Source organism: Taudactylus pleione, unplaced genomic scaffold (genome assembly GCF_031769625.1).
Source record: "Taudactylus pleione unplaced genomic scaffold, aTauple2 ptg000012l, whole genome shotgun sequence".
NCBI lineage: Eukaryota > Metazoa > Chordata > Amphibia > Anura > Myobatrachidae > Taudactylus > Taudactylus pleione.
In genome coordinates this window covers 10,711,643-10,783,731 of record NW_028284415.1, presented here as the reverse complement: position 1 = coordinate 10,783,731, position 72,089 = coordinate 10,711,643, and positions in this window count along the sequence as shown.

Sequence of the window (72,089 nt, the reverse complement as noted above, 5' to 3'; positions counted from 1 at the left end):
ATGTGCTTTGTCCCTTGATAGTTTTAGAACTAAGCAGGTATTCTTTATGTAGAAACAAACACAGCAAATGGATGCCATAACTAATTTACTGAAAAAAATAGCTAGTGCACTGCTACCAGAGTGGCGGGGGGAACGCGAATTAGAATGGCCAACAATATAGATTTAAGGCTGCTTGACCTCACGCAGGCTATTTAGTTCCAAGACGAAGGCACTTCTTACCCTTCACAGAGTTAGTAAGACAGAGGGCCATAATACAGGGTCCATCTGTGTCCACTGTTAGTAGTGTGGGTACAACTTCACTAAGTCCATAACCTACCACTCCACCCCGACGCAGTCTACGTACACGTGGTGGTGCGGTGAAAGGCATATTTAGAGGGCAAGTTTGTTCAGTAGCTATGATGTTAATTTAATACATGTTACACTATGTTTATATTATTATTCAGTTAAGTTAGAGCACTAGACATAATCAAAACATACACAGGAAAAGCATATCACATTATGCCAAGTCACATGGTCGCCCACGGGAAGTGCGTGTCATGCACAAAACCGGAAATAGCTCCTCTATGTCAAGTCACACGGTCACCCACCGAAAGTGGCTCCTCTATGTATGAGCATATATAAACAATAGACTGGGGATGTCACAGAGACCGGTCAAAGTGCAGAACTAGTAATCAATTCATAATCCCAGTACAATAATCTATTAATATTCCCACATACATATGACATACACACACATATGATATATCAAATGGCAATAAAAATAATAGTTAAAACTTAAAAACTTCAAAAAGGGGGGTATTCAATTAGGTGTGAAAAGTCAGTTTCTGAGGAAAAGTATCTCCAGTGACGTCATTTCGCCTGGCGAAAACTTATCTACGTATTCAATTCCAAAAAGTCTTTTCGCCGGTGCTCAAAGTCAATGCATTGGAATAGGCGAAAAAAATATTCGCCTCTGAAACCTGTCGAAAAAAAGTGCAGAATTGGGGGTTTGGGGTGCAAACTTGCGGGAACCACCCAGCACCCTTGGGACAGTCCCCCAAAGGTAAACTGTGTCAAAAAAAGTAAAAAAAAACCCTTAACAACACCCCAACAATTACTTTGAAAAAGGGGTAAAAAAGTATAAAGTTGGGGGACGAACTTAAAAACTAGCGAAATAGACACCAGGGGGTCCCCCAATTATGCCCCAGGTGTTTTTAAGATTGCAGGTGTTTGCGGCAGGTGCTTTTTTAAAGATTTTTAAAACTTCACTTTAACAACTTCAAAATATGCTAACACTCATTTTCATGTACCCCAAATTTGTTGGGACTACTTATTTGAAGGAAAAAAAACTGCTAAATGCTATTCTTCACCACTTCTGCAAAGACGCTAATTAGCAGCTAATGAGAGCATTTAAGTACCCCAAATACCTTCATCAGGCCTATTCGGTGGTATCTAGAGTGATCCCCAATGTCACTGTAACTTTTGGGGGGTGTCAGGCTGATTTCCCCAAATCTGACAGGAATTTTTCGCAGGTTTCGAATTCGCCGGGTTCCTTTTTCGCTGATTTGGAATTGAATACGGGGATAAGCTGGGAGGAGCACAATACTTTACCGCATGGAAAACCAGCGATGATGGAGGAAACTCTGGCATGCGAAAAGTCCGGGACTTTTCGCACCTAATTACATATGCCCCTTTGTCATAAAAACATCATAGAAAAAGACATAAACTTAGACACCCTAAAATGCATATAACATGCAATGATAATATACATAAAGAAAAGGGGAGCAGCTATAAAAAACATTTAACCTCGGTCTATTAAAGCCAAGAAACAGGAATATCAATACTAATCCCAATCAAGAATGGTTATTCATCACATCGTTTTGATCCAATTATAAAAAATGTAAATTCATTATAAAGAAACATTGGCACTTCTTGAGGAGTGATCCAATCCTGAAGGAAGTCATCCCACCAGTCCCTAAATGTATATAAAGGAAGGCTGATAATTTGAAATCACATTAACATAAGTGATGTTTTGAGAGAGTGTGTGATAAGAGGAGGAGATTCCACTTCATTGAGACTGTCCATTGGCTAACTTCTTTATTTACGAACATTCCATACATAAACCTCATCCATAAAAGGAGAATCTATACAAGATTGAATTTATGTCTACAAAAGGTTCCCACTTATTTGACTAATGAACTTTATATATATTGGGGCATTGTATGATTTTTTTTGTCCATATAGGTAGTAACATAGTAGCACCCTGAGGATTTTCTCTTTTTTTGGTAATGTTGTTGCATTAGGGGTACAATTTGGAATTTCTCGGGGAGCATATCTAGGAGCGCCAGTGTGGTTTTCATTTTTATTTTATTTTCAAGTTTCCTTGTATTATCTATGTTTCCTTACTTTTGTATGGCAAGTTCAAACATTGGTAATCCAAATTTTGAGTATTTCATTTTTTTTTCATTTAGTACATGTTACAGTGCACTAACTGTGACAAAGGTTATATTTTGTCTGGTTATAGTTATTTACCAAAGCATCTTTGTACACTAGTTTGTTTTAGTGGGTTGAGAGTAATTTGAACAAACTTACCAGAGATTCATTGCCCACAATATATAGATCGATTGCAGCAATTTTGACGGATACAGCTCAGTCCTCTGTGTAATGTACAGACATTTTAAATATTCATATTGTAGGCATGAAAGTTTACCATATTCACATTCTTAAATATTGAGTAAAATATACTTACGTGAAAAATACTGCTGGATGATCGAATCTTATTCCCGTCCTCTGTACTGACAACGCCCTCTAATGGTAAAGGGTCCGGCTCCTCCATAACTGCAGCAATGTCCCCAAGGTCATCATGGCCTTGCCCCAGGGCCATGTTATGGAGCATGCAGCACGACTGGATGATGTCACTCACTTTATGCACATTGTAAAGGAATATGCCAGCCGACCGGTCCAAACAACGAAACCTGCTTTTCAACACCCCAAATGTACGCTCAAATACTGACCATGTAGCAATGCGTGCGTTGTTCTACCGGTGCTGTGAAGGGCCTTGTGGTCTCAATAGAGGGGTCATGTGCCAAATCTGACACTCATATCCTGAGTCACCTGATTGATGAAAGAGGGTGTTAAAATACAAATACACAAAGAACAATTACAAAAAAATGTGTAAGGGACAAATGTTTAAAAACTTTACCATTTACATTTGACTACCATTACTATTTGTAATACTGCCAATTTTGGAGGACATTAAACATGTTACCAAAAGCAGATACAATCAGAAGTTACAATTACATTTGAACTAAATAGTGTATGATAGCCAAACACTTGAGATAAATGCCTGGAGAAAGTAGCTTGTGTAATACCCAGCACTCTACAACTTACTGACTGAAAGGAGCCAGTGGCAAAAAAAATGCATGGCACACATTAATTTATGCAGCCCAGGCACTGCACAGTTGCTACCAGCCAAAGGCTCCAAATAATCTCTCACCTGCTCATATAGGGTCATGAGGTTCGTGCGGTTCAATCTAAGAGGGGTATTCAATATGGGAGCGAAAAGTCTGTGCTGGACTTTTCACTCTACATCGGAGATTTTCCAGGGATAAAGTATCGGGCGAGCGCCAGCTTTATCCCCGTATTCAATATAAAAGCTACGAAAACGGGAACCTGCGAAGTGGGATCTGCGAAAAAATACGAAATTTTCCTGGAATAAATTGTAGGACCCCCCTAAAACTGTAAAAACATGGGGGATCACTTTGGGTACCCTCTTTTTAGCCTGCAAATGAAAGTCGGGGATTTAAATCGCGGCTGCAGGTGTTTTTTTCCCGACATTGAAGAAGTGTTGCAATAGAGCACTTAGGTTATTTTTTTCGTTTTTTTTTAGTGGTCCCATCAAATTTGGGGTACATGAAAATGGGTACTAGCATATTTTTAAGTCCCTAAAGTCTTTATTTAAAAATTCTGCAAATATGCACCTGCCGCTAATAACCTATTCTAGAATACACCATACTTGCAGAATAGCCCTGAACCTATTTCCCTATTTTTAAACACTGTTTTCCCATTTTTTTTTTTCACCCCAAATTTAAAATAATTTTTTTGGAGTGTCCCTATTCTTTTTTTTAAACTGTTTTTGACACAGTTTATTTTAAATTACATTCCCAGGGATGCAGGCTATTTTTTTTAAGCCTGCACCCCTAAACCACAATTTTGCACTTTTTTTTGCCACCTATTCAGTGGTGAAAAGTTATCCCCGTTTTTTTTCAAAGACTTTTTGAACCTGCGAAAAGTCTTTGAAATTGAATACGGTGTAAAACCAAAACCAGCGAAAATGACGTCATCGGTGTGAAATTATCGCAAAAAATTACTTTTCGCTCCATATTGAATACCCCTGTTTATAACTGAACCACCTCATGATCTGAGAGGGAGTCCATCCTCACTCTATATCCAAGGCTGGTATGGAGCCTAACAGGGACCTGGATCTGGTGATGCTCCTGTGCCCTCCTCCTGTGTAGCTCCTTCATAGTAAGCAGGCCACAAGCATACAGCTCCAATGAAGACTGTAAAAATATGAGATATGGTAAGAACTTACCCTTGTTATCTCTATTTCTACGAAGTCCATAGGGTTCCACAGGATACCTTGGGGGTATAGGTGTGACGTCAGTCGCAGGGCACCAAAGAGTTAAGCTTTCAGCCTCCCAGGATGCACTAGGTCCCCCTCCTATACCCCGCCCCCGGGCCAAGGCACCTCAGTTAGTTACCAAGCCATAGGCCGGAGGAGGAGAAGGAAGAGAGAGAACAAAGATCTGGACACATACAAGAATCACATTCTCACCAGAGGGAGACGGAAAACCGGTGACCAGAGCAAAGCCCATCTGCAGCACAGGTGCGACAGGGCGGGAGTCCTGTGGAACCCTATGGACTTCGTAGAAATAGAGATAACAAGGGTAAGTTCTTACCATATCTCATATTTTCTACTTCAGGGTCCATAGGGTATCCACAGGATACCTTGGGGATGTCCCAAAGCAGTATCCTTTAAGGGTGGGGACGCTCCTGTGCAGAAAGGAGAATCCGCCGCCCGAAGGAAGCATCCTGAGAGGCGAAGGTGTCAAACCTGTAATACCTCACGAAGGTATGGACAGAAGACCACGTAGCAGCCTTGCAGATCTGAACTGCCGAGGCACCACGTCGAGCTGCCCACGAAGGACCCACAGACCTAGTGGAATGAGCCTTCAGAGAAGGAGGGACCGGTAGGCCTTCATGAAGATAAGCTTCAGAAATAGCCATACGGATCCAGGCTGCCAAAGTTTGCTTTGAAGCAGGCCAACCCTTTTTACGGAAGCCAAAGAGGACAAACAAAGCGTCCGACTTCCTAAACGAAGAAGTGCGGTCAACATAAGTCCTTAAGGCCCGCACAACATCCAAAGAGGCCTCACCCACGGAAAGACCCGGTGAGTTAAAGGCCGGAACAACTATTTCCTCGTTAATATGAAACTGGGAAACAACTTTGGGAAGAAACTCGGGCCGAGTGCGGAGCACTGCCCTGTTCCCATAAAAAACCAAGAAAGGGGGTCTACAAGAAAGAGCCCCTAACTCAGAAACACGTCTGGCCGAAGCAATGGCCAGAAGGAAAACAGTCTTAGCTGTTAGCCATTTAAGATCCACTGAGCCCAGTGGTTCAAACGGCGGTCCTTGGAGAGCCCTCAGGACCACAGCCAAATCCCAAGGCGCCACAGGTGGAACAAAGGGCGGCTGAATGCGGAGAACACCCTGCATAAAGGTGCGCACATCCGGGATTGTAGCAATCCTACGGTGAAACCAGACAGATAGGGCCGAAACTTGTACCTTCAAAGAAGCAAGGCGAAGCCCATGATCTAGTCCCGCTTGCAGGAAGGCGAGAATCCGAGACAGACGAAACTCCCGCGGTGCATAACCTCTCGGTCGACACCACTGGAAGACGTATGCCACACGCGATGGTATATCCTCGCGGAAGACGGTCTCCGAGCTCGTAACATGGTACGCACCACAGAGCTGGAAAACCCCCGGGACCTCAGCATGGCCGTCTCAACAGCAACGCCGTCAAAGACAGCCGAGTCAGGTCCGGGTGAAGGCAAGGACCCTGAGACAGAAGGTCCGGTCGTAGCGGCAACCGCAGAGGAATGTCCACGGACAGACCCTGAAGGTCTGAGAACCAGTGCCGTCTGGGCCACGCGGGAGCTATCAACAGGAGCGTCCCTCCTTCCTGTTTGAATTTCCGGATTACCCGTGGAAGAAGGGAGACCGGAGGGAACAGGTATGCGAACCGGAACGTCCACCGGACGGACAGAGCATCCACCAGAGACGCCCCTTCGTCTCTTGTGCGAGACCCGTACACCGGCAACTTGTTGTTGTGCCGGGACGCCATGAGGTCGATTTCTGGAAGACCCCACCTGTCCACCAGTAGTTGAAAAACGTCCGGGTGCAGGGACCATTCCCCCGGATGAATGTCCTGGCGACTTAGAAAGTCCGCCTCCCAATTGAGCACTCCCGGGATGAAGACCGCTGATATGGCTGGAAGATTGCGCTCCGCCCAAACCAGGATCCGAGAGACCTCTACGAGAGCCGCCCGACTGCGAGTTCCTCCTTGCCTGTTTATGTAGGCCACGGTGGTAGCGTTGTCCGACTGGACCTGCACCGGGCGACCCTGGAGAAACCGCTGTGCCTGCTGGAGAGCATTGAAGACCGCACGGAGTTCCAAGATATTTATTGGAAGCTCCGCTTCTGTCGGCGTCCACCTGCCCTGGAACAAGTGTGGACCCGAAACTGCTCCCCAGCCCCGAAGACTGGCGTCCGTTGTCAACAGGACCCAATTTGGAACCCAGAACGGACATCCCTTGTTGAGGTGGGTCGTCTGTAACCACCACGTAAGGGACAGGCGAACCTCCTGGGTGAGCACAATCGTCTGGGACTTCAGAGACTGAGTCAGCCCGTTCCACTTGGACAGGATCAGGTGCTGCAGAGGTCTGGAGTGAAACTGGGCGTATTCCACCATGTCGAACACCGACACCATGGAGCCCAGTAACCTCATCGCCGAGTGTAAAGACACCCGGCGGCTGTGCAGACAACTGCGCACCCTTGACTGTAAAGCAGAGATCTTGTCCTCCGTCACGAAGATCCTTTGCTGTCCCGAGTCCAATAAGGCTCCAAGATGCAGAATCCTCCGAGACGGGATTAGAGTGGACTTCTGCCAGTTGATTAGCCAGCCGTGCCGTTGCAACAGTGCAATGGTCAGGTCCAAGTGGCGTAACAGGAGCTCTGGAGATCCTGCCACCAATAACAGGTCGTCCAAATACGGCAACATGCGGACTCCCTGCAGCCGCAGAGAAGCCGCCATGACCGCCATCACCTTGGTGAAAACACGTGGTGCTGTTGCCAGGCCAAAAGGTAACGCCCGAAACTGGAAGTGGTCGCTGCTGATTGCAAACCTGAGGAACTGTTGATGGCGCCAAAGAATAGGGACATGCAGGTAAGCGTCCTGTATGTCCAATGACACCAAGTAGTCCCCAGGTTCCAGCGCCAGAATGATGGACCGTAGGGTCTCCATCCGAAACTTCGGGACCCGCAAAGACTTGTTGAGTGCTTTGAGGTTGAGAATCGGACGATATGACCCATTGGGTTTCTGTACCAAAAATAGATTTGAATAGAAACCCTGGCCCCTCTGGGAGAATGGAACCGCCACTATAACTCCAGCCTGGAGCATAGTGTGCAATACCTTCCGCAGCTCCGTAGCCTTGTTCCGGTCTGATGGGAGACCCGTGGTGAAGAAGCGAGCCGGGGGTCTGTGCCGGAAGGAGAGGGCGTATCCGTGGGAAACCACCTCCAGAACCCAAGTGTCTGTCGTAGTGGTCGACCAACACTGGGCGAACTGTAGCAGGCGGCCTCCCACCCTGGGATCCCCCAAAGGGAGGCCCGGACCGTCAGGCCGCAGGCTTGTCATCTGGCTTGGGGGCCGGACGTCGGTACTCCATGCCTGCTTCCGGGGCTTGACCGATTTCTTAGGGCCAGCCTGTCGAGGAAACGACTGTGGTTTGGGCCTGCCCTGGGCCCTAGATGACCGAAAGGACGATGGTCCCGAACCAGAAGGAGCAGCGGCCGACGGGAGACAGGCAGATTTGGCTGCCGCCAGCGTGGCCACAATCTTATCCAGATCCGGACCGAAGAGAACTTCTCCGGTAAACGGCAACGCTTCCAGACCTTTCTTGGAATCTGCGTCCGCCTTCCAGGATCGCAGCCACAAGGTGCGACGAGCAGCTACCGCTGCTGAAGAAATTCTAGACACCAGAGTACTAATGTCTAGAGCCGCCTCGTTGATGTAGGTGGCCGAATCACGGAGATTGCCAATCAACTCCGCCTGATCGGCCGGACAGTCGGATTCAAAAGAAGCCTCTAATGAATCCGCCCAGCGCTCCATCGCTCTGGCAACCCAGCAAATGGCCATAGCCGGCCGTGCTGCCCCCCCTGCAAGGGAATAAGCGGACTTCAGGCAGATTTCTACCTTGCGGTCCGTAGCATCCTTAAGGGAGGACATGGATGGCATCGGCAATGTGGCACTACGGACAAGACGGGTCACGTGAGAATCCACCTGTGGAGGGGATTCCCACTTCGCAAAATAATTATCCGCGAACGGATAAGCCACCGCCAGGCGTCTCTGCGGCTGGTATCTTTTGCCAGGTTGTTTCCACGCCTCCTCTAAATGGTCCACCAACTGACCCGAAAGAGGAAAGACTGTGGCATCGCCCTTCACATCTTTGAAAAAGGCATACTTAGATTTAGCCGCTGGGGGAACTTCGTCCTCAATCACCAAGGCTGTGCGGACCGCCCGAATAAGTCCCGGAATATATACTTTGGACTTAGCATCAGCGTCCTTAGTATGGAGAGGTTCCTGATCGTAAGGATCTAGAATCTCCCCATCATCAGACGTCCCTTCGTCATCCTCATAAGGAGCGGACAGAGACGCCACCGGCCTTTTATGAGACCGCATCACAGACTCCCCTTGCAACACATCCGACAAGTGCTGTACAGAACTCGTCAGGGAGTTAACCCACGCTGGCTCCTGAGAACCCGGGAGCGGGGAAATAGGTAGACTGTGGGGTACCACCAATTGTCGTGGGAACCCCTGCATGGGTGACGACACCACAGACTGCTGGGACAAACCCATCGGAGTAAACGCGGGCTGCGGAGCTAACTGGCCCACTAAAGCTGTTAACGCCTGAGCGAAACAAGCCCAGGGCGGCTCCTGTACCGGTGCTGTAACCGTAATAGGCCACGCCATGGACAAACACTGCCGGCAAAGGCCCTCCGCGCTACCCTCCCCCTCCGCTAACGGTACTTTGCACGTGGTACACTGTAGCCGGAGGGGAAAATCACTTTCAGACATGATGGCACCACGTATGTGACCTCTCTCACCAATTAAGTATTAAATAGGCGAGAGACCACCCTGCAGCACCGCACCGCAAGGGCTTTAGCAGAAAGAACAGGGACAGTAATAAAGCTGACAGTTTAGAGAAGAAAAGATTACAGGCAGCAGCGCTAGCACAGTCACATACAACACAGACACAGGGCCTGGTAGGACACAGCGCTGCATACACAGACCTGACCACAGCGGAGGAGAGGTATGCGGGGGGACCCAGACCACGATGCTTCCGTCCAGCGCTTCCAGCAGCGTTCACCATGCGTTCTGGAGAAGATGGCCGCCGAGGAGCAGAGAGGAGGCTGGCCTGGGGGAGGAGCGCTGCCACAGGACCAGTCGGCAGCATGCAGAGAGGGCTGTGTGCAGCGGGGGAGGCGCCGGCTGTGAGACAGGGAAGGCGCGCTCCCCTGGCATGCATTTAACCCCTGGGACGCCGCAGCGCTACCGCTCTGCTGCGGTCCGCTGTCCCAGGGGGTAGTGGAAGCGCAGGTTGGTCGCCTGGCTCCACGCTGCAGCCAGTCCCCAGGGAGCCCCCTGCCTGGGGACTTAGGACCATGTGATCAGCGGGGACCCACCGCGGGACCCCGCTGCTTACCTCTGTCCCCCTTGAATCCGGCCATGGTCCGGAGCATCTGGGGTCACCGCTAGCTGTGACCCCAGACGCCCACCAGCATCCCCGGATCAGTACCGGCGTTCTGGTACCGCCGGGGTGTAGGGAAGACAGCATGGACGTCATGACTGACTGTCCATGCTGTTCATCCAGTTGTGCAGCCACAGCTGCATGAAGAATAAGCTTCAGGGGCTCTTCTAGCCCCCACTCCAACAGGTGCACCCGACTCCGGCCGGGCACCAAACTAAACTGAGGTGCCTTGGCCCGGGGGCGGGGTATAGGAGGGGGACCTAGTGCATCCTGGGAGGCTGAAAGCTTAACTCTTTGGTGCCCTGCGACTGACGTCACACCTATACCCCCAAGGTATCCTGTGGATACCCTATGGACCCTGAAGTAGAAACTTCATTTCTAAATCCCTCACAAGTGCAATGGCTGTAGGTGTGATTTATATAGGGATGTTTTTGTGAATTATGGAGTTCACCCGGGTAAATTGCCCTCAGATTTTTTTTTATGCAAGTGTCAGTAAACTCGCCTATCTCAACCTGGTCTAATGTTTTTGTGAATTTTAGTAATGTTTCGGATGAGATTTTATAACTCACACCCTATTACATTTGGCGAGTTCTGTCTTTAACATTGGAAAACATCTGGATGTGTTACATTTGAGAGTTCAAATAAATAGCAAATTAAATGCCAAGGCCAAGGCACAGTGTTTGTGAGAGACAAAGAGTGTGCGTCAGTGTGTGTTTGAGAAGCACAAAGTGTGTGTCGGTGACTGTGAGAGGCACGGTAGGTACATATTATCATTAGGCTAAAGTGAGCACAGGTTATTACTATTAGACTAAAGGCTGCACAGATTATTACTATTAGACTAAACAAGCACCGATTATATCAATTAAACTAAAGGTGGCACAAGCAGTATTATTATTATTATTATTATTATTATACTAATATTATCACTGATTATTATTATTAGACTAAAGGAGACACAGATAAAATGTATTAGACTAATTTGGGCACAGTGCTGTGTCTGGGAATCTGAGAATGCATAATATTATGCCGTGTCCTTTGTGGGATGGTCTCAGCCCTTCCGTTGATTGTTGAAGCTGGGGAGCACTTTTTGCCATGCTCCATGTTAGTTCCTCCAGGGAGACTTAAATCCCTTACCAAGATGGACACCATCTATAGTTCTTGTCACTGTGTTAGAGCGCCACAGTGGGAGACAGACATCTTCCGCTTAGCTCCTCAGGGATCCTGCAATACTGCCTTATCCGACCCTTTCAGAGACGCTCATACCTCAGGCATCCTGCACTGCTAGCCACATACAGTCGCCAGCTGGTGACCTGTATGCACCACTCTGCTCCATGCAACAAGTCTGTGCATGCACAACTGTGAGTATGGCTGTACATTCGCATTGCCATTAAATAAACCTAAGTGACAGGTATTCAGGTGCTGTTCTATGATCGATTGTGCAGTGCCAGGTTCCCAGTCACTGAAGGTGAGTTGGCAGTTCGGGGGACAGCTTAGGGAGTGTTGGGCAAGCTCCCAGAGTGATGAAAACAGGGGCGTGCCACAAGGCCCATGCCCATTCCCATGAGACCTGATCCCAGAGACACCACTGATTATCAGTCACTTTCATGTCAGCATATTTCCATAATAAAATATCTGTTACTGTTTTGGTCCATTCTAGATTTCATTTTTCATACAAATATGGGATTGGAGCTGTATATGATTCACTACAAATATGAGATAATTAATCTATTGAAAGTCTGCATAATCACAGATGGGAACAAATTATTATTGATACAATGTTTCAATAAAAATATTTAATAAAAAATGGAATGGGAAATAATAATTTGATTCTGGTTCTGCTAAATGGGGCTAAACACAAGACAATGTTGATTAAGGTTAAAAATACTAAAATGAGTTCTCCCAAATGACACATATGTGGCCAGCATAATCAATCCAGGCCTTTATATTTTCAGCAATATGTAATGGAAACCCCTCCTAGGTTTAATTAAATAGAGACAGACTAAGAAGAAAGTCAATCCAGTGACTGTGTTTGTTTAATGTTTCATTTTAATTTCTTATAACTTATATTGAACTTCAAGAAACTTTCCTGGCACTCACTTGAAGCTACCAACTTCAAAGATCTTGAACACATATTACTGCAATATCCGGAATCAGCAAGCGTACAAATTTTGCCCGGTAGCAGCATAGTTAGACCCCAGGGGACACTAAACTAAGCTATCCTGGGCAAAGGAAATTGCAACCCTTGAGAACGAACTGTCACATACAATATTCTATATTTTATTAATTCTTTACTTAAAGCTCAACTAACCCATTTTCTAGCCCAAAATAGAACACATCACATGCACTAACAAGTAAATATTAATAAAAAGCAACAGGAACCTATTTGTAATTCACTCGTAGTAGTACTAATTGTACTGTCTGAATAACAATTTTTTTCTCACACCTACCACTCTCTATATTCAGAGCTTTCAGTTAAAGTGAAGCTCATTACATTGCTGCTTGACAGCTGAGATGCTATGGCTCTGATTGTTCGAGAGAAAACACTAAAATTATCAATGAAACAGTTGCATTGCAGTCAACTACCTCGTAGTAAGGGGCAGATTAAATTAGCTGCGGGATTTACCGTGTGGCTGTATCTCTGCCCTGACAGTTACTGCCTGCTACCCCACGCGGTAAGCCCCAAGGGTACACTCACCACAAATTTTTACTTTCAGGAGCTGCGAAGAAAAATTCACGTTAAGTACACCCTCTGAGGCCTACCGCGCTGGTTAATTCCATAGCTCCAGGCACATAACCCCGGAGCTATGAGTTAATGCGTGTGGAAATAGCCAAATAATTGAATAGCTCTGGGCATTAACCTGTGGAGCTGCAGCCAGGTGGAAAGTCCTGTGGCTAATTGAATTTACCCCTAAATGTCTTTTGACTAGTGGTCTTTGGAATCCTGGGTCCAGTTCTCAGTCAGTGCAGGGCTACAGGGCAATATTACACTGCTAGGTGTCAATAGAGAAACAAAAGGAATAATAAACTGGTTTTTGGCAGAGATCTGAATAACAGGAACATTTTATGCATTTTCATTTATTCTATATTAGTGACCCGCGCCGGCTTTGCACAGTAGTAATTTTGAATTTACGGCAATAGTCTTGTTTAACCAAGGTCTTATACGTTTGCCTTGTAGATGACATTAGTGATTTTTTCTCCTGCTGTCAACACGAAAAGGTTTAGTTATAATATGGCATGCAAAAGGGCCACATAAAGTTGTCCATGAACAAAACAGACTCCACTTAAGTCAACGTCAGCCATGTTAAGTGTCTGTCCCTGTGCTTTACTTATTGTCAAGGCAAAGCAGACTCTTACCGGGAATTGGGCTCATTTGAAATTGAAGAATAGTTTTTCACATAAATTAAATAGGAACGGTTAAAATAGGGAAAAACTGACATTTTGTATCTGTAAACAGGGCTTACATCAATTTTTCTGGAGAAACCGCAAAATATGCATAATCTCTAAATGGTATAAAAAAAAAGACCATGTTTGTGATACTGAATATCTCTAACGGTTTAGACACTGTAAGCCAAGAAAGAGCTTGGATGTCCATTTTATTAATTGAGATGCTTCACTAAAATCATCACTGCTTGGCTTTTTTGTCATACATTAATGATTCATACACCTAAACCTCCCTTTGCAAATGCTCTATAGAATAGTGAAAACGGTATCAAAATCTGTCAAGTGATTTTTAATATTAGCCCGAACAAACAGACATACGCCAACCAGGGACCGGTTTTTATTTGACTTGCTTCACTAAAAATATAACTGCTCAACTCCCTTTTGTCATACATTAATGTTTCATACACCTAACCCTTCCTAGACAAATGCTCTATACACTAGTGAAGACTGCATCAAAATCCAGTGGTTCTCAAGATTAGCCCAAACAGACAGACACCTACTAGGCACATTATTTTATACTATGTATAGATTAATATTTGGTCATTCACATCAGTCGCTGTTCCAGTACTGTAGAGTTTAGAATCTATATTCCCTACTCCATGTACACACTCTCTTTGGTTCATTTTTTTGTCAGAAACCAATCAACCTACCAGTATGTTTTTGGAGTGTGGGAGAAAAGTGGAGCACTTGGAAGAAACCTACGCATACCGAGGGAGAGCATACCAACTGCACTCAGATAAGGCCTTGGTGGGAACTGAACTGAAGACCTCAGTGTTGTGAGGCAGTAATGTTAAACTCTATGGCAGGGGTTCCCAACCACGGTCCTCAAGGCACAATAACAGTCCAGATTTTAGGGATAGCCATACTTGAGCAGAAGCGACTTAATTAGTACCTTAGATATTTTGATTTAACCATTTGTGCACAATCAGGGATATAATTAAACCCATGACTGTTAGTGTGCCTTGAGGACCGAGGTTGGGAATCACTGCTCTATGGCATCCGTGCTGCTCTTAAATATACTTGTATTCATGGGGTACATAATTAATTTTCCTTCCCACAGCAGGCTTCCTGTTAGTGAAGGGATGATCTCATGTTCTGTCAATGTTTACATTTATACTGTATTTGTGAATGTTATGTACAGTATGAGTAGCTCTATTGTACAGATGTGTGCTTCCGTCCAGTCATTTGCGTGGCTTTGCATGATACAAAAACATCTCGTAAGGACCTGTTGCAATCTAGTATTCTAAAGAGTTTTATAGAATTCTAGCTTGTGACACCTTGGGCTGGATGTACTAAGCATCGCTTCCGCGGTGTGGTACATCCCGCCTCTCTTTGGGTACATATCAAAGTTGATTACCACAGTATGTGCCTAGAATATTGCAAAGGACAGCTCTCCCGATGAGAGCTGTCCTTTGCAATGCCCACGGACAGAGGAATTTCCAGGTTTAACACCCACAAGTCCCTCTGGTGTCCTTCTCCGCATGCCGGGGGGGGTGACTGGAGGGATCCTATCGGATCTCTCTCAGGAGGAGCATCCCGGAGAGAAGCCCATAGGCTTCTATTGGGTAACACCACCTGAAGGTGGCGTTACCTACTGGGACAAAGCACCGGAATGCGCTTTGTACATATGGGGAATGCGGTTCCCCTTTAGTACATCCCGTCCCTTATAACAAGATTTTTGATTTTCATAAGTATATAACTCAAAGCTCTATCTAAGTAATACCCAGCAACAAGTATAGTTAAAATAAGGACTCAACTCAGTGGCGTCTTAATAGAGGAGGGGGCCTGTGTGCACTCCCCGCGCAGGGCCCCATCTTTTCTTCCCGGTGGCTGGCAGCCGATTGACGATTGGCCAGCCACCGGAGCGTTAGTAGACTCCGGGCACTAGAGTGTGCCCGGAGTCTACTGCACATGCGCAGAACGCTGGGAAAATGATCGTGGCGGCCATTTTCCAGCGTTCTATGCATGCACAGTAAACTCTGAGCAGTAGGGTGTGCCCGAAGTCTACTGCGCATGTGCAGAACACTGGAAAAATGGCCGCTACGGCCATTTTCCGTTGTCCTGAGCAGCGCTGACACCCACCGTGGGACCACAGACAGGTAAGGTTAAAATAATATGGGTGAAGGGTGTGCGGTGCGAGGGCCCATTTGCCCGCACACACTGCACCCATTATAGATACGCCACTGACTCAACTCTATTATGCAATTTGCTTTTAGGTTTTGATATCCTTTAAATCATATTTGCCTACTCTCTCGGAAGTTGCGGGAAACTCCCCATTTTTCAGGTAGCTCCCCCCACCCTACCCACTTCCTAGTGAGGTGGGCAGGATTTGGAGATTATACAGCGGGTCCGTACAGGTGGGCAGGCTAAAATGACGCAAATCACATTTTTAGTCCCACCCCCTCTTTGTTGAACCACGAATTGCGACATTATGCCTCAACGGGACGGGGCCTAGTGACTTGGAGAGCCCGGCCCTGCCCTCGAAGCTGTCAGCTCCATCCCCTCTCTGAGGTTCTCCCGGAAAGGAATTATTGCCAAGTATGTTTTAAATATATACTCATGTTCTACCTTGTAAACTATAAAAGCACATATTATAATTCATGTCCGGCATCCACTATTGTCACATAATATGGCTCATCTGAAGAAGAGCATTCTGCGTAGTGTTTTACAAATAATATAATATATGATTTCCTCAGAAAAATGTCAACTGCAATTAGCAAATTTGACCATAACTATATGTGCCCTATCACTGTTTTCAATTATTTGAACTATGTGCAAGTATTATATAGGTATACATTAATGCATCTGTGCCTTAAAATAACATTCAGGATTAAAAGTAGAACATCTGAGACTGCAAATTCACAGAGAGGCTGGTCCCTTGTTAATACCCAACGATGAATCACTGTGTCTCATGCAAGTTTTATACCTCCGGAGCATGTTACACAGAAAATCCGCTACTGAAATAAATATTCCAATGAGCAATACTAAATAAAACAATGCAATAATAAATAAAACACAGAATCAGCCATGTGCTACCAAATCTGATTTGTATCTCTAAGGGAATTTGATTGGGGTTGGGGAAGAAAGGGTGAATATTACTGACCTCTACTCGACCTTTTTTGGCTAAGGATTGATTCCATTCATTTGCACGTTTGGAAGGTTTTAATTTGATTCTGTCTCGAGCGCCTAATAATAAAAAGTCTGGAATCTAAATCACTACTAAGACTTGTGGATTCCATTCAATAAAACATGAATTAGGAAGCTGACAGACTTCCTTTATCAGGTAGTAGCTAGAACCAGCAATATGGGGAAAGAAACTGTTGTCACAAGTCATTGTATAATGGTCTAAAGTTCATTTTGTTTTCTTTTTTAGGTGTGTTGGATACAAGGTAAGCAGTACTCTTGCTCACCTATGCTCAGCTTATTATAAGTGGCGGGAGGTGGGTCAGCTTCTTCTGCTCCTCAGACTTTGAGTTTGGTGCTGCACTGTAACATCATAACCACCTTGTTACAATCCACTGACACACTCCTAATTTAATGACATTAATGGCTGCTTCACTTCCATGTCAGCAGCTGGTGCACCTGGTAGTGGCACTGTGAGGAAAGTACGTTGTATGATTTACATTTTTTAGTGTTTTAGGACCTTCTAACCATTGGCGCCCTAGGCGTCCACCTAGTTTAGCCTACTGGCAGTGCCAGCTCTGGTTGGCTTAGGTTCAACGAGGTCAGGTCTGCATGTGACCGGGGCAGTGTCATGATATGAGAAGAGAAATAAAGTCAAACAGGAAGCTACAGACTGAGAGCTAGATAATGTAGGGAGTTGGGTCATCCAACAACACAGAGCAATAATGTAAAACTACCTGTCAAAATGGTGCAGGTAAATTGCAGGCTAGAATGCACCTTTATATTAAACAGGTCATACATACAACTTATTTCTTACTATTTATATATTTTTAGCTACTTGGACTTTCCCAGCCATGTATTTTCCTCGTATACATAATGTAGATGGTGGTGTCGTTATCTCATGGGGTTTGCAATACCTTCCTACAGCTACCCAAGCACAGGTCATTCACACTACTGGATTTAAGGGTGACAGGATTATTATTCAATTTACCAGTGAACATGGGATACCAAATAGGACACAATCTGGTTTTATGGCCCTTATAAGCTTCATTGCAGCCTTAAATGCCAACACACCAGAGGTGTGAGCTGACCCCCGTCTTTTGGGTTTGGATCTGGATTCATCTTTGTCATTTTGGTTTATGTTTTGCAAAGCCACCAAGTTTTTAATAAAGAGCTAAAACCATGTACTTTTTGCAATCCACAACACGAAATTTGGATTTAAAATCAGGATGGAACCACTGGAAGATCAGAACTGTAACTCGGATTTACGCGGTCTCCCCAGGAAATTAGAAACGTGACTCAGATCTGTCCAGATTCACTAAATTTGGGTGGATTCGGATTTATGGAGAACCGAACCGCACATCTCTACAACACACCCATGCCCATTATTGTCATTTTCTGACTGCAGTGTTCACAATATGCCCTGATCGTTTTAGCCTCTATATGATACGATATCAGGCTAAATGCCTGATGGCAGCTGCAGTATTCAGGGCTGCCATCAGAAATTGTGGGGCCCAGGACTAGCAAATAGACAGGGCCACCCTAGTCCCCCCACTTGGTGTCACGCAGTGTCGGCTGACAAGAAAAACTTTATTGCAGCGTATGTAGGAGATGGAGCGGGAGTGCGGCCCAGTCACTTGACTCACTCTATTATGCTGTGGGAGGGGGGGGTTAATAGTCACAGGGGCTAGCTGGCAAATTTTAGACTGTGGCAAGCAAGTGGCCCTGGCACTTTTAAATTTTTCTTTATTATTTATTACTCATATATTAAAAAAATTAATTATATATATATATATGTGCAGCATATACATATATTGATTTAGAAAAATATGCACATTTATATATTAATATATGAAGAATAAATAATAAAGTTATTAAGCATTAAACCCCTCCCCCCAAAAAGAAATACAAATGGGAAAGAACAATAAATCAACTGCACCTAAAGATCTACAACTCATCTCCCTAACTGAAAATCAGGTCCAGGAAGTAAGAGCTCTTCTGCTCTTTAAAAGACCTAATTGTGCTCATGGGCCTAGTGTCCATATTGCCCATTGGCTTAGTGTCTACCTAACCATAGGCCTAACACTCACTTACTATGTCCGTGAGTCTACCGCCTGACTCTGTTCCCAGGGAATAAGGCACGATCAACGGTGGTTATAAAGAACGGTTGTCCCACTGGGACCTTACCTGCTCTGACGATCTTGGCAGGCACAGAGGGGTACCCTCTGCACCAGCCCTTCTCCTCAGGGGACAGCGACAATCCTCAGCTTGCCAAACGCTGGATCCTCACTTGTGTCTGGATGGTAGTTTGATATCGCTGGCTACTTGACTACTGACAAACTTAATTTGAATTGCAAAGAAGCCATTATAAGCTCTTTATATGTTATGTATTATGCCTCCCTTCTCTCTATCCCACTGTGCTCCACTGTGCATTGTGCTTCCCGTTCCCTATTCTGCACTGTGCTTCCTGTCTCACACTGTGTTTCCCTTTCCCTCAGCCCATCCACACTACGCTCCCCCTCCCCTCATGTCATCCACACTGCGCTCCCCCTCCCCTCATACCATCCACACTGCGCTCCCACTCCGCTCATGTCACCCACACTGTGCTCCCACTTCCCTCATGTCATCCACACTGCGCTCCCCCTTCCCTCATCTCATCCACACTGCGCTCCCCCATCCCTCATCTCACCCACATAGAGCTCCCCTTTCCCTCATCTCACCCACAATGTGCTCCCCCATCCCTCATCTCACCCACACTGTGCTCCCCCTTCCCTCATCTCACCCACACTGCGCTCCCCCTTACCTCATCTCACCCACAGTGTGCTCACCCTTCCCTCATCTCACCCACACTGTGCTCCCCCTTCCCTCATCTCACCCACACTGCACTCCCCCTTCCCTCATCTCACCCATACTGCGCTCCCCCTTCCCTCATCTCACCCACACTGTGCTCCCCCTTCCCTCATCTCACCCACACTGTGCTTCCACTTCCTTCATGTCATCCACACTGCGCTCCCCCTTCCCTCATCTCACCCACAATGTGCTCCCCCTTCCCTCATCTCACCCACACTGTGCTCCCCCTTCCCTCATCTCACCCACACTGCGCTCCCCCTTACCTCATCTCACCCACAGTGTGCTCCCCCTTCCCTCATCTCACCCACACTGTGCTCCCACTTCCCTCATGTCATCCACACTGAGCTCCCCCTTCCCTCATCTCACCCATACTGCGCTCCCCCTTCGTTCATCTCACCCACACTGTGCTCCCCCTTCCCTCATCTCACCCACACTGTGCTTCCACTTCCTTCATGTCATCCACACTGTGCTCCCCCTTCCCTAATCTCACCCACACTGTGCTCCCCCCTTCCCACATGTCACCCACACTGTGCTCCCCCTTCCCTAATCTCAAGCACACTGTGCTCCCACTTTCCTCTTGTCACCCACACTGTGCTCCCACTTCCCTCATCTCACCAACACTGTGCTCGCCCTTCCCTCATCCCACCCACGCTGTGCACTCTTCCCTCATCTCACCCGCACTGTGCTCCCCCTTCCCACAAGTCACCCACACTGTGCTCACCCTTCCCACATGTCACCAACACTGTGCTCCCCCCTTCCCACATGTCACCCACACTGTGCTCCCCCATCCCAAAAGTCACCTACACTGTGCACCCCCCTTCCCACATGTCACCCACAGTGTGCTCCCCCTTCCCTCATCTCACCCACACTGCGATCCCCCTTCCCTCATACCACACACACTGCGCTCCCCCTTCCCTCACCTCACCCACACTGTGCTCCCCCTTCCCTCATGTCACCCACAATGCGCTCTCCCTTCCCTCATCTCACCCACACTGCGCTCCCCCTTCCCTCATCTCACCTGCACTGAGTTCCCCCTTCCCTCATCTCACCCACACTGTGCTCCCCCTTCCCTCTTCTCACCCACACTGTGCTCCCCCTTACCTCATCTCACCCACAGTGTGCTTCCACTTCCTTCATGTCATCCACACTGCGCTCCCCCTTCCCTAATTTCACCCACACTGTGCTCCCCCCTTCCCACATGTCACCCACACTGTGCTCCCCCTTCCCTAATCTCAAGCACACTGTGCTTCCCCTTTCCTCTTGTCACCCACACTGTGCTCCCCCTTCCCTCATCTCACCAACACTGTGCTTGCGCTTCCCTCATCTCACCCACACTGTGCTACCCCCTTCCCACATGTCACCCACACTGTGCTCCCCCCTTCCCACATGTCACCCACACTGTGCTCCCCCCTTCCCACATGTCACCCACACTGTGCTCTCCCCTTCCCACATGTCACCCACACTGCGTTCCGCCCTCCCACATGTCACCCACACTGCGCTTCCCCTTCCCTCATCTCACCCACACTGCGCTCCCCCTCCCCTCATCTCACCCACACTGCGCTCCCCCTTCCCTCATACCACACACACTGCGCTCACCCTTCCCTCACCTCACCCACACTGTGCTCCCCCTTCCCTCATGTCACCCACAATGCGCTCCCCCTTCCCTCATCTCACCCACACTGCGCTCCCCCTTCCCTCATCTCACCTGCACTGCATTCCCCCTTCCCTCATCTCACCCGCACTGTGCTCCCCCTTCCCTCATTTCACCCACACTGTGATCCCCCCTTCCCACATGTCACCCACACTGCACCCCCCCTTCCCTCCCCTCACCCACACTGTGCTCCCCCTTCCCTCATCTCACCCACACTGCGCTCCCCCTTCCCTCATCTCACCTGCACTGCGCTCCCCCTTCCCTCATCTCACCCACACTGTGCTCCCTCTTCCCTCATCTCACCAACACTGTGCTCCCCTTTACCTCATCTCACCCACAGTGTGCTCCCCCTTCCCTCATCTCACCCACACTGCGCTCCCCCCATCCCACATGTCACCCACACTATGCTCGCCCTTCCCTCATCTCACCCACACTGCACTCCCCCTTCCCACATTTCACCCAGACTGCGCTCCCCCTCCCCTCATCTCACCCACACTGTGCTCCCCCTTCCCTCATCCCACCCAAACTGCGCTCCCCCTTCCCTCATCTCACCCACACTGTGCTCCGCCTTTCCCACATGTCACCCACACTGTGCTCCCTCATTTCACCCACAGTGCGCTCCCCCTTCCCTCATCTCACCCACACTGTGCTACCCCTTCCCTCATCTCACCCACACTGTGATCCCCCTTCCCTCATCTCACCCACACTGTGCTCCCCCTTTCCCACATGTTACCCACACTGTGCTCCCTCATCTCACCCACAGTGCGCTCCCCCTTCCCTCATCTCACCCACAATGTGCTCCCCCGTCCCACATGTCACCCACACTGCGCTCGCCCTTCCCTCATCTCCCCACACTGTGCTCCCCCTTCTCTCATCTCAACCACACTGCACTCCCCCCTTCCCATATGTCACCCACACTGCGCTCGCCCTTCCCTCATCTCACCCACACTGCACTTCCCCTTCCCACATGTCACCCACACTGTGCTCCCTCATCTCACCCAGAGTGCGCTCCCCCTCCCCTCATCTCACCCACACTGTGCTCCCTCTTTCCTCATCCCACCCACACTGCGCTCTCCCTTTCCTCGTCTCACCCACACTGTGCTCCCCCTTTCCCACATGTCACCCACACTGTGCTCCCTCATCTCACCCACAGTGCGCTCCCCCTTCCCTCATCTCACCCACACTGTGCTCCCCCTTCCCTCATCTCACCCACACTGTGCTCCCCCTTCCCTCATCTCACCCACACTGTGCTCCCCCTTTCCCACATGTCACCCACACTGTGCTCCCTCATCTCACCCACAGTGCGCTCCCCCTTCCCTCATCTCACCCACACTGTGCTCCACCTTCCCACATGTCACCCACAATGCGCTCCCCCTTCCCTCATACCACACACACTGCGCTCCCCCTTCCCTCACCTCACCCACACTGTGCTCCCCCTTCCCTCATGTCACCCAAAATGCGCTCCCCCTTCCCTCATCTCACCCACACTGCGCTCCCCCTTTCCTCATCTCACCTGCACTGCGCTCCCCCTTCCCTTATCTCACCAACACTGTGCTCCCACTTCCCTCATTTCACCCACACTGCGCTCCCCCCTTCCCACATGTCACCCCCACTGCGCTCCCCCTTCCCTCATCTCACCCAAACTGTGCTCCCCCTTCCCTCATCTCACCCACACTGCGCTCCCCCTTCCCTCATCTCACCTGCACTGCGCTCCCCCTTCCCTTATCTCACCCACACTGTGCTCCCCCTTCCCTCATTTCACCCACACTGCACTCCCCCCTTCCCACATGTCACCCACAATGCGCTCCCCCTTCCCTCATCTCGCCCACACTGTGCTCCCCCTTCCCTAATCTCACCTGCACTGCTCTCTCCCTTCCCTCATTTCAACCACACTGTGCTCCCCCTTACCTTATCTCACCCACAGTGTGCTCCCCCTTCCCTCATCTCACCCACACTGTGCTTGCACTTCCTTCATGTCATCCACACTGCACTCCCCCTTCCCTAATTTCACCCACACTGTGCTCCCCCCTTCCCACATGTCACCCAGACTGCGCTCGCCCTTCCCTCATCTCACCCACACTGTGCTCCCCCTTCCCTCATCTCACCCACACTGCGCTCCCCCCTTCCCACGTCACCCACACTGCACTCGCCCTTCCCTCATCTCACCCACACTGCACTTCCCCTTCCCACATGTCACCCAGACTGCGCTCCCCCTCCCCTTATCTCACCCACAGTGTGCTCCCTCTTCCCTCATCTCACCCACACTGTGTTCCCTCATTCCTCATCTCACCCACACTGTGCTCCCCCTTTCCCACATGTCACCCACACTGTGCCCCCTCATCTCACCCACATTGCGCTCCCCCTTCGCTCATCTCACCCACACTGTGCTCCACCTTCCCACATGTCACCCACACTGCGCTCCCCCTTCCCTCATACCACACACACTGCGCTCCCCCTTCCATCATCTAACCCACACTGTGCTCCACCTTTCCTCATCTCACCCACACTGTGCTCCCCCTTCCCTCATCTCACCCACACTGTGCTCCCCCTTTCCCACATGTCACCCACACTGTGCTCCCCCTTTCTCACATGTCACCCACACTGTGCTCCCTCATCTCACCCACAGTGCGCTCCCCCTTCCCTCATCTCACCCACACTGTGCTCCACCTTCCCACATGTCACCCACACTGTGCTCCCCCTTCCCTCATACCACATACACTGCGCTCCCCCTTCCCTCACCTCACCCACACTGTGCTCCCCCTTCCCTCATGTCACCCACAATGCGCTCCCCCTTCCCTCATCTAACCCACACTGCGCTCCCCCTTCCCTCATCTCACCTTCACTGCGCTCCCCCTTCCCTTATCTCACCCACACTGCGCTCCCCCTTCCCTCATCTCACCCGCACTGCGCTCGCCTTCCCTTATCTCACCCACACTGCGCTCCCCCCTTCCCACATGTCACCCACACTGCGCTCCCCCTTCCCTCATCTCACCCAAACTGTGCTCCCCATTCCCTCATCTCACCCACACTGCGCTCCCCCTTCCCTTATCTCACCTGCACTGCGCTCCGCCTTCCCTTATCTCACCCACACTGTGCTCCCCCTTCCCTCATTTCACCCACACTGCACTCCCCCCTTCCCACATGACAACCACAATGCACTCCACCTTCCCTCATCTCGCCCACACTGTGCTACCCCTTCCCTCATCTCACCTGCACTGCTCTCCCCCTTCCCTCATTTCACCCACACTGTGCTCACCCTTCCCTCATCTCACCCACACTGTGCTCCCCCTTACCTCATCTCACCCACAGTGTGCTCCCCCTTCCCTCATCTCACCCACACTGTGCTTCCACTTCCTTTATGTCATCCACACTGCGCTCCCCCTTCCCTAATTTCACCCACACTGTGCTCCCCCCTTCCCACATGTCACCCACACTGCGCTCGCCCTTCCCTCATCTCACCCACACTGTGCACCCCCTTCCCTCATCTCACCCACACTGCGCTCCCCCCTTCCCACATGTCACCCACACTGCGCTCGCCCTTCCCTCATCTCACCCACACTGCGCTCCCCCCTTCCCTCATCTCACCCACACTGCGCTCCCCCCTTCCCTCATCTCACCCACACTGTGCTCCCCCTTTCCCACATGTCACCCACACTGTGCTCCCCCTTTCTCACATGTCACCCACACTGTGCTCCCTCATCTCACCCACAGTGCGCTCCCCCTTCCCTCATCTCACCCACACTGTGCTCCACCTTCCCACATGTCACCCACACTGTGCTCCCCCTTCCCTCATACCACATACACTGCGCTCCCCCTTCCCTCACCTCACCCACACTGTGCTCCCCCTTCCCTCATGTCACCCACAATGCGCTCCCCCTTCCCTCATCTAACCCACACTGCGCTCCCCCTTCCCTCATCTCACCTTCACTGCGCTCCCCCTTCCCTTATCTCACCCACACTGCGCTCCCCCTTCCCTCATCTCACCTGCACTGCGCTCGCCTTCCCTTATCTCACCCACTCTGCGCTCCCCCCTTCCCACATGTCACCCACACTGCGCTCCCCCTTCCCTCATCTCACCCAAACTGTGCTCCCCATTCCCTCATCTCACCCACACTGCGCTCCCCCTTCCCTTATCTCACCTGCACTGCGCTCCGCCTTCCCTTATCTCACCCACACTGTGCTCCCCCTTCCCTCATTTCACCCACACTGCACTCCCCCCTTCCCACTTGACACCCACAATGCACTCCACCTTCCCTCATCTCGCCCACACTGTGCTACCCCTTCCCTCATCTCACCTGCACTGCTCTCCCCCTTCCCTCATTTCACCCACACTGTGCTCACCCTTCCCTCATCTCACCCACACTGTGCTCCCCCTTACCTCATCTCACCCACAGTGTGCTCCCCCTTCCCTCATCTCACCCACACTGTGCTTCCACTTCCTTTATGTCATCCACACTGCGCTCCCTCTTCCCTAATTTCACCCACACTGTGCTCCCCCCTTCCCACATGTCACCCACACTGCGCTCGCCCTTCCCTCATCTCACCCACACTGTGCACCCCCTTCCCTCATCTCACCCACACTACGCTCCCCCCTTCCCACATGTCACCCACACTGCGCTCGCCCTTCCCTCATCTCACCCACACTGCGCTCCCCCCTTCCCACATGTCACCCACACTGCGCTCCCCCTCCCCTTATCTCACCCACAGTGTGCTCCCCCTTCCCTCATCCCACCCACACTGCGCTCTCCCTTCCCTCATCTCACCCACACTGTGCTCCCCCTTTCCCACATGTCACCCACACTGTGCTCCCTCATCTCACCCACATTGCGCTACCCCTTCCCTCATCTCACCCACACTGCGCTCCCCCTCCCCTCATGTCATCCACACTGCGCTCCCCCTCCCCTCATGTCACGCACACTGCGCTCCCCCTCCCCTCATCCCATCCACACAGTGCCCCCTTCCCTTTTCCCATCCCATCCACACAGTGCCCCCTTCCCTTTTCTCATCCCATCCACACAGTGCCCCTTCCCTTTTCTCACCCGCCTTCCCTCATCCCATCCACACAGTGCCCCCTTCCCTATTCTCACCCACACTGTGCCCCCCATTCCCTCATCTCACCCACACTGTGCCCCCCCTTTCTTCCACTCCCCCCCCTCCCCCAACACTTAACTATAACAACTCTGAAAGAGAAAGTCGTCCAGGACCATCTTCATTCTTCTGTTTCTTCTCCCTGGCAGTTGGCTCCTCTCTGCTGCTGTCATGTCTGCTGCTGGCTGCCGGGATCCCTCTCACTCCCTTGAGAAGCAGAACATCGCACTGACTGGGGAGGGGGCGGAGCTTCCTGATGACTGATCGGTTCTCAGCCAGTGATCAGTGGTGTATGAAGCAGACAGCTCAGCTTCCAGCTGCTCAGATTATTGGCATAAATATCCAAGGAGTCATCAGGCAGCCAGGCCCCGCCCCCACCCCAGTGCTGGGCTGCTCAGCTGTTACAGGCCACAGAGTGATGGTGATGGAAGCAGAAGATGCTGATGCCGGCCAGTTCTGGATGTGTGTGCAGTGTGTGGGTGCAGAGTGCTTGCGGCTCCCCCCCCCAGAACTAAGTCGAACCACCTGACTGGCAGATGGAGATGGGCAGCCTTTACTCCCACCTAACCACTTGGGGTAGTTGTGGGCGGCTGCAGCGCTCTGATAGGAGCGGGCCTGTGATTCACTTTTTTGTAAGGGGATAGTAGCTGGCAGGCCCCCCGAGTGTCCAGCCGCAGCTTTCTGTATGTAGGCGGAGCGGGAGGGCGGCCCTTTGTTGGGCTGTCACTGTAAGTCAGTAACTCATTTTTACTATGCGGTGGCATTGGGGTAGGAGCGGGCTGCCCCCCGAGTGTCCAGGCCTGGGACTCAAGTCCCGGCAGTACCCCCTTAAGACTGCCCTGACAGTATTGCAAACAGTAAGAGCACCTTTTATTAAAGTGAATTGAACCATAATGACTAAGGGCCTGATTCAGACCCGGACCCCAAGAAGCGTTTGCTGGTAGCTGCCGATAGTTCGCATTGTGCGTATGTATATGCATTGCAGTGTGCGAGCCAGTCACTGCGTTCAGGAGTCATGTGCTCGTAGCACAAAGACTGAGCGCTACCTTGAGTGACAGATTGCACCGTTTGTGGGTGGTAACAGTGGAAGGTGCTTGTGAACGGGGGAGTCGTGGTGCGAACTCAGGCGTGTCTGGGCGTCAAAACGGCGTTTAAAGGGCATGAATAATTAGCATGGAGGCGTCATTGTACACGTCTCCTGGTTGTATTTCAGTCAGCATTGATCGCAGTGCTTACGGCGGGGTAGGGGCTACCTTAAGCGCTGCGTGCAGCACCAATGGATCTCGATGTTACCGATTAATCATACACTTCCTGGAGATGACGTGTGCTAAGAAAGGAAAGTGGGCGTCTTTATACACCTGCATTCGCTCACTGCCGTCGCTCTCTAACATATAGAGGGCGTCCTTACGCCACACAGTGCGATAGCGGAATTTGCATAACCGGCCCCTTTTGGCAGCGAACGATCGCAGCTTAGCGTCCGGGTCTGAATCAGGCCCTAAGTCAGTGTATGCACAGTAATTATGCCCTGGTGGTAGCTGGAGTTTTGAATGATTATTTATCATTATCTGGGTTAAGTGAAACCTGTAGAGACTAGAGTTTAAAAAAAACTTTTAGGCAGACTGAAATCTTAGAATGTTGGGATATTATTTGGTCACTCTAATCTGGAATAGGATATGGTACACAAAAAAATGCAGTTTGCTTTGCATATACTGACTCTGGGGTCCAGTCATCATTCATCATAACATAATTATCATGTGATAATTATGGTTTGAACTCACTGCAAATTTAATGTTTGAGAGGCATTCATCATGCCTTCTGCCCTAAACTATCACTTCTGCAGATTCAGTCTTTTGGATGTTAGAGACTTTTTTCCTGATCCTCCGGTCTTCCTTTAGTTTTCACAACATGTCTTCAAGCTGTGTATGCGTCGCATGAAGACAGGCTGCAAAGATTCTCAGAAGACCGGAGGAGCAGAAGAAAAATGAGAGGAACCTCCCAAGAGCTGACACCCACCGTCAGCATGAAGACTCCCATCATGCAGAGGTGAGTGCAGTGGAGCCCAGAGGAGGGATGGGACGAGCTGGCAGCCACAGGCAGCCGAAACACAATGACAGCTTGTGAATACTATAGCGGACTGTATGCCATCTCAGGATGGCGTACAGTACCACAATAAATTTCCGTAAATATCTGACTTTCGGAAATGGAGCTGTCCTTACATAAAAATACATTATTTATAGGATGATGAATGGAGCCCTCTATTAGGTGCATAGAGATAAAATATATTCTAAGTTTGAAATTAAATTAGAGCAAAATTTCACAGCACAACAGGCGGTTTTGCTTAGATGCAAAGTTTCAGTGAAATAATCTTAAAATGCTGTTTTTGTTTCCCTATACCATTCTGCACTATGGGTTTCATACAGATGGACGTTAAGTTCAATTGTGTTGTGGAAAATATATATTTCTGTATTGCACACTTGTACTGATGTCTGCCTGTATGTATATTTGAACATATCTTAGATCTGTGTGCCTGATTCAGAGCCACTCGCTCTGACAGAGCGCTCGCTCTGAATCAGGGCCGGGCTTTTTTTTTTTGGAGTGGTCTCTTGGCCGCTTGCATAGCTGTGGGTGACCACGTACAGCTATAGCGAGCAGCCATGATGATGGTCGCGATGGTCAAGACCATCGCGACCATCAGGCTTGAGACGAGACTAATAGAGCCGGTAGCTCTCCACTGACATCACTCGTGATGTCAGTGGGGCCGCCCCCAAACGGCAAGCGTTCCCTCGGGAAAGCCTCTTTGGGCAGCCACCCCGCCGGCCCACCCACCAAAGGGGGCGAGCTGTCACTCGACATCGACAGCTCACCCCCTTTGGTGCGAGACCCGGAGCGACGATTGCCCGTCGCTAGACGGGTCTCGCGCATGCGCACAACGGAGCCGGCTCCGTCGTGCGCATGCGCTGTGGGCCACCATCGACCCGGTTGCGAGTGCTCAGTGCTTGGACCGGGTCTGAATCAAGCCTGAATGTGGCCCTTAAAAAGGTGGCCCTTAGAATGGGTCAAGCAAGTACAGTGGATGCAAGGGTGTATCTAGGGGTCCGAGCGCCTATGGCAAAGTAATGGAATGTGGCCCTTAAAAAGGTAGAATGGGTCAAGCAAGTACAGTGGATGCAAGGGTGTATCTAGGGGTCCGAGCGCCTATGGCAAAGTAATGGAATGGTGCCCCCTCCCCTCATATTTTCTGTATAAATACACACTCTGTACTTAAAACCTCTCCCTAGCCAGCCCCCATGTCTCACCTGCCAGTTACAGTAACACTACACCCTGTGCACATACTCAGCCTGTCACCTGTAACACTACACCCTGTCACACACTCACGCTACACCCTGTCACATACTCACACTCAGCCTGTCACCTGTAGCACTACACCCTGTCACACACTCACACTACACCCTGTCACATATTCACACTCAGCCTGTCACCTGTTACACTACACCCTGTCACATACTCATACACAGCCTGGCACATACCTCTGGGGTACCGGCCCAGGTGTCCCACTGTCACCCCGCACAGGAGCATGAGCAGCCGGCAGGTACCCTCCTACATCCTCTACTCCCCGATGCCATGTGCGACGGAGAACCAGCCACGGTCCTGGGTGTCCAGCTGTCAGCCCGCCCAGGAGCAACCGGCAGGTACCCACCCACATCCGCTCCCCTGTGTCCGGCGGCATGTGGGAGTGAAGAGGATCTGGGGACAGGGAGGAGGAGGCTGGGGGAGGACAAGTGGGGTGGTGCTGGGGCGGGTGAGGAGGAGGTGCCGGGAAGTAGGGGCTGGGTGACTCCCTCTCACTCACCAGCAGCTGCCAGGCCCTGGACGGACAGTAGCAGGATAAATATACTACAGTATGACCTACCTGGGACTCCCTGGCAGTCCTGTCTTTATTCTACCCCCTGACCATGGGAGACACTGCCGGACGGCGCCTATCCTCGGCTGGCACCCCTGGCGAGTGCCATCCTGGCCAATGGGTATATACGCCCCTGAATGCATGTAAGAATGATCTAATAAGAGTTGGACACTTCTCTAGAAATTAGGGTTGTGCGTCGGCCACTTTTTGTGTTTTGGTTTTGGATCTGGATCTTTCTTCATGTTTTGGATCTGGATTGGTTTTGCCAAAACCACCCTTCCGTGTTTTGGGTTCTGGGTTTTGTGTTTTGGATCTGTATTTTTTTTTTTAAAAAAGCATAAAAACAGCTAAAATCACAGAATTTGTGGGTTTTTCTGCTCCTATGCTATTATTAACCTCAATAACCTTAATTTCCACTCATTTCCAGTCTATTCTGAACACCTCACACCTCACAATGGTGTTTTTATGTCCAAAGGTTGCACCGAGGTAGCTGGATGACTATGCTAAGCGACACGGATGGGCGGCACAAACACGTGGCCCATCTAGGAGTGACACTGCAGTGGCAGACAAGATGGCAGTTTGAAAAACTAGGCCCCAAACAGTACATAATGCAAAGAAAAAAGAGAGATGCAAGATGGAATTGTCCTTGGGCCATCCCACCCACCCTTATGTTGTATAAACAGGACATGCACACTTTAGCAAACCAATCATTTCAGTGCCAGGGTCTGCAACACGACTGTGGCTGAAATTATTGGTTCGTTTGGGCCCCCACAAAACAAGCTGGCAGTTTATCTGTCCCTGCACAAAATGCTCTACGGAGGCAAGATGTCATCCTCATCCACCGATTCCTCACCCTCTTCAGTGTTGTGTACATCCTCATCCTCACAGAATATTAATTCGTCCCCGCTGGAATCCACCACCACAGGTCCCTCTGTACGTTCTGGAGGCTAATCTCCCTGGAAGAGTTGATAATTCATTTTTATGAACATCATCTTCTCCACATTTTGTGGAAGCAACCTCCTACGCCTTTCGCTGACAAGGTTCCCGGCTGCACTAAACACTCTTTCGGAGTACACACTGGAGGGGGGGCAACTTAGGTAAAATAGAGCCAGTTTGTACAGGGGCCTCCAAATTGCCTCTTTTTCCTGCCAGTACAGGTACGGACTGTCTACTTGGATGCTGTCACCAATGTAATCCTCCACCATTCTGTCAATGGTGACAGTATCATATGCAGTGATAGTAGACATGTCAGAAATTGTTGCCAGGTCCTTCAGTCCAGACCAGATGTCCAAACTTGGTCCTGCCTACCCTGCATCACCGCCAGGATACCTAAGTTTTTTCCTGGCAGCCCCAGTTGCGGGAGAAAATGAAGAAGGAGCTGTTGACGTGTCACATTCCGCTTCAGCTGACAGTGTTTTCACCAGCAGGTCTTTGCACCTCTGCAGGCTTTTGTCGGCCAGAAATAGAGACACCACATAGGCTTTAAACCTAGGATCGAGCATGGTGGCCAAAATGTAGTGGTCTGATTTCAACAGATTGACCACCCTGGAATCCTGGCAAAGCGAATGAAGGGCTTCATCCACAAGTCCCACATGCCGAGCGGAATCGCTCCGTCTTAGCTCCTCCTTCACTTTCTCCAGCTGCTTCTGCAAAAGTCTGATGAGGGGAATGACCTGACTCAAGCTGGCAGTGTCTGAACTGACTTCACGTGTGGCAAGTTTGAAGGGCTGGAGAACCTTGCACAACACAGAAATCATTCTCCACTGTGCTTGAGTCAGGTGCATACCCCCTCCTTTGCCTATGTCATAGGTGGATGTATAGGCTTGATTGGCCTTTTGCTACTCCTACATCCTCTGAAGCATATAGAGGGTTGAGTTCCACCGCGTCACAACCTCTTGCTTCAGGTGATGGTGGGGCAGGTTCAAGAGTGTTTGCTGGCGCTCCAGTCTCAGCACGCAGTCGCTGAATGGCGAAAGTGGCCAGAAATTTTTCGGGCCACCCAAAGCATCTCCTGCACTCCCCTGTCGCTTTTCAGAAAATTCTGCACCACAAAGTTTATTGTGTGAGCAAAACATGGGACGTGCTGGAATTTGCCCGGATGTAATGCCCGCACAATATTGGTGGCATTGTCAGATATCACAAATCCCCAGGAGAGTCTAAGTGGGGTAAGCCACTGGGCGATGATTTCCCTCAGTTTCTCTAAGAGGTTGTTGGCAGTGTGCCTCTTACTGAAACGGTGATACACAGTGTAGCCTGCCTTGGAACGAGCAGGCGTTTTTGAGATGCTGCTACTGGTGACGCTGCTGTTGTTGCTGCGTAAGGTAATACATCTACCCAGTGGGCTATCACAGTCATATAGTCCTTAGATTGCCCTGTTCCACTTGTCCACATGTCCGTGGTTAAGTGGACATTGGGTACAACCTCATTTTTCGGGACACTGAGGACACTTTTTCTGACGTTTCTGTACAGTCTCGGTATCGCCTGCCTAGTGAAGTGGAATCTAGATGGGATTTGGAACCAGGGACACACTACCTCCATCAATTGTCTAAATCCCACTGCACTAATGGCGGATACCGGACGCACGTCTAACACTAACATAGCAGTCAAGGCCTCAGTTATACGTTTTGCTTCAAGATGACTGCTGTCGTACTTCATCCTCCTTTCTAAGGACTGTTGGAGGGTCAATTGTTTAGTAAAAGTAGTGGTGTTCCTACTTCCTCTCTTGGATGATGAATGACTCCCAGCAGCAGCAGCGGCAGCAGGAGGCGTAGCAATGTAGGATCCTCCGGAGGAATCCCGGATAGGAGAGTCAGTCATGCCAGTGACATGGCCTGCAGGACTACTTCCGATCCTGACTAAGGAAATTGACGAGGAGGGAGTTGACGGTGTGGTTTGCAGGTGCTTGGATACAACAGGACAAAGGGATTTAGGTGTCCCTGGACTGCTTACGGTCTTAGCCAAAGTTTCTGAACTTGACAGTAACTTTTTATATATGCGCTGCAGGTGCTGTATAAGGGAGGATGTTCCTAGGTGGTTAACGTCCCTACCCCTACTTATTTCACCTTTACATGTGGTACATATGGCAAGACAGTTGTTGTCCGGATTTGGATAGAAATATTGCCAGACCAAAGAGGTGGAATGTTTGGTCTTCTGCCCAGGCATGACCGTGATGGGCTTTTTCATCCCACGGACAACAACTGTCTCCCCCGGAGCCTGATTTAAACAAACCACATCACCATCAGAATCCTCCACGCCAACTTCCTCCTCAGCGCCAGCTACACCAGTATCCTCAACCTGTTGCACTTCAACAGTGACATCTTCAATTTGCATATCAGCAAGTGGACTGTGGGTGCTCCTTTCAGCACTTTCAGGGGGTGTGCAAATGGTAGAAAGAGCCACCTCTTCCCGTTCAGTGCTGGGAAGGTCAGGCATCACAACCGCCACCACACTTGGACTCTCGGCGATTTGTGATATCTTCTTAGAACGCACAGTTCTTCGCTGTGCTTTTGCCAGCTTAACTCGTTTGATTTTTTTAGCGGGAGGATGGCTTCCATCGTCATGTGAAGCTGAACCACTAGTCATGAACATAGGGAAAGACCTTAGCTGTTCCTTGCCACTCCATGTCATAAATGGCATATTGGCAAGTTTATGTTTCTCCTCAGATGATTTAAATGTTTTTTTTAAGGTCATTTTCCTGAACTTTGTCATTTGGGATTGTATGTGCCCTCTACTATGACATTTGGCATCGGCCTAGGCAGACAACGTTGATGGCATGTTATCGTCTATGTCATGACTAGTGGCAGCAGCTTCAGCACTAGGAGGAAGTGGTTCTTGATCTTTCCCTATTTTATTTTTATCGGAGAAAGTTTGGTCCTCCATTTATGTTATATTGATATATACGTGCGGCTAAGGCACACACAAACACAGAAAATATTTTTTTATTTTTGTTGGAGACTAGTGCACTTTGTGGGTTACACCACCCTTTAAGAAATGAGCCAGACGGCTCTTTACTTATGGGACACAGGCGCACGCTTGGCGCTGCTCCTTTGTTGATGCACTGCTGCTACAGTGCACACAATTCACAAAGACAGAAAAAAAAGAATTTTTTATTTTTTGTGGAGCTCACTTTGAGGGTTACACCACCCTTTAACAGGCAGATGCACGCTTGTCGCTGCTGCTTTGAGGATGCAGGTGTGGCTATAGCCCACACAATTCACAAAGACAGAAAAAAAAATAAGAATTTTTTATTCTTTGTGGAGTGCACTTTGAGGGTTACACCACCATTTAACAGACAGATGCCTGCTTGGCGCTGCTGCTTTGAGGATGCAGGTGCAGCTACAGCCCACACAATTCACAAAGACAGAAAAAAAAAGGAGAATTTTTAATTTTTTGTGGAGCACACTTTGGGGGTTACAGCACCCTTTAATGGACAAGCCAGCCAGCCCTTTACTTATGGGACACAGGCGCACGCTTGGCGCTGCTCCTTAGTTGATGCACGTGCAGCCACAGTGCACACAATTCACAAACACAGAAAATATTTTTTTATTTTGTTTGGAGTGCACTTTGGAGGTTACAGCACCCTTTAACGGACAAGCCAGCCCTTTACTTATGGGACACAGGCGCACGCTTGGTGCTGCTCCTTTGTTGATGCACGTGCAGCCACAGTGCACACAATTCACAAACAGAAATTTTTTTTTTATTTTGTTTGGAGTGCACTTTGGGGGTTACAGCACCCTTTAACGGACAAGCCAGCCGGCCCTTTACTTATGGGACACAGGCGCACGCTTGGCGCTGCTCCTTGTTGATGCACGTGTAGCCACAGTGCACAGAATTCATAAACACAGAAAATATTTTTTTTATTTTGTTTGCAGTGCACTTTGGGGGTTACAGCACCCTTTAATGGACAAGCCAGCTGGCCCTTTACTTATGGGACACAGGCGCACGCTTGGCGCTGCTCCTTTGTTGATGCACGTGCAGTCACAGTGCACACAATTCACAAACACAGAAAATATTTTTTTATTTGGTTGATGCACGTGTAGCCACAGTGCACAGAATTCACAAACACAGAAAATTGTTTTTTTATTTTGTTTGCAGTGCACTTTGGGGGTTACAGCACCCTTTAATGGATAAGCCAGCTGGCCCTTTACTTATGGGACACAGGCTTGGCGCTGCTCCTTTGTTGATGCACGTGCAGCCACAGTGCACACAATTCACAAACACAGAAAATATTTTTTTATTTTCTTTGGAGTGCACTTTGAGGGTTACTGCACCCTTTAACGGTCAAGCCAGCCGGACCTTTACTTATGACACAGGCGCTACTTTGTTGATGCACGTTCGGCTACTGCGCACACAATTCACAAACACAGAAAAAATATATATATTTTTTGCACTTGGGGGGAGCACCCCTGATGGGCAGAGCACCCCCTGGACAACACTACAGCACCCCTTTAGGACTGGGACACTGCACAGGACTTTGGAGTGGACACAGCCCCTATGGACAACTGACTGCACAACACAGTCCAGCCAGCCCCTATGGACTTTGGAGGAGTGGACACAGCCCCTATTAACAACAGCAGCACAGCACAACACAGCCAGCCCCTATGGACTTTGAAGTAGTGGACACAGCCCCTATGGACAACAGCAGCACAGCACAACACTACTCTGCACTACACTACACTACACAGCCCAGCCAGCCCTAACTCCCACCCTCCCTCTTCACAGTCCACAGCCGAGTGAGAAAATGGCGCTGACGCGGGTACCTTATATAGAATCCAAAACCCGCGAGACCCGGAAGGTGGGATGATGACGTTTTGCCTCGATTTCAGATCCGAGTCAGGCGGGAAAGTCGAGCCTGACTCGGATCGGCCTCGGATCGGGGGGGTTCGGATTTCAGAAATCCGAACCCGCTCACACCAAATTTATATTAAGCCACATTTGTACATTATAGCTAAACATAAGTATCTGCATTTGTCCAATTATGTCCACCTGATGTAGACATACTACAATGTTTCCAGTTGGATGTATGAAGAGATAAATTCCAATTCAAAGCAGTAAATTTCTATATAAAATTTGTATTCGTACATTCAGGTCGCAAAAATAAAAAATCAAACTTAGGGCCTGATCCAGACCTGCTCGCTAGGAAGCGTTCGCAAGCAGACTGACGATGTTTGCATTGTGTGCATGCGTACGCATCGCAGTGCGCATGCGTTAGCCAGTCCGAGTGACCGGGAAGCGTATGCTCGCTGCACATAGACTGCTCAGCCGAGTGAGTGACAGGAGACGCCGTTTGTGGGTGGTGACAGGGGTTGGGCGATGAAAATGAGGGAGTGGAGGTGCAAATGCAGGCGTGCCCGAGCGTCTTAACGCCATTTCAAAGGCATGCATAATTAAGAGGCAGCGTCATACTACACGTTACCTGGCTGGATTTTACACTGAAGTGCTTGCAGTAGGGTATGGTCAACCACAAGCGCTGCGTTCGCTTCCGATGGTACTCGATGTTACCGATTGTTGCATACACTTCCTGGAGATGTCGTTTATAAGTGGGTATCTTAAGACAGGCTGGTGGGCATCTGCATACACAGAGCGATCACACGCCAAGACACAGTGGGCATGTTAATGCCTTGCCGTGCGATCGCCTGCCTTGCTGTTAGTTAGCCAGATTTGTATACACATCTAGCGAGCGAACGCATCTAGCGAGCCGGTCTGAATCGAGCCCTTAATCTGAACCTCTATACACAGTACATTCAGGTCACAAAAGCTCCATCAAGCTAAGGCCTGATTCAGAGATGTACGCTAACTCAATGGTTAACACACATCTCCAATGGTGGGAGGACTGCGCATGTGCAACCCTCCATCTGCAATTTGATTGACAGGCTGCGGTGCTTGGGAGGCGGAGTGGGGGCATTCCTGGGCAGTGTTCCTGGAAACGGAGGCGTGTCGTTGCAGGGGAGTGGAGAGGCCAGGACGGAGATTTCCTGGACTCTTTTACTCATCTGCAGCAGCCTGCTTGCGTGACCCCATGCAGCTGCCGCCATGTTAGCAAATGTTTCCACAGCTGAATCACCTAAGGTCAGTAATGAAGCAAAGTAAATGCTTCCTGCTGCATCATGTTGGTAATGTTCCTAATGCTGTGAGATTTTAAATGTGCTCATCAAGAAATAGATCTACAGAGGACAGACATATTTTTAGAGGCATATAATCATAACTTACTTTTGAATTTCAACCATTAGGAAGGTGTAATAGGTTATGTAACCAATGAGCAATGAGCACAGTCAACCAATATTTAATTTAATAAAATGTTTTTAGGCAACAAGTCCTATATAAAGGGAGAGGCAAAGGTCTCTGAAGGACGAGAAGTATGGTGGGCCCTCCAGTTTCTGATGTAAAGAACCTGGATGACACATCACTAGTGGTGATGTGTGACACCCAAATTCTGCATTGGTAGAGACTATCTACAGTATGTAGATGGTTTCACATGATAGAACCGAGTCAGAAACAACTTGGTTTTGCCTTTATTTTTGGTCCTATTTTTTTCCCATATGCATCCGTGTTTAGGATGCTTACATACCTCAGGGATAAGCGGATCAGGAGTCTAGGACTGAGGGAGTGTCCACATCGCAGAGGAGTCGTATCTGTGTCATGGCAGAGAATACCCACACCCTTGGGGGCTTGCCTAGTGCTAGACTACCAATGCCCTCTCTCTAATCCCCTTCTTGTGACCACTTTTACACCACACGCACTATTGGTAAATGTGTGGGCCACTCGTTTACTACTGCTCTGCTACTGTATGCAAAGCAGTTTGATTGGGTCATGCCTCCCAACTCTTGGGCAAATCATTATAATGCAGTCCCAGTCGCATGACAGAGCCTTCAAATTGGAACTGTCCTTCTGAAATCGGGATTGCATTTGGCAGCTCTACTTTTAAGATTATAGGGGAGATATATGAAACTTTCAAGAGTGATAAATTAGGGAAATTTCCTATAGCAACCAAGCACCTTCTAGCTATCATTTATCTAGAACAATCTATAAAATGATAAAAGGATTGATACACCTTCCCCTGGGTATGCACATTTAAGGATATGCCCCAGGGATAAGACCCTGGGACAGTGTACTAATCTGGAACCCTCACCCCTCCATGCACAGGCATCTTTTTACACGCTCATCATTTCCCACTTGCATTGTCATTATTGCAATGGATACATGTGCATATGGAAGCACAGTCTCAGTCATTACACACTGTGGTTACCTATATAAGCTTGGTCTCTCCACCTATCTCCTTACCTTGAGAATATTTACGAAGCACTTTAAACTCCCTAGATGCTAATTATTTTATACTACTTTTGATTTACCTTGTGTTTATTTGCCTATCTTTCACAACTTCCCATTCCTGCACGTCTGATCTCAAAACTGGTCTTTGATTTGCATATTTGCAAACTGCTTTGACCGTGGCTGGTGTACAGATATTCTTCTGTCTTGCCACACGGTACCACTTCAGGAGATCCTTTTCATGTCCAACTGTAAAAAACTTGGTATTCACTTGTACTGTACTCTGGTGAATACCAGCTGCCCCACAGGTTCCATACACTGGGTGGTTCCCTCCTCATTTTGTAGCACTGGTTCCTAGGTATAGGACATGGAATAGGTATGTAATGCCGGCTGTTGGGATGCCTCCTGTCAGAATACGGACAGCGGCATCCCAATGGTTGGTATCCTGAGATGAGTCGGGTAAGTATACTTACCCTCCCCCTTCCCCCTATCCCTCCCTTTTTGTAGCCTAACCCTCCCCACCCTACACCCTAACCTTAACCCTCCCCGTTAGTGCCTAAACCTGAAGCTCCCCCCTTTGTGCCTAAACCTAACCCTCCCCCTTAGTGCCTAACTCTCCGCTAGGGGTGCCTAACCATAACCCCCCTAAAACTTAACCCTAACCCTACTACGCTCCCTAAACCTAACCCTCCACCTATGCGGCTAATGCTAAGGGGGCCCCAGACTTAACTCGTTCGGACTGGCGTCCTTCGGTGTTCCGGCGTTGGGATTAAGATAGGCGTCAGTATTTCGATGCCGATCATGAGTCCCTTGTTGGGATTCCCCTGGTGGCTGCCGGTCTCATAACTACATCCCATAGGACATATATGTCACCGTATTGCAGGACTTTACCAGTAGTGGTGTATACTGTGAACAGTGCATAGACAGTTGAATACTAACATTTGTCCAACCTGCGTCAATTCACCTGTTTTATTATATCACTAAAGGAAAAAGCTCTAAAATAACCTATGTAGAGTACAAAAGTCATAAACATTACCTATTTTTGGAAATTTTTAATGCACTTACTGCAATTACTATTAATTTGATGAGTTTATTAGATTGGACAAAATATGGAATATTTGCCAATTAAGGTTAGACCGTGTAGGCTTTTGAACATTAAAAATTATGTATCAACTTGAATAAAGCAATTCACATCAAGATTGTGATCAGTGCATCTTAATACAGTCAGTGATTATTTCTGATTACCTCTTCCTGCCTGTTATTCCAGCATCTAAAGAAATTGGGTTCTCCTTATTTACATGTAAAATTGTCTCATTTCCGTGTGTATTTGAACATCTGGCTATGAAAATTGTACTTAATGCTTGGTATTAGATCGCGTCCATTTCAAAGAAATGAAAATGACAGTTTCAGGAAGCCTGTTTAATTACACTGGTAAATGCCTGCCTGAAGTCCCCTACACAGAATCTGACTCACCATGCTGGAGGAATACATTACAGTCAATGAGCACTTGTCTCTAATGACTAACACATACAGGTTATTGAGTGAAAATTATTTGATTGTTGTAATCTGCATAGAATTCCTTATGCAGGAAGATGTCTTGAATGTGTATAAGCTTCATTCACAATTTCTGTTCATGTGTGTGGAAAATGTTCTATAATATATAGTATACATACAAATGTGCCATCTGATAAAAACTGAAACCTGGGATTTGAGAGCGGATTCCAAAATACAAAAAGTGTCTCCATATACCACCTTTTCCTTCTGCCTCTAGGAGGAGGCTCAGCGAGAGTTCCTTACAAATGGGACACTTCCTGGCGGTAATCCTAAAGGCTACTTAGACTGAAGACACAATGGTGTCTATCCAATGGCTCCCTGTTGCTACAATTAAGTCTGTATGGAGGAATATGGCTTCCAGCAAACACCAACACTTTCATGCAAGCTAGGAACCTGTGAAGATACAGACATTGCCACTACAGAACTATCTAGCATACACACCTACAAGGCTATCTATTCTAGTCATACTAGTCTACAGGGTTATCCTGAAGTTCTGCTGCCTTGTATGGTGTGTTAATAATGCCTAGAATCCTCTTGTGTGGATGTGGGAGAAAATGTCAGTTCGAGGCTTACACACGCTGATCAACAGCGTGTTCAGAAACTATTCCATCAGATTGCCCTAAGGAAGAGGAGGATTAATCTACTTCTCGTTCCCCCTTAATGTGTTTTTAATAAAGCTTTGTGACTGTGTTTTCAGTCCCATATTCCCTTTATCCATCATGTAAACTTTGTTTAAATTTTTGTCATCCTCAGTAATTTTTAAATAATTGAGAGCTATGATGCATTGTAAATAGTCCTACGTATATATTATATGTTGTACAGTATGTCACATATTGTGCTATAAGATGCATTATTCATGCACTTTGATGTGTTAAGTTTCAGCTGCGCTGTGATGCAGTAAACAACATTTGACTGTCTCTTTTATATAAAATAATATGACACAAATATTGGCTGTATCTTTGTTATAAACCAGCGGTGTTGGCCTGCAGGGATATACTGCATAAGGGATTGCGCGTCTCAGACACAATTCTTTAAACAAATATTAAATGCCTTTTTTTGGGTTTATGAGGCTATTTTATAGCAGATATTTAAATACTTTCTATTTAGAGCCTATTATGGTGTGGGGCTGTTTAAGTCCCTTTAGCCCATTTTGTCCTTGTCTTAGTGGTTATTGTTCTTATCTTAGTGGCCACTACACTCCCATAACACGCCCATAATGCAGTGCATCTTTATATGTCTGAATAACCACCTCCCAGTCACCCCCCAGGAATGGCCAATACAATTCTAAGACCATACATCTCAATTGGTTCTGCAACTCTGGCCCTGATTCAGAGCCGGACGCTCTGACCAGAGCGCTCACTCTGAATCAGGGCCGTCCTAGTTACATTTGGAGCGGCCTTTTGGACGCTCGCATAGCTCTGGGTTACCACCCACAGCTTATGTGAGCGTCCATGATGATGGTCGCGATGGTTAAGACCATTGCGACCATCGGGCTTGCGACGAGACCCTGCGGTAGGGTCTCGCTGCCGCAAGCCCTGGAGTGATTTTGGCTCTGTCAGAGCCAAAATCACTCCCACTGACATCACTAGTGATGTCAGTGGGGCCGAACCCAGACGGTAGGCGTTCCCATGGGAACACCTCCGTCTGGCAGCCACGCCCCCGGCACGCCCACCAAAGGGGGCGTGCTGTCACTCACCATCGACAGCACGCCCCCTTTGGTGCGAGACCCGGAGCGACAGCTTGGCTGTCACTATCCGGGTCTCGCGCATGCGCACAACGGAGTTCCCTCCGTCGTGCGCATGCGCATTTGGGTACCTACGACCCGCTTGCGAGCGTCCTGCGCTCGCGAGCGGGTCTGAATGAGACCCTCTGTTCGTTCATATCGTGGGACATATGCACAGTTAAAAAACATTGAAAACCATTGTTGTCATCATGTCCTCTTACTGTGTTTATTCTAATTGGAGTTATATGAGGGGCTCCCAACATTTGCCTAAATATGCAGTGTCCAATAACTAACTGTGAATGGAAACCTATACAGGACAACTTATGTAGCAATGTCTTAGAGTCCTAGGAGGAAGGGATCTGATGCCCAGACAAAAATCACAGGTGACTCAGTATTCATCAGTCAGCCGATATTTACCTGTCATTTCAACCTGTGTGCTAGGTTCTTCTTCTTTCCTTTTCTACAGCATAGCGGATGCTGTTACTACATACTGAGACCTGCTGTATTCAGCAAGTTGTGTAGGTCCAAACTGAGGGATTGCCACCACTTGTATTAATATGGTGCATACTTAGCACTGCAGCAGTGAATGTTTGCTGCACATAGCATTAGAAATGAACGGGTCTTTGAAGCCTTCTCTATGTACCTGCTGCCAGCAAGATAGAGCATACAGTATGCAGAAATGGCAGTGCCACAGTTTCTGATACCTCCTGCACCAGTGTCTGACTGGTGCATGAAGTGCCCTGAGGGGGAATGCAGCAGGAGGGGCCCATGCTTATGGGGTGTGACCAGCCACCACAGAGGCTTGGCTAGCCATTAGAGAGTGCATGGCCTGGGCCCCTTTATACATATATTAGAGATGAGCGGATTCGGATCTCAGAGATCCGAACGCACCTGAATTTTGAGATCCGGGACAAGAACCTAACGTGCAACTTCCTCCACCGGCTCCGGATCTCAAGCCAAGGCAAAAACATAGAGTCAAAAATCTTGCGGCCCATCTCTATGATCTATGTTGAATATAAGGGACCACACAGTGGACGCCATTTCTCTCCGGCTGTGGAGACTGAACAGGGAGGGTGGGTAGTGTAGGGCTGGGAGAGGTGCTGGTGTTGTGCTGTCTGCTGTGTCCTGGGCTGGTGCACTGCTGATCCATCTGGTGCTGTCACTGCTGTGCTGTCTGCTGTGTCCATCTGGGCTGTTGCTGATGATCTGGGCTGGTGCTGTCCTGTCTGCTGCGTCCATCTGGGCTGGCGCTGATCCATCTGGGCTGGTGCTGTGCTGTCTGCTGCGTCCATCTGGGCCCAAGTCCTGGACCCCCCCCCCCCTCAAAAAAAGTTGTCTTTTTATTTTTTTTCTGTGTGTGCATGTTAGGCTTAGCCGCACAAGATACAGCAACGCAACCTAGTGCTGCCCGACTCCAGTCATCATCAATCTGTGCTCTGGGCCCAAGCTCTGGACCTGAAAAAAAAATAAAACAAATAGTGTATTTTTTTTTGCTCTAATTTTGTTCTGTGTGTGTGTGTTAGGCTTATCTGCACAAGATACAGCCAGCAATGCAAGTTGCAACCTAGTGCTGCCCGATTCCAGTCATCATCAATCGGTGCTCTGGGCCCAAGTTGTGGACCCGAAAAAAAATAAAACAAATAGTGTATTTCTTTTGCTCTAATTTTGTTCTGTGTGTGTGTGCATGTTAGGCTTAGCCACACAAGATACAGCCAGCAACACAAGTTGCAACCTAGTGCTGCCCGACTCCAGTCATCATCAATCGGTGCTCTGGGCCCAAGCTGTGGACCCAAAAAAAAAATAAAACAAATAGTGTCTTTTTTTGTCAATTTTTTTTCTGTGTGTGTGCGCGTGTTAGGCTTAGCCACACAAGATACAGCAGCAATGTAGTGCTGCCTGACTCTGGTCATCATCAATTGGTGCTCTGGGCCCAAGTTGTGGACCCAAAAAAAAAATAAAACAAATAGTGTATTTTTTTTTGCTCTAATTTTGTTCTGTGTGTGTGTGTTAGGCTTAGCCACACAAGATACAGCCAGCAACACAAGTTGCAACCTAGTGCTGCCCGACTCCAGTCATCATCAATCGGTGCTCTGGGCCCAAGCTGTGGACCCGAAAAAAAAATAAAACAAATGTGTCTTTTTTTGTCAATTTTTTTTCTGTGTGTGTGCGCGTGTTAGGCTTAGCCACACAAGATACAGCAGCAATGTAGTGCTGCCCGACTCTGGTCATCATCAATTGGTGCTCTGGGCCCAAGCTGTGGACCCGAAAAAAAAATAAAACAAATAGTGTATTTTTTTTTTGCTCTAATTTTGTTCTGTGTGTGTGTTAGGCTTAGCCACACAAGATACAGCCAGCAACACAAGTTGCAACCTAGTGCTGCCCGACTCCAGTCATCATCAATCGGTGCTCTGGGCCCAAGCTGTGGACCCGAAAAAAAAATAAAACAAATAGTGTCTTTTTTTGTCAATTTTTTTTCTGTGTGTGTGCGCGTGTTAGGCTTAGCCACACAAGATACAGCAGCAATGTAGTGCTGCCCGACTCTGGTCATCATCAATTGGTGCTCTGGGCCCAAGTTGTGGACCCGAAAAAAAAATAAAACAAATAGTGTATTTTTTTTTGCTCTAATTTTGTTCTGTGTGTGTGTTAGGCTTAGCCACACAAGATACAGCCAGCAACACAAGTTGCAACCTAGTGCTGCCTGACTCCAGTCATCATCAATCGGTGCTCTGGGCCCAAGTTGTGAACTCGAAAAAAAAATAAAACAAATGTGTCTTTTTTTGTCAAATTTTTTTCTGTGTGCGCATGACTGCACGTGTGTGAATTATGTAACCGCATCTTGGCTACACTATTGGTGCTTGTGACATTGCTTCAAGACTGCAGAAAATATGGAGGGCTGTCACATGACAGGAGAGCAAGGTCAAGAACTACATGTTGTAGCTGCAGCCAGCAATCATCATGATAATGCAAGTCCGTCAACTTCCTTGTCCTCTATGAAGGCCCATGCCCCAGGGCTTAAGTCACGCCATGGATATGGTAAAGCTACTTTTACTGTAGTAAAGAAAAAAAAATCGATAGGCAAGTTGCCTTCAGATAAACAAAAAATTGGCAATATGCCATTCACTAAACAAAGTGGCAAGGAAAGGATAAGGCCTTGGCCTTTTTTTATGATGACTGCTGGTTCTGATAGCCCTTCTGCTTGTAGTAGTAGTGGTGGTGGTACCATTAAAAAATGTAAAGTTATTAAGTAGAGTAATACCCGTTTTACACTGGAGCTAAAACCTGGGTTTTTGAAGGGTTAACCGGGCAGCTCCCTGGTGTAAAAGGGGAGAGGGTTGGATCGCCGGGTCGAGTGACCCGGCAATCCAACCCAGGTAACTAGCAGGGTTTAACATGGGCAGTGAAACCCTGCTGTGAGAACAGCACCCTCCGGGTCACGATGACCTGGACTGCGCTGCTAGCCGGCCGATAGGTCCAGCTTCAGTGGCACTTGGAGATGACGTCATCTCCAAGCGACCACTTTCACTCTGGAAAAGCCGGGTCTATGCAGACCCGACTCCAGTGTGAGCGGCGCCGACTTGGGAATATCCCAAGTCGGCGCCGGCAAAATTCCAGGTCTGATCCGGATAGGAACTTTGTTCCAACTCTGGGTCAGACCCGGAATTTAGGTGGAAAAGGGATATAAGACAGCTCCGGAAAAGCCAACTGTGTGCCCTGAGAAATCAAAATCACAAATCAACCAATGAGAGTGCAAGTGTGTCCGCAGTTGCCATGTGTGAGCCAGACCTAAATGTACCTAGTGTACTGGAGGATCCTCCAAGTTTCAACATTAGTGTGCCCTCTGTAAATGTGGGGAAGGGCAGTCAACATCTTGCAGACATAGTCAGGGAGGATGCTTCTGTGGAATTGCACATGGAGGAGGAGGATATTTTGTTAGTTGAAGGTGCTAATGAGGATGTTGATGATGAAGATGTTGGTGATGAGGATGTTAATGCCAAGGATGTCCTTTGTGTAAGTAAGGCAACAGCTGTTGCCCATGGATTGAAAAAGCCAAAGCCCATTGTCATGCCGGAGCAAAAGACAAAAAAACCCACTTCTCACGTGTGGAATTATTTCCACCCCAATCCGGACAACAGTTGTCAAGCCATATGCAAAGCAAGAGTGAGTAGAGGGAGGGACCTAAACCACCTAGGAACCTCCTCCTTGTTACGTCATTTGGAGCGCATTCATCAAATATCTAAGTGTATGTCGCCAAGTTCCAAAACTCAAAACGTAACAAGTCCAGTGTCACCTACCTGCTCCCTCTCTGTGGGATCCAAGCGCCTTCGATCTACAACACCAACACCTGCATCATCAACATCCTCATTAATCATCGGGATTAGTCCTGCTGCATCCAATGTTGTTATTCAAAGCATGATTGACTGCTCTCCTATCCGTGATTCCTCAGAAGGATCCTTGATGATTACGTCTGTTGCTGCTGCTGTTGCTGTGAGTGGATCTTCATCCCAGAAGGGGACCAGGAGGAAAACTACTTGTAGTGTATCCTCCAAAAAACAATTAACTGTCAAACAATCGTTTGCAAGGGCAAACAAGTATGACAGCAATCACCCAGTTGCACAGCGGATTACTGACGCCATAACAGCTATGCTGGTATTAGATGTGCGTCCAGTATCCGCCATTACTGCAGTGGGTTTTCAACAGTTAATTGAGGTCCTGTGTCCTCGCTACCAGATCCGTTCTAGATTCCACTTTGCTAGAACAGCAATTCCAAATCTGTACAAGGACATTAAAAAAAAACGTATTATTGTCCTCAGAAATGCCGTTGTAACCACTGTCCACTTGACCAATGATATGTGGACAAGTGGGACAGGGCAAACTAAGGATTACATGACAGTGACAGCCCACTGGGTAGGTGTATTGCCTCCAACAGCAACAGCAGCAGCAACATCTACCAAAAGACAGCTGATACAGAGGCAGGCTACCCTTTGCATGTCACGGCCAGGATATTTCAGCATGGCGCTATGCGGGTGTTACCTGTGAGGTCGTTGTGGCGCGGGCTGTCTGGTGGTGGAGCTGGTGTCTGGCGGGGGGCTTTGGTTGCGCGCATTGTTGTGCGGGCTTGTTGTCACTCTGCGCTGGTAAGGCCTGGCGGCGTCTCCGTTCCGTTTGGCATGGGCGCCGCCATCTTGCCTTCTGGCCATGTGATGCGGCTGGCCAATCCTGGTGAGTCAAATGTTCCCTCCGGCCAGTAACAGCACAGCGTGGGGTATTTAGGAAGGGTCAGTGCCTTCCTTTTTTGCCAGTGCAATGTGTATCTCAGCCTAGCTGAGAAGGAGTTCTCTGTGCTTATCCTGTTCCTGTGAATTCGCTGTCTGCATACCTGGCTATTATTTTCCTGCATCACTACCTGCATACCTGGTTGATTATTTTCAGTCTCACTACCTGGACAGCTCTTAATTGTTTCTACTTGGACATTAACCCATTACTCCCACCACAGAACTCTTGTGCACATTTATAGATTCCTGGACTTTTATTTACTGCCATATTTTATGTCTACTCAAGCACTTATTAAAAAACCTAGTTTTTATTCAAATCTGCTTCTGTGATCGCTCCTGCTACCACCCCGGGTCCACAAACAACCCAGAATATAACATTGCATAACTGGTTTCACTAAGAGGCATATCACTGAGAACCTCTTAGAAAAACTCAGGGAAATCATTGCTAAATGGCTTACCCCGCTTGGAATCTCCTCGGGATTTGTGATTTCAGACAATGCCACCAATATTGTAAGAGCATTACATGTGTACGAACTTCAACATGTCCCATGTCATGCTCACAAAATTAATTTGGTGGTGCAACATTTTTTCAAAAATGACAGGAGCATGCAGGAGATGCTCTCGGTGGCCCACAAAATATACAGACATTTTAGACATTCAGCAACCGCTTGTTGAAGATTGCATGATCAGCAGGTACTGTTAAATTTGCCTTGCCATCAGCTGAAGCAAGAGGTAGTAACTTGGTGGAATTCTACCCTCTATATGCTTCAGTGGATGGAGGAACAGGCCATTCAGCGCTATACAATGGCCTATGACACAGGCTGTGGAGGGGGACTGCACCTTACTCAAGCGCAGTGGAGAATAATTTCCGTGTTGTGCAAGGTTCTCAAACCCTTTGAACTTGCCACACGTGAAGTTAGTTCAGACACTGCCAGCTTGAGTCAAGTCATTCCCCTCATCAGGCTGTTGCAAAAACAGCTGGAGAAACTGAAGGAGCAAGTGAAATGGAGCGATTGCGCAAAGTATGTCGGACTGGTGGATCAAGCCCTTGATTCACTTCACCAGGATCCAAGAGTCGTCAATCTATTGAAATCTGAAAAATATATTTTGGTGACCATTCTGGATCCTAGGTTTAAGTCCTACCTTGTGAGATTTTTCCAACAGACCGAAATCTAAAACTACAGTATGCAAAGAGCTGTTGGTAAAAAATAAATTGTCAGCTGCAGCCGCGCATGAAACGCCATCATCTCCTCCTTCAGTTTCTGCAGCTGCCAGGAAAAAACAAAATTTTCCTTACAGAATGCCTGCTGGTCATGCAGATCGTTCACCAAAAAATGACATCTGGTTGGGCCTAAGAGAACTGCCTACTAGTGACATGTCTTCTACCATGACTATGTGTGATATGGTCTCCATTCACAGAATGGTGGAGGACTATTGCAGAGATAACATCCTAATAGGCATGTCAGACAGTCCCTTTCAGTACTGTCAGGAAAAAGAGGCAATTTGGAGTCCCATACGCAAACTGGCTTTGCATTACTTAAGTTGCCCACCCTCCAGTGTGTACTCCAAAAGAGTTTTCAGTGCAGCTGGCAACCTCGTCAGCGATCGGCCTGAGAGGTTACTTCCTCAAAATGTGGAAAAGATGATGTTCATTAAAATGAATTACAAATTCCACGAGAAAGACCTCAACAATTACATTAAAAAATTACAGAGGCACCTATGGTGGACTCCAGCAGGGACAAATTAATATTGTGGAAGAAGAGGATGTACACACCGATGGGGATGACGACAACGAGGATGACGACAACTTGTAATGTAAAGCCAGTTTGTGTATGTGATCACTTTAATTTCCATGTCCAATGCACATTGGAAGCTTGTTTTATGGGGGTCCAAACAAACCAATCATTTCAGTCTTGTCGCTGAAATGATTGGTTTGTTAAACTGTGAATGTCCTGTTTCGTATACAACACAAGGGTGGGTGGGAGGGCCCAAGGACTATTCCATCTTGCACCTTTTTCCTTTCCATTATGTGCTGGTTGGGGCATTGCTGCCTGACATTTTAAATTAATGTTATGGTTGGTTTAGGACTCAATGATTTGTTTTTAAATTAATTTATTATCAATTTTACAGCCAGGAGCTGCACCCAATAAATTGTTTTTTACTTTTTAAATTAAATTATTATTAATTATTCAGCCCGGGGCTTCACCAATGAATTGTTTTTTTAATTAATTTATGATCAATTTTACAGCCAGGGTCTGCACCAACTATCAACGATCAATTCTTCAATCCTCAAGGGTATCCCAATCATCATCTTTGCACAGTCCTCAACTCTATTAATTATTATATCAATCAGTTTTGAGCCAGCAAGCTGGATGCAACCTTTTGGCCCTGTAACTAGATGAAAAAAATCAATATTATGAGCTGTGAGGTGGTCAAAATTGACTGGAAATGAGTGAATATAAATGTTATTGAGGTTGTTAATACCGTAGGAACAAAAAAAGGCCCATTTTATGTGATTTTAGCAGTTTTTTTTATTTTTTAAGAAAAAATCCAGATCCAAAACAAAACATGGAGGTGAGGTTTTGGCAAAACCAATCCAGATCCAAAACCAGGGGAGATCCAGAGCCAAAACCAAAACACGGGGGTCGGCGCACATCTCATATATTTATATTTATATATATATATATATAACCACACAAAGGCGTCACTCGGAGACTGTATACCAACGGTGTAAACCCCCTCCTGGGGTGTGTTTATTCCAGGAGGGGGTTTACACTGTCGGTATACAGTCTCCGAGTGACGCCTTTGTGTGGTTCTATATGTTGGGGGTGCTGTCCCTCTAGGAAGGCACCGAAGCAGGATATTTATTTGGATACGAGAGTGCTGAGGTTTGCTAAAGAGTATGTATATATATATATATATATATATATGAGATGTGCGCCGACCTCAGTGTTTTTTTTTTGTTTTATATATATATATATATAACATACTGATAGTTTGTTACTGATAGTGCATGCATGATAATCTACCAGATTGATAACTATAATGCACCGCATATAATACACGATATGCAGTATAATGTAAGATATGCACATTCTGGAACCAGACCCTTAGAGGTGGGGTTGGACCCTCAAGCAGTAGGGCCCATCCGGGAATTTCCCTTGTACCCCTGTGGTCCAGTTTGACCCTGTCCTGCACTGACACATTTTTCTGAATATATTGATAAGGCCATAACTTTAACCATATGCTCTGTGTCCCAGCAGCACAGGCGACAATGGACCTAGAATGTCAATTGTCCATCCATGGAAGAGATTGAACCAAGCAAGAGCACCATCAAAGCCCTTTGTGATGTGCGCCTGCACGCACACATATGAGATAATTATGGGAGGAAAACCTTGCTAGCTTTTTACTTGTTTCAACTGTAGTGATTGAGCTAAGTTAAAGGGACATTTGAGGAGAAGGGGGTGCAGGCCTCTTCAACATATTGTTATTGACTCCAATAATATATACTATAGTTATGCACATGCATAAACTTTTTTTTTTTTTATTATTTTTATTGAATCAGAGACATAAAGACAAACAATTAATTTCGACAGTAAGTCAAAAATAGATTTGTGGATACATAATAGCAAACATCATCAACTTGGTTTAACAAGATATCAAGGTATATATGGTACAAAATGTGAATAGCAAAATGATGAAAATATAGGTAATATAAGTAGTATAAGTAATATATGTGAAGGATGCACCGTGTGGGATCCCACTATTGAGCCACTGGGGGATCATTATCCAGCAAACGTAGGAGGTACCATGAGGAAGAAGAAAAACATTTGATAAGAAGTTGTTGTGTAAATCCTGGAAGCGTAACAATATAGCTCTGCCATATTTCAAAAAATTTAGCCAGCTTGGATTCTTTGTCCAAAGAAGCCTCCACCCAGTCCATTTGGAACAGGCAAAATAACTTTTCCTTAAATAATGAAAAGGGGGGAGTGCCTGGCTGGATCCAAACCTGTAAAATAGTTTTCTTGGCGGCTGCGCTAATTGCCAACAATAGTTTGCGACTACCCTTTGTGATTCGTTGATCTTGGGGAAAGATACCCAATATTGCGCATATAGGATCAAATGGCACAAAATGAACTAGATTATCCAGAGCGAATGTATGAACCCTTAGCCAAAAAACTCTAATCAGGGGGCAGGGCCACAGACAGTGAAAAATATCTGCGTTGTCTTCCCCACAACGGGGGCGCATAAACTTTTTTTAATATTATCACATTGCTTAGTACAAACTTTCAGAGACAGACCTGTTTGGCCCCTTTTATTGTAATGAGGAATGCAGCCAAGTTTGCTTCACTGAACATATTCTCTGCTGTTAACTAAAATCAGTGCTCAGCATTTGTCCAGACACCTGAGACAGAGGGAACTTACTTATCTCCGTGTAAGTCTGACCAGTAATTCAGTACAGAGGTCTAAAGTTGGAGCATTAAAAAGATAATCCGCTAATTGCCTTCCCAAAAGTATATTACTGAGTAAATCTACCTAATGATTTTGAAGCTGAAAACTTACAGTTTTCTTCTTTTCCCTTTCACCGCTCACTGTAGACACTGAGTTAAAACATACTGTAAGTCTTCATTTCACGGGTAATTTAGTTCTGACAATAAAAAAAACAAATAAAATAAAATCCTTCCTTTGAACAGAAGAGAGCAGGCAAATTATTTATGAATTTGGTGGGGTCATCAACTCCATTAGAAATCAGCCTCGCTGGACACAATGAATACATGACTTATTTATCATACTAAAAGGTGCAGACAAGCCGCTGTTTTCAGAGGAATGTAGAATTTATATTCTAAAATCATGTAACTTGGACCTTTTTTGTTCCTATACTATTATTACCATCAATAACATTAATTTCCAGTCATTTCCATTCATTTTTGACCAGCTCACAACACCTGAAATCATGAGTGAGGAACTTAAATTCAATCCAAAATACACAAGATCCATTTTTTCTTTACGAGTTCCAAACTTGGCAAGAAGACTCGACTCGGAACTCAGTTCTACTCGGAACCCCAAAGTGATTCGAGGCAGGACACGGTTCGGCTCATAACCCCAAAGTTCTGGTGTGTTGAGTTTTCAGCAAAAGCAACCTGTGCTCATCTCTACTTATAATCGATTTAACCTGCCCACATTCTACCCATTTCACTAAAAAGTAGGCATTATGTAATAAAGAATTCTTCTATCCCCGGAGTCCATGGGGAGACTCTCCATAATTTCTGAGTCTACCAGACATTCTGGGAGATATAGGACTGTTAAGATTCAGCGGGCCAAATTGCTGGTGCAGTGGCCTCCCCAACTCAGTACGTACGCCTCAATGGGGGCATGATCATGGCATCGTGGTGGGTGTGGTTACACCAGCCCTGCAATCCATGCTCCCTATCCATACCTGGGTGATCCATTTCCGCTACTCCCCCTGGCATGGGTTTATGTAATTATAACATAATCACTACAGGTCAAATGTGGTTGAGCCTGCTGGGACATCCTCGGACCACGACCTCATCTACTCCCAGCATCAGTGAGGAGAGACAGAGCTGGCCGGAAAAACAGAGGAGCCTGCAGCAGCACACTACAAAGAAAGAAGACGCTGCCCACAAAGGTGGGCCAGACCATGGAGATGGCCCGATCCCCGAGTAAGCTGCACCCCCAGCACCTACTGTAGCTACATCTTTGTTCCTTACATCATACACTGAATTTAAGTGAACTATTGTAGTGTGGAAATTTTACACATGACATTAATGTGTATATTATTTCTATGTCATATATACTGATTTTATATATATATATATATGCTTACACCTTGCACTGACTTGTGTGCTGTTTTCTACGGAGTGCCGTCATTTGAACGATATATATATATGTATATATATAATATATACACTTGTGTGTGCGTATATATATATATATTTATATACACATTTATAAATATATACTGTATACTGTATATATGCGAGGGCAGAATTAAAAGTAATGAGACTGGCTCTGTTTTTCTGTCCCATAGGTAATGTGGCAACGCTATGCTGGTTATTGTGAAGCTCATACATCGATGTGTCTGAACCTGCGGTTGTACTTCCGTAGTCTTCTCTGTTTGGTCAGCGAGTGGAAGATTTGCGTACGTTTCGTCATGGTGGATGAGGAGGACGTGTGTGTGAACTTACATCAGAGATGTGTGATTGCATTTTGTGTTAAACTTGGAAAAAGTGGAAATAAAACTCATTAAATGTCACGGTAAGCATACGGTGGATAAACAATTAGCCGTGCTGCAGTTTTTTGGTGGTGGAAGCACTTCAAAGAGGGTATTACACGAGTGACTGACGAAGTATGTTCTGGGAGACCATCCACTGCGGTTACAGATGTCAACATTGCCAAAGCTGTAGAGATGTTGCAAAATGACAGAAGGTTAACTTTACACAAACTATCGACTTCACTTGGCATCTCATTCGAATGGGTTCAGCATATTGTGACAAAGGAAATGAAAATGCATCATGTGTGTGCCAGGTTGGTACCCAGAAATTTCACAGAACAGCAGATGCGACAATGAGTTGAATTGTGCAAGAACACCATTCAAATGTTGGAGAGGATACCCGATTTCCTGACATAGATTGTGACATGTGACGGATCGTGGATTCCTCATTATGATCCGGAATCCAAACAACAGTCCAGTGTATGGAAACACGCAAATTCGCCTCCGCCAAAAAAAATCTGTGTGATTTCTTCAGCTTGTAAAGTCATGCTTCTGCTGTTCTTTGATACGCACGATATCATCCTACAGCACTGGGTTCCTCGTGAACAGACAATTAATGGTGACTACTATGCAAACATCCAGAAAACTCATTTGCGTGAAGCCATGAGGAAGAAAAGACCACATTTGCTGAAGAAAAAGTGTTTTTTGCTCCAAGAAAAAGCACTGACTGAAATTAATGGGACAGCACTGGAACACCCTCCATATAGCCCGGACTTAGCGCCTTGTGATTTCTGGGCATTCCCAACCCTGAAAACACAACTACGCAGAAAGAAGCTCTCAACAGATGATGAAGTGAAAAATGCCTTAGCTGCAACACTAAAAGTGATGTCACAAAACAGTTTACTGCACACGTCATCATTTGAATCATTGTTGAAACGCTGCAAGAAATGTATTAAATGTGAAGGATGCTACTTTGAAAAAGAAAAATGTTCAGATCCTGAATAAAAAAATAATTCTTATTGCTTTTCAATGAGCCCTACATGTGTATATATATATATATATATATATATATATATATATACACACAAAAAAATATATATATATATTTATATATATATATACAAAAAGCACTAATTCACAGCACTCACCACTCATAGATTTGGGGTGCAACATGGTATGTGAACACAATGTTTAAATAGAAATCACTCACCATCATAACTAACAATAATAATAAACAGTGGGGTTTTGGTTCATGAATTGATCAATCCATTTAAGCTTGCAGTCCACATCAAGGGACCCACTTTATTGCAAGTCCCTACTCTATTGCTCAGAATTATAACATGGAAATAGCTATCACATAAGTGTTACACTCAAAGTATGCTATTTAGTTTAAAGCTCACAGCAACTTTGCTTTTAAATGTGAGACAGTCACCAAGCACAACTGTTGCAAGCACCTAGGAAAACAGCTGACACAACAGATTAAACAGGTTAAAGGGGTGCATGAGAAAATGTGCTCACAAAAAGATTAATTAAAAAAATTATCAAATATAAAAAAGCACTAATCCGCGGAACTCACCATTCCTTGATTTGGGGTGCAACATGGCATGTGACCACATTGTTTAAATAGAAATCACAGGGGCTCTGCACTCACTATAATAACTAACAATAATAATAAACAGTGACGATTTTGGTTCATGAATTGACCAATGCATTTAAGCTTGCAGCTCCCATCAAGGGACCCCACTGTACTGCAAGTCCCTACTCTATTGCCCAGAATTTTTTTACGAGGACTGCAGGCTGGGTGGTGTTGTTTGGTCTGAACCATCATTAGGTGACCAGTGTACTTGCTTGGAGCTCACACGCTACTTAAGGGGGTTGATTATTAAGGGGGAAGTTAATTTCCATCTGTTGTACCGGACAGTGCTGTAACTAGAAGTCTGTATGCCCCTGGCAAAGTGAATGATTTTCAGACATTCCCTGCCCCCAAAAAACGAAAAAAAAAATCCACTTTTGTGGCTTTATTTGAGGCAAAGGGCTTTATTCACAAAGCAGCAGATTTTGTAAGCTGCCACTTCATGGCGGGTTGGTGGTGAAAATTTAAAACGGCACTCGCAGTCAGTGTAAAACCGACGTGCTTTACACTGAGTGCGAGTGCCGTGATTCTCACCTCCAACTCACTCTGAAGCGGCGGTTAACAAAAGACACTGCTTTATAAATAAAGCCTAAAGTCTCTGGTTATGTGCTCCAAATCCTTATTCTGCTGCACCTTTTGCTCAATTGAAAGTAATGCAAGATTCTCTAACCTCTCCCTCTCAAACTTTCAACTGGTGCTTTTGTTTGTTACCATCACCTGACATCATTCCTACTGTAAATTAAACAGACCTACACATAGGGTGACATTCAATTAACTGCGTTAGGTTAAGATTTTATCTCTGGTCGACTTAACATGCATATCTCAACCTATTTTCAGCATGCGCACTCCCACGACACTTGCTATTCAAATAGAAACTGCTTAATGTGGTTCCCGCGCAGTAATTCCACAGTGCGCAAAATCTCCCTGAATACCAGAAAGATGCCAAATAATACTGTATAGTGTCAATTGGCTTATTTCTACCTTTTTAATGTGATTGTTAATAGTTTTTAAACAAGTTTAACAAATATTGGAAAACTGATTTCCCATCTATAAAACACCCCAAAATACATGTCCTACATAATTAAACCCATTTTTAAGCTTTTTACAGAAAATCACTTGAAAAATAACATCTTTCTTGGCCAAATTATGCCTTTATTGGGCAACTTATTGGTCAACTTAAATGCCTCTAAGTGCATTATTATTTATTGGGAGGGGCGTACAAGAGGTTCTGCAAAATGAGTCCTGACATTACTGGTTCAAGGACAAGGCAAATGGGGTGATTGCCTTAGCCTACAATGTGTTAAATACCTAATTAGCATACCCATTGGTTTGAAATGTTATCTCCTAACATTTTGTCCTCAATAACACAATTTATCTAAAATGTACAATTTTACCATATCAACTTGGTATCGCCAGGACTGTAAAGGTGGCCATACACAGTGCGATGCAGCATCTAGGACGACTGCCGATCTGTCGGCAGATGGATCGTGCTGTCACCGCCGGCAATCGTGCGGTCCCCGCAGACCGCTCGATATGCCGGCTTCCCCCTCCTTCATCTGAATGGGATCGTACATCGCATCCCAGGTCAGATGGTTTTGCAGGAAGACCTGGGGATGCGATGTACGACCCCGCGGGTGCACGCAGCACGATATCAGGTACGATATCGTGCCCATACACGGCACGATATATCACCTATATCGCGCCAATCCGTCGGATCGGCACGTATATCGTGCCGTGTATGGGGGCCTTAACAAAGTGCAGTACATCTGGAATTGCAAAAGGCTTTTCAGTGGCAGGACTTGAGTTAAAGTACATTTTCAGAAATGTAACTAGTGTTGATCTGGAGGTTACTCATCCTCATCAACCTACAATGAGTACAGTAAAGCAGTTTAAATGTCTAAAAATTCTACAGTTTTGTATCATACAATACTACAATGAGAGTAGTGTTAGGACAGATTTACATACAGGTTCTGTCCATGAAATGCGAAGTGCAGTCAGCACATCACTACCACTGACATCTCCAATTTTCCTTTGTACCACACAAAGATGCATAGGAAACAGTGGCGGATCCAGAGGTGGGGCTGCAGCATGGTCCAAAATTCAAATAGGGGAGCCACACCAACTGCCAGCATACTTACCTACTTTGTAGATAAGCTTTCCGGGAGCAGCCTGGATAGTGCTCCTGCAGGCTGGTTCGGGGGTGGGGCCGGGATGGTGATGTAATTAGGCCCCACCCCTTTCCCCAGAAAAGTCTGCAATTCGCGGATCCGCGAAAAGGCGACGGGGCTAAATTACGCAAATCATGTAGTTTAGGCCCGTCCCCTCATCATGGACCTGCAAATTCCCCATTAAATCTCCTCATCACTAGGAAGTGGGCAGGATGTGTGAGATCTGCCCTATATTTCCGGGGATGCGGGGGGCTACCCAAAAAATTGGGAACCTCCCATAACATACGGGAGTGTAGGCAAGTATGACTGCCAGTGAGTCCTGGTCGGCGATGTTTGGCAGCGGTTGGGATGGCAGTTGGTGTGGCTCCCCTACTTGAATGTTGGACTGCACTGTAGCCCCACCTCTGGAACTGCCACTGATAGGTAAGATAACGATTTTGGTATACCATCTATGTTTTTTCCTTGGTTGGACTTTCAGTTCCACTGCAGATGTGTGAGCCAGCTACAGTAGTCAGCACATACAGTGCATGTACACATTGGCAGAGACTGACTTGGCATAACATTAACCATCCTCCTACTGCTACAGGCCAGTATTGCTGTGTAGCTGATGGGTCTATTTACTAAGCAGTATTAGGAGACAAAGTGAAAAGTGATAAGGTGCCAGCCAATCAGCTCCCAACTGTCATTTTTCAAACACAGCCTGTGACATGGCAGTTAGGAGCTTATTGGCTGGTACCTTATCTCATTTAATTTTGTCTCCTAACACTGCTTAGTAAATAGACCCCAGTATTGCTCATTTGCCCTGATAATATTTTTTTAGAAATTGAGGAAATTTGGGTTTGTTATCACTGCAAAAAAATGGCAATAAAAAACAGTTCTTATCGTTTGAGAAAGGGGCTTTTATTGATAATGTACTGTAACTTATATAGTTCAGTGGTCCTTGATGATGGGAGTGTGGTAAACTTTGCTATCATGTGGGCACTAAACTAATCTTGTCATCAACACTCCCGTAAAGCACTGTCCGTATATTTCTAGGTGACTTAAAAGTGTTAAATGTTCCTGTTCTGTCAGAGCAAGGAGACACTTTATTAGACCTGGAGCCAGCGTGCGACATTAACCAGAAGAAGTAATTGTGTGTGACTTTGATATTTGGCTGGCTGCTTGTGTGTCACTCTGTGTGATAACGGATAAGCACTTGTTCTCCAGACATAATTGTATTTGAAAGTTGAATTTGTGTCACTTTACAGCTGTTCTGTAAGGTAGGATCCTATTACCCCTGTCATTACATTCAACTTTTCCAAGGTTGAAGCTGACCCTTTGTGAAGATTAAACTGTAAGATTTTCTTTACAGGAGGAAAAAACACATAACAATATTTAAATATATTCCAAAAGCACAATGCCACAAGAGGCAGAGCTGCAAGGATAAATGAACAATTAGTGAAACTAATCTGCTGAGCCATCAGAATTTAAATCAATTAAAAGTTACTCCAGATTGCTAGTAACTTTAGATACATAATTGAATTTACCTTGCGAAGAATCATTAGTGGTATTGGGGCTTTGTTTTTTAAACCAAGGGAGACTGGCTGTGTAAACATTTCCCATACAAAGCAACATAAACATTCATTAATAAATGTAATTCCTCTCTCTTAAAGCAGCAATGCAATAAAAAAAAATTACCATTTGTCCATATATTGTGGTCATATTGCTTAGAAGCAGAAAAAATGTACATACTTAGTAGTTACATTTTATAGTTTATATCCATGACTGATGTTACAACAGAATGGACATAGGAACTGAGGGGACTTATATATTCATTTAAACCTGCTCTCCTAATTATTTTTACAATATGATTGTTATACTATACACTTATAAGACCCTAAACTTATGATTGGCACACAAACAAAAAAACTGAATGTTAACCAAGCTATACTTAAAATCAATTTTGACATGTAACTCATGTTAAATATTTATGTTACCCACGTTACATTTCTGTCCCCAGGGAAAGGGCTCTCAATACAAATTACTCAAACCAGTAGAATCCACGTGAATTAATCAATGTAATGGAGCGTACACACGGTCAGATTTGTCAGACTTGTCAGACTTGTCAGATGAACGATTGAACGATTAAACGATTTGAACAATTTGAACGATTTTACCAAAGTTTTGAACGATTTGAACGATTGAACGATTTTTGACTACATTAAAATGAATGGAATCGTCCAAGTCTGACTGCAAACCCAACAGATGTCAGATATCGTTATCTGCCAAACGGGAACGCGCATTGTTGATCGTCCATCGTTCAGGCATGTCAGATATGAACGATTTTCCTTCAGATATGAGCGACTGAACGATTTTTAAATCGTTATCGTTCATATCTGAAGGAAAAATCTGATCGTGTGTATGCACCATAAGCCTGTTTATCTTCCTGTTTAACTATGAAGATGTATAAAATATTTAATCTGGTGATGATTTTTCCAATTGCTGCCAGATTGTTCCATTGTGCTCACTAAGTATTCACCATATATGATGTCCTTAATGGGTAACTCATTCCAGCATAGAACCAGTCACCAACGTTAACTACATCATCTGAAGTCACTGTGACAGTTACACTAAGTTCATCAGTAGAAAGAAATTAAGTTGAAATTCTGCTATGATACAATTTAATTTTCATTTATTGTGTCATATTTTACATGGAATGACCCATATATACTGTATACATTATATATTATTATTATTAGATTATATTTATTTTAAAGCAGAAGTCCTCAACTCCAGTCCTCAAGCACCACCAGCAGGTCATGTTTGTTTGGATTTCTTTAATCAGGTACAGTGGTTTTTTTAATTTGCTGGGTCAATAGTTATCCCACCAGCTTCAATAGACCGAAATCATAAAAATATGACCTGATGGGAAAACTTGAAGGTTACAGTTGAGACTTACTGCTGTAAAGTATGGGGGTTGGGGTGAGTATTGAAACTCCCCCAGGCCATGTCCTCCCTTGTGTGTTGATACTGTCACATGTCATTCCTTCCACATGTTCTAATGATTCTCCATATCAATATCACCCCATTTTGAACCATCCCAGCTGACCTGATTGTGCTGCAGACCATGCCCCTATGGTTCTTTAATCTATCAGCAGCAGTGTTCTTTTTTCCCAGGTCCACTGCACAGTCACCCAGGAAAATATTCTGACCTGTCTCCCACGGAACAGTTTCATGACTTAGTCCGGCTACTCCCCTCTGATTTTCTTCCAGCCTGTCTCTTACACATAATCATGATGACTGTATGTGACAGACAGGCTGAAAGCCAATCAAAGAGCAGAAGCAGGACTGTCGCTGTCCCCGCAGATCCAGCTTTAAGTGCTCCACTGTCACCATACAGCAGTCAATTTCACCTAGCTCCCACTGCAGCAGCAAATACATTTTGGCCCCGGGCAGGTTTAGGAATGGCATTTCTGATTACATCATTGTTAATGAGAGTTTCGGGAACAGCCTTCCTGCTTGTTACTCCTGAAAAATAGCACTGGTTTTGGTATCCACAGTTACATGACAGATTACATTGGTACATGGCCGCCGGGTGCCAGAGGAATGGGATGTAGTTAATAGACCCCTGACCGCAATGCCGCCGGTCTAAATCCCGACTGGACCTGCCCGACAAGGGACTTAAGATAGGCGTCGAAATGCCGACGCCTATCTTAATTCCAAGGCTGGAGGACTGACCCCCGCCATACCGATCCTCTGCTGATGGGTAAGTATAACATTTAGCCTGGGGATGGGGGTTAGGTTTAGGGACCCCCGGGGGGACTTAGGGTTAGGCACCCCCCTGGGGAAGGTTAGGGTTAGGCTAGGGGAAGTGGGGGTTAGGGTTAGGCACTAGGTGGGAGGTGAGGGTTAGGCAGCCCCTCAGGAGGGTTAGGTTTAGGGTGCGAGGAGGGGGCGTTAGGTTTAGACACCCCTGGGGGGAGGTTAGGGTTAAGCACTAGGAAGGGAGGTTCGGGTTAGGCACCCCTAAAGGAGGGTTAGGGTTAGGGGGTAGAGGGGAGGGTTAGAGTACTTACCAACACCCATCGGGATCTCTCAATGTCGGACTCTCACTGTCGGGATTTGCACCGGCGGCTGATGAGCTGCCAGTATTTCAATCCCATTCCAGAGGAACTGCGTTTTTCAACCCTGTTCCTGAGACCAGCACGCCCCCTACACGCCCACCGCCATTAGCCACTGTCAAGTCACCGCCCAGGAACACTTTCCAGAATTACATGGATGTCCATGCAATTCCAATCTGCGTCCTCCGGCTGTAACCATCAGGGCGCATGCACGGTGTATATCTAATGCATGCCCAGAAGTAAAATATCTCCAGTGTTTGGATATGAATGTAATAATTATGTTAAGCAGCTATGAGAATCCTGAAAAGTTGCATTTATTATTCTTTTTTTCTGTGTGAGATCTCTGTAAATGTCTGCTCTCATGCTAAGAGAAAGCTCAACCTTGGATATTGTAAACAATAAAAAAGATAGACCTGGGCAAAAACAATGCAGTACAGAAATAGAAATGGTTTAGCCAAATGTACGAGTATTTGAATCCCCGAGTGGCAAATTTGGATAACCTATTACTAAACTTTCTTTTATAAATGCAATGTACTTGCCGTAAAATTACATATATTTTAAAAGCTCTATATAATAAGGACATCATTAGCATATAACCTCTCACCTATCACATTAATTTTTTTAGAATACTTGAAACTAGATTTTTATCCTCTCTACAAAAACTTTTATGAAAAATAAGAGAAAAAAAGCATTGCTTCAATAATTCCAGGTCTTTACGTCAATCAATTATTAATGTGAACGTATAGAGTTCTGCTGGGAGGTACATCCAAGATGACACTTGCAAGCAAGGAACGCAAGTGCAGTTCTGCCAGGAGGCATTTAATCGGGATTTAGGTGATTGATACACAAGTTCAGAAACCGGTTCACTTCAGCAGACATAATTTAACAAAAGAAGATGGATCAGCTTTGTATGGCAGCAACTAAAGCGTACAGATCGCAAACCACTGCACATACCGGCTGTCGGGTATGCTGAAGTAGTAGAGACAATGCAAAAATGATTGATGGATGTTATAGCTTGTTACATTTTCTTTCTGAAAACATTACCGTCTAAAAGTGGAGCTCAAATATTTCTTTTTAAAGTCATATACTCTTATTCATAAAAAGATGATTTGTGGACACTTTTAGGTGGGCATTTATCAAAAATTGTATTTCCAAAGCTATCTAGGCACAATGTTATCGCCCAAAATTGCATTGCAGGATACAATTTTACCGGGTACATGTATTAACCAGCATCTGCAAGGACAAGAGCTCCAAAAGGAGCCAATCCCTGCAATGTGCTCTGAGTGCTGCTGGGGCTACTGGGCTTACGCAATCCCGCTGACCACACATGCACGACTGCCATTGCCAGGGAGGATTCTGGGGGAACCCTCCGCTGCCTAAATCTATGATGTGTAGCCCATAGACTACAGGTAACTGCGGGGGCCAATCTCCGGAGTGCATCACATTGTGGAAGTTGGTAAATATGGCAGCATTGCACCCCCAATAGAAACCTATCAGGGTTGCGGCTTCCAGCGGGTATGGAGGGATCTCATCATGTGTCGGGGATATCTGCTGATGTCCCTCTGGCATACATTAGGGGGACAATAAATATTTGTGGTTACCCCACAAACACTAGTGTTTTCAGGGAATAAGCTGCAAATATTTATTGATGAATGGGTCCCTTATGCTGGGCATACATGGCCAGATAAAATGTCTGTCAGACCGACAGCCATTTTATCTGGCAGCATGCCAGCCGCAGATGTCGCCGGCATACACTGTGAGATTTCTCTCACAGTGTATCAGCCCGACATCCGCGCTCCGCCCCTGGGGAAGGAGACATTTCCCTGTTCCTCCGTAGGAAGGAACACAGGAAATGTCTGTCTGTCGGTTGGGCATACACTGCCCGATGCGGCCGACAGTTTACTGGGAAATATTGCATCGGACGAGCATGCTGGACAATCCAGCATGCCTGACCGAGCAATATTTAACCCTCAGTCGCCCCCCCCCCCACACGCTACAATTATCGGGGCGATCCGCCGATATCAGGCAGATCGCCCCAATAATTGTAGCATGTATGGCCAGCATTAGTCATCTCTCTGCTCCTTTACACGAGAAAAGGAAATATAAAATAAGTAGCTTTTATGAAAAAGTTAACTAGAAAAAAGTTTACAGAAAACTACAACATAGTTGCAACAATGTAAAAAGTAGTCTTTGCTTGCTGTCAAATAAATAGGTAATGGACACAACAGCACAGACAGCACAGAGTGTTATTTTTTGTCAAATTGAATTGATAGGTCAGCTGAACTCTCCAGCTCACACGCAGATAGTTTGAGGAATAAAATGAGTTACAATGTGTCCCGGAATGCAGAAGAAAAGTTAATGAGACTAATTTGAAACTATTGATAAGAATAAATAATACATACAGTTTTCTAGGAAAAGTTTGTGTCCAGTTCCTTTAGAACTACCCATGCCAGCAAACTTGGACTCTGATGAGATTAAGAATTCTAAGCAATAATATGACAAACTTAAAATAACTGTAATATGTTGAGTCACATGCCAAGTAACCATAACTGCAGGCAGCAGTGGAAGCCTGATTTACTACCTTATGCTAATGGAAGAATCGGTAAGGCTACTCTGAGGGTTTGTGCATCATTAAGCAAAAAGCTGTACCGCCCACAACAGCATACTGCCGCAAAAGTCATCATTAGCATTTGCCCTTGCACCAGCCCCATGCTAGGTACAAGAGAACCATCAGAAAAAGGCTTCCCTTCCCCCTAGGCATGACTCATACAGAGCATTAGATACACGCCCATGGAGCTGCCACAAGTCAAGGCGGGTCCATGCGATCGCATTGTCCCCACCCAGTTCCCAACCCCAAAATGCCTAATTTCATGGAAAGACAGATCCATCCATCTCAGAATAGGACGGAGATACAATATGTCAGAGGTTCCCAAACGCGGTCCTCAAGGCACCCCAACAGTTCAGATTTTAGAGTTATCCATGGTTGAGCACAGGTGGTTAAATCAAATTTACTGAGGCACTAATTTATTAAGTCACCTGTGGTCAAGCATGGGTTAAGAAGGCTGAACCAGAAATAATTATCTGGGCCAAAACAACTGAAGCAACCTGAGAAGACGGCCCTGTGTTCCAAACCAGTTCTACAGGCACCGGATTTCCGCAAACCCTTTGTCCTGCAAACCGACGCCTCCACGATAGGCTTAGGAGCTGTTTTGTCACAGTCCATTGCAGGCGAAGAAAATCCGATCCACTACTGAAGTAGAAAGCTGTTACCATGAGAGACAAGATACACCATAGTTGAGCTTGAATGCTTGCGATAAAGTGGGCAGTAGAAGTCCTGAAGTATTATCTCCTGGGAAGATAATTTGTTTTGACCACAGATCACACACCTCTGTGGTGGATGCACTTCAACAAGGAAGTTAACCCCAGAGTGAAGCACTCTTTCGTGACCATCCAGCAGTACAAGTTTGTCGCACAACATCGGCCAGGAGCTCAACATAGAAACGCTGACGCATTGTGCCGGAAGTTTGAGAAAGTTGAGTGGAGTCGGCTGGTGCGAAAGAAGATGTGCGCTTCCCTAAGCTTGGAAAAGTGAAAGGGGGGTATGTGTGGTAAGAGGGGTTGTCTCTCACCTGAACTGTCCACATTTCTGAGGGATCATCTCCCTGCAGTGGAGGCTGGAGTGAAACCTGTGTGTGTTCTGCATTAGCAGTGGAGGTGTGGAATTCCAGGGTTTTACATTTACACAGACCCAGCTGGAATAATCACTGGAGCACAGGAAGGGTTTAAAACTCTCACACACCTGATGCTCCTTGCTCCTGGTGCCAGACAAACTAGGGTGGTGGTTAGCATTAGGGTGCCAGGACCTGGAAGATCCACAAACATTAGCACAAGGAGTGCTGGGACATTAACTTGTATGTTTATTTGCATATTTACTGTTATGTGCCTGTGTGCATCCAGGCCTAACCTCACGTATGCTAAGGTCTGCTACCATTAAAAAACAGTGCTTTACCAAGTACCTGCCCGTGTGGAGTCCTCGTTTCAATACCCTGTGTTACAATATACATATATATATATATATATATATATATATATATATAAAGTCTCCAGGTTCGGCACTCCAGATAATCAACCAAATCCTGCAGGGGTGCCCTCACATAGGGATAAATAGAGGCATAAAGGTGCAGCACTCCCCTCTCAATAAATCAATTTATTGAGAGGGGAGTGCTGCACCTTCATGCTTCTATATATGGAATTCAGTCTAAGTTGAACCTGCATACTGTACTGTATGAACTAGTTTATAGCCAATGCCTTTTATTTCTCAACTAACTTTATATGCGGCAGTGGAAGTGTTTTCAACACAAAGTCTGGTGTTAGATTTTGTACAGCAGATATCTAACAAAACATCACAGAATAACTGGCCAGTGACTGTCATAAAATATTGACATCAACTGCTGTGTCCTGTAACTTCTCCCCTCACTTCCGACTGAGACAAATGATTTTCCAGATGAGATGTAATTTACAGATATTTATTGTACAATGTGTGGTATTATTCCTGAATACAGTGATATTTCACAGACTATGTTATCTGCCCATTTCAGAACACTTGATGCTGGTTAAGCCCAATGCTCATTTTCTATGAGACTGTAACATGTATTTACACTGGGAAGATTGGTGGTGATGTCATGGCTATTACAGATCTTTCTCTGTCAGGCTTAGAGGTATAATAATAAATCAGAAAAGTTTCTAATAATATTATTATGAAAAGTTTGGAGGCTGTCAGTGTGGCTGCTAAAGTAGAAATGCTCTAGTCAATCAGACATACCATATATATTATAAATAACTGTACTTTATATGAGATTCTGATATTGTACAGGGCTTATTTAAATATAAATTCAATAATCTCTCCTGATTACAACAACTGTACTCAGTTCAACGTAAGTCTTTGTTCAGTTCCTTTCGCCCACTTGAGACACTGTTTCATTAGTTTTTAGCTGATACAGATGTATCCTTTGTAACTTTGGCACTCGCACTGCAAACGTGTACACGCATCGCTTCATGTGATTAGCAGCGGCCGTGTTCACCACGGTACACCATGCAGCACGCTGCGTTCACACTAGGGGTGTGCACCGGCCCCTTTTCGTGTTTTGTGTTTTGGTTTTGGATCTGGATCTTTCTTCATGTTTTGGATCTGGATTGGTTTTGCCTAAACCACCCTTCCGTGTTTTGGGTTCTGGGTTTTGTGTTTTGGATCTGTATTTTATTTTAAAAAAAGCATAAAAACAGCTAAAATCACAGAATGTGTTGGTTTTTCTGCTCCTATGCTATTATTAACCTCAATAACCTTAATTTCCACTAATTTCCAGTCTATTCTGAACACCTCACACCTCACAATAGTGTTTTTATGTCCAAAAGGTTGCACCGAGGTAGCTGGATGACTATGCTAAGCGACACGAGAGGGCGGCACAAACACGTGACCCATCTAGGAGTGACACTGCAGTGGCAGACAGGATGGCAGTTTGAAAAACTAGGCCCCAAACTGTACATAATGCAAAGAAAAAAAAGAGGTGCAAGATGGAATTGTCCTTGGGCCCTCCCACCCACCCTTATGTTGTATAAACAGGACATGCACACTTTAACAAACCAATCATTTCAGCGCCAGGGTCTGCCACACGACTGTGGCTGAAATAATTGGTTCGTTTGCGCCCCCACAAAACAAGCTGGCAATTAATCTGTCCCTGCACAAACTGGCTCTACGGAGGCAAGATGTCGTCCTCATCCTCCTCATCCACCGATTCCTCACCCTCTTCAGTGTTGTGTACATCCTCATCCTCACAGAGTATTAACTCGTCCCCACTGGAATTCACCACCACAGGTCTCTCTGTACGTTCTGGAGGCTGGTCTCCCTGGAAGAGTTGATAATTAATTTTGATGAACATCATCTTCTCCACATTTTGTGGAAGCAACCTCCTATGCCTTTCGCTGACAAGGTTCCCGGCTGCACTAAACACTCTTTCGGAGTACACACTAGAGGGGGGGGCAACTCAGGTAAAATAGAGCCAGTTTGTACAGGGGCCTCCAAATTGCCTCTTTTTCCTGCCAGTACAGGTATGGACTGTCTGACATGCCTACTTGGATGCTGTCACTGATGTAATCCTCCACCATTCTGTCAATGGTGACAGTATCATATGTAGTGACAGTAGACATGTCAGAAATTGTTGCCAGGTCCTTCAGTCCGGACCAGATGTCCATACTTGGTCCTGCCTGCCCTGCATCACCGCCAGCGGGTTGCTTAGGATAGCTAAGTTTTTTCCTGGCAGCCCCAGTTGCAGGAGAAAATGAAGAAGGAGCTGTTGATGTGTCACGTTCCGCTTCAGCTGACAGTGTGTTCACCAGCAGGTCTTTGCACCTCTGCAGGCTTGTGTCAGCCGGAAAGAGAGACACCACATAGGCTTTAAACCTAGGATCGAGCATGGTGGCCAAAATGTAGTGGTCTGATTTTAACAGATTGACCACCCTGGAATCCTGGCAAAGCGAATGAAGGGCTTCATCCACAAGTCCCACATGCCGAGCGGAATCGCTCCATCTTAGCTCCTCCTTCACTTTCTCCAGCTACTTCTGCAAAAGCCTGATGAGGGGAATGACCTGACTCCAGCTGGCAGTGTCTGAACTGACTTCACGTGTGGCAAGTTCGAAGGGCTGGAGAACCTTGCACAACACAGAAATCATACTCCACTGCGCTTGAGTCAGGTGCATACCCCCTCCTTTGCCTATGTCATAGGTGGATGTATAGGCTTGTATGGCCTTTTGCTGCTCCTCCATCCTCTGAAGCATATAGAGGGTTGAGTTCCACCGCGTCACAACCTCTTGCTTCAGGTGATGGCGGGGCAGGTTCAAGAGTGTTTGCTGGTGCTCCAGTCTTCGGCACGCAGTCGCTGAATGGCGAAAGTGGGCAGAAATTTTTCGGGCCACCCAAAGCGTCTCCTGCACGCCCCTGTCGCTTTTCAGAAAATTCTGCACCACCGAGTCTGCCCTGTTCCACTTGTCCACATGTCCATGGTTAAGTGGACATTGGGTACAACGGCATTTTTCAGGACACTGAGGACACTTTTTCTGACGTTTCTGTACAGTCTCGGTATCGCCTGCCTAGTGAAGTGGAATCTAGACGGGATTTGGAACCGGGGACACACTACCTCCATCAATTGTCTAAATCCCACTGCACTAATGGTGGATACCGGACGCACGTCTAACACCAACATAGCAGTCAAGGCCTCAGTTATACGTTTTGCTTCAGGATGACTGCTGTCGTACTTCATCCTCCTCGCTAAGGACTGTTGGAGGGTCAATTGTTTAGTAAAAGTAGTGGTGTTCCTATTTCCTCTCTGGGATAATGAATGACTCCCAGCAGCAGCAACAGCAACAGCGGCAGCAGGAGGCGTAGCAATGCAGGATTCTCCGGAGGAATCCCGAATAGGAGAGTCAGTCATGCCAGTGACATGGCCTGCAGGACTACTTCCGATCCTGACTAAGGAGGAAATTGATGAGGAGGGAGTTGACGGTGTGGTTTGCAGGCGCTTGGATACAACAGGACAACGGGATTTAGGTGTCCCTGGACTGCTTACGGTCTTAGCCAAAGTTTCTGAACTTGACAGTAACTTTTTATGAACGCGCTGCAGGTGCCGTATAAGGGAGGATGTTCCTAGGTGGTTAACGTCCCTACCCCTGCTTATTTCACCTTTACATATGGTACATATGGCAAGACAGTTGTTGTCCGGATTTGGATAGAAATATTGCCAGACCAAAGAGGTGGAATGTTTGGTCTTCTGCCCAGGCATGACAGTGATGGGCTTTTTCATCCCACGGACAACAACTGTCTCCCCCGGAGCCTGATTTAAACAAACCACATCACCATCAGAATCCTCCTCGGCAACTTCCTCCTCAGCGCCAGCTACACCAGTATCCTCATTCTGTTGTACTTCAACAGTGACATCTTCAATTTGCATATTAGCAAGTGGACTGTGGGTGCTCCTTTCAGCACTTGCAGGGGGCGTGCAATTGGTGGAAAGAGCCACCTCTTCCCGTCCAGTGCTGGGAAGGTCAGGCATCGCAACCACCACCACACTTGGACTCTCCTTGGGGATTTGTGATATCTTCTTAGAACGCACAGTTCTTCGCTGTGCTTTTGCCAGCTTAACTCTTTTGATTTTTTTAGTGGGAGGAGGGCTTCCATCATCATGTGAAGCTGAACCACTAGTCATGAACATAGGGAAAGACCTTAGCCGTTCCTTGCCACTCCGTGTCGTAAATGGCATATTGGCTAGTTTATGTTTCTCTTCAGATGATTTAAATGTTTTTTTCAAGGTCATTTTCCTGAACTTTGCCATTTGGGATTGTATGTGCCCTCTACTATGACATTGGGCATCGGCCTTGGCAGACGACGTTGATGGTATGTTATCGTCTATGTCATGACTAGTGGCAGCAGCTTCAGCACTAGGAGGAAGTGGTTCTTGATCTTTCTCTATTTTATTTTTATCGGACAAAGTTTGGTCCTCCATTTATGTTATATCGATTTGATATATACGTGCCGGCTCTTTACTTATGGGACACAGGCGCACTCTTGGCGCTGCTCCTTTGTTGATGCACGTGTGGCTACTGCGCACACAATTCACAAACACAGAAAAAAAAATTTTATTTGGTTTGGAGTGTACTTTGGGGGTTACAGCACCCTTTAACGGTCAAGCCAGCCGGCCCTTTACTTATGACACAGGCGCACGCTTGGCACTACTTTGTTAATGCACGTGCGGCTACTGCGCACACAATTCACAAACACGGAAAATATTTTTTTCTTTGGTTTGGAGTGTACTTTGGGGTTTACAGCACCCTTTAACGGTCAAGCCAGCCGGCCCTTTACTTATGACACAGGCGCACGCTTGGCACTACTTTGTGATGCACGTGCGGCTACTGCGCACACAATTCACAAACACAGAAAAAAAAATTTATTTGGTTTGAATTGTACTTCGGGGGTTACAGCACCCTTTAACGGTCAAGCCAGCTGGCCCTTTACTTATGACACAGGCGCACGCTTGGCACTACTTTGTTGATGCACGTGCGGCTACTGCGCACACAATTCACAAACACAGAAAATATATTTTTATTTGGTTTGTAGTGTACTTTGGGGGTTACAGCACCCTTTAACGGTCAAGCCAGCCGGCCCTTTACTTATGACACAGGCGCACGCTTGGCACTACTTTGTTGATGCACGTGCGGCTACTGCGCACACAATTCACAAACACAGAAAAAAAATATTTTTTTATTTGGTTTGGAGTGTACTTTGTGGGTTACAGCACCCTTTAATGGTCAAGCCAGCCGGCCCTTTACTTATGACACAGGCGCACGCTTGGCACTACTTTGTTGATGCACGTGCGGCTACTGCGCACACAATTCACAAACACAGAAAATATTTTTTTATTTGGTTTGGAGTGTACTTTGGGGGTTACAGCACCCTTTAACGGTCAAGCCAGCCGGCCCTTTACTTATGACACAGGTGCACACTTGGCACTACTTTGTTGATGCACGTGCGGCTACTTTACACACAATTCACAAACACAGAAAAAAAATATTTTTTTATTTGGTTTGGAGTGTACTTTGGGGGTTACAGCACCCTTTAATGGTCAAGCCAGCCGGCCCTTTACTAATGACACAGGCGCACGCTTGGCACTACTTTGTTGATGCACGTGCGGCTACTGCGCACACAATTCACAAACACAGAAAAAAAATATTTTTTTAGCACTTGGGGGGAGCACCCCTGATGGACAGAGCACCCCCTGGACAACACTACTGCACAACTTTAGGACTGGGACACTGCACAGGACTTTGGAGTTGACACAGCCCCTATGGACAACTGACTGCACAACACAGTCCAGCCAGCCCCTATGGACTTTGAAGTAGTGGACACAGCCCCTATGGACAACAGCAGCACAGCACAACACAGCCAGCCCCTATGGACTTTGAAGTAGTGGACACAGCCCCTATGGACAACAGCAGCACAGCGCAGCACAACACTACTCTGCACTACACTACACCACTACACAGCCCAGCCAGCCCTAACTCCCACCCTCCCTCTTCACTGTCCACAGCCGAGTGAGAAAATGGCGCCGACGCGGGTACCTTATATAGGATCCAAAACCCGCGAGATCCGGATGGCGGGATGATGACGTTTTGCCTCGATTTCAGATCCGAGTCAGGCGGGAAAGTCAAGCCTGACTCGGATCGGCCTCGGATTGGGGGGCTCGGGGGGGTTCGGATTTCAGAAATCCGAACCCGCTCACCCCCAGTTCACACCTTGCAATTCTATGGAGTCGCGGATGTGAACGCAGCGTGCATACCCGTACGCGGGTGTGCGACTCAAGATGTATTTTGCTGTTAGCATGCGTTAAGGTACATTACCGTAGTTGCTCGCAGTGAATATTTACTCACAGTGTGATTAATAGTCAGAGAACGTTTGTGGGAGGATACGAGGAGTGATGGCAAAGAATGCAGACGAGTCGCATGTGGCGTGTTACATCCTGCGTCTGCGATCCTGTACACATGAAAACTGTCTCCGGCATCTCAGTTCTTGTGGGTTACTCAGAACTGCGATAATCAAATGAACTGTTATAAATGCTGTGTCTTTATACGTAGATGCTTGGATTTGCAAAGCCTCAGGTGGGTGTCTCAGTACATTACTTGGCATCTGCGACATTTGCATATTTTCACACATCCACTGTGTGCACCAATGCAGCAGCGGCAGTATTAGCGTACAACCCTGAATCAGTCCCAATATTAGCCTACGCTATGGAAAACAGAATTTTCCATATATTGGTGGGAAGGCATTAGGTATCTAAGCATAATGACACCGGCAAGTGAGCACCCATATTTGAAAGAGGGGAGTCCGCTCTTTCAAATTATGTGGCCCACTATAACTGTTGTCTGGTGATCATCAGATAGATTAGCCTGCACTAAGGAAAACAGAATTTTCCAT